Source organism: Neovison vison, chromosome 5, assembly GCF_020171115.1.
Source record: "Neovison vison isolate M4711 chromosome 5, ASM_NN_V1, whole genome shotgun sequence".
NCBI classification, from domain to species: Eukaryota; Metazoa; Chordata; class Mammalia; order Carnivora; family Mustelidae; genus Neogale; species Neogale vison.
The window spans coordinates 18,684,045-18,752,039 of record NC_058095.1 but is presented as its reverse complement, the minus strand read 5'-3'; the positions used below and the strand labels follow the sequence as shown (position 1 = coordinate 18,752,039).

General features: G+C 52.1%; 5 protein-coding genes across 16 annotated transcripts in view; 3 read left to right on the top strand and 2 right to left on the bottom strand.

Annotated features, from left to right (window-relative positions):
• Window positions 1-15,131: 15,131 nt before the first annotated feature.
• On the top strand, window positions 15,132-30,748 carry HROB (homologous recombination factor with OB-fold). The gene is made up of 10 exons (XM_044250390.1): window positions 15,132-15,307; window positions 16,478-16,528; window positions 19,921-21,057; window positions 22,206-22,289; window positions 23,358-23,498; window positions 24,312-24,420; window positions 24,608-24,693; window positions 24,985-25,110; window positions 27,253-27,370; window positions 30,138-30,748. The coding sequence occupies exons 1-10, from the start codon at window positions 15,305-15,307 to the stop codon at window positions 30,227-30,229; spliced, it is 1,947 nt and encodes a 648-aa protein (XP_044106325.1). The 5' UTR covers window positions 15,132-15,304; the 3' UTR covers window positions 30,230-30,748.
• A 3,993-nt stretch (window positions 30,749-34,741) lies between these two features.
• ASB16 (ankyrin repeat and SOCS box containing 16) lies at window positions 34,742-41,396 on the top strand. The gene is made up of 5 exons (XM_044250389.1): window positions 34,742-35,042; window positions 36,191-36,458; window positions 39,755-40,247; window positions 40,629-40,742; window positions 41,211-41,396. Exons 1-5 carry the CDS (start codon window positions 34,742-34,744, stop codon window positions 41,394-41,396), a joined length of 1,362 nt encoding a protein of 453 aa, XP_044106324.1.
• Window positions 41,397-48,875: 7,479 nt separating this feature from the next.
• On the top strand, window positions 48,876-53,038 carry TMUB2 (transmembrane and ubiquitin like domain containing 2). 6 transcript variants are annotated; one of them, XM_044247795.1, is made up of 4 exons: window positions 48,876-48,979; window positions 50,269-50,435; window positions 50,955-51,521; window positions 51,773-53,038. In XM_044247795.1, exons 2-4 carry the CDS (start codon window positions 50,431-50,433, stop codon window positions 52,137-52,139), a joined length of 939 nt encoding a protein of 312 aa, XP_044103730.1. In that variant the 5' UTR covers window positions 48,876-48,979; window positions 50,269-50,430; the 3' UTR covers window positions 52,140-53,038. The 6 variants fall into 6 exon arrangements, with proteins under 6 accessions (XP_044103730.1, XP_044103734.1, XP_044103735.1 ...); XM_044247796.1 differs by having other exon boundaries at window positions 48,902-49,033; XM_044247797.1 differs by lacking the exon at window positions 48,876-48,979 and adding an exon at window positions 49,040-49,652.
• Window positions 53,039-53,120: 82 nt separating this feature from the next.
• Window positions 53,121-60,751, bottom strand: ATXN7L3 (ataxin 7 like 3). 4 transcript variants are annotated; one of them, XM_044247791.1, is made up of 13 exons: window positions 60,584-60,751; window positions 59,114-59,224; window positions 58,684-58,816; window positions 58,297-58,468; window positions 58,030-58,127; window positions 57,810-57,832; window positions 57,436-57,502; window positions 57,199-57,284; window positions 56,797-56,865; window positions 56,479-56,522; window positions 56,133-56,204; window positions 55,882-56,039; window positions 53,121-55,770 (listed from the first exon to the last, which is right to left on the bottom strand). In XM_044247791.1, exons 2-13 carry the CDS (start codon window positions 59,162-59,164, stop codon window positions 55,622-55,624), a joined length of 1,122 nt encoding a protein of 373 aa, XP_044103726.1. In that variant the 5' UTR covers window positions 59,165-59,224; window positions 60,584-60,751; the 3' UTR covers window positions 53,121-55,621. The 4 variants fall into 4 exon arrangements, with proteins under 4 accessions (XP_044103726.1, XP_044103728.1, XP_044103727.1 ...); XM_044247793.1 differs by having other exon boundaries at window positions 57,199-57,227; XM_044247792.1 differs by having other exon boundaries at window positions 57,436-57,481.
• Window positions 60,752-66,401: 5,650 nt separating this feature from the next.
• Window positions 66,402-67,995, bottom strand: part of UBTF (upstream binding transcription factor) — a 15,277-nt gene continuing 13,683 nt past the window's right edge. For all 4 annotated transcript variants that reach the window (XM_044247786.1, XM_044247789.1, XM_044247788.1 and 1 more), the window contains one exon: window positions 66,402-67,995. This exon is cut by the window's right edge and continues 712 nt beyond it. The gene's annotated coding sequence lies outside the window, so the exon portion shown is untranslated.

The window sequence follows — 67,995 nt, the reverse complement described above, 5'->3', positions numbered from 1 at the left end:
GCACTTCCTATTCTATAAAGGAGGGGACTGAGGCTCAGAGAAGCTAAATAACTTGCCCAAAGTCACAGAGTTCATGCAAGCAGGAACTGGGATTCAGACTCAGGTCTTGGGTGCCTGGGTGGCTCAGTCAGTTAGGCCTCTGCCTTCCACTCTGGTCATGATCCCCGGGTCCTAGGAGCCTGCTTCTCCCTCTGCCTGCTGCTCCCCTTGCTTGTGCGCTCGCTCTCTCGCTCTCTCTCTGTCAAATAAATACAGTCCTTTTTTTTTTTTAAAGATTATATTTAGTTATTTGACAGACAGAGATCACAAGTAGGCAGAGAGGCAGGCAGAGACAGAGGGGAGAAGCAGGCTCCCTGCTGAGCAGAGAGCCAGATGTGGGCTGGATCCCAGGACCCTGGGATCATAACTTGAGCCAAAGGCAGAGGCTTAACCCACTAAGCCACCCAGGCACCCCAACAAATAAAGTCTTAAAAAAATAATAATAAAAACGACAACCTTCAGGTATCTCTGTCTCCCAGACACAAAGGATAGGACTTGAAGGAGGTGGCTTCCAGTGCTCTAGCCCTCTCTTCTGGAGGTCCCTGAGATGATCACCTCAGTTCTCCAAGAGCCAAATGCCCCAGAAGTTATAAGAATTCACCATACAGGACCCTGATAAGCCTTCAGATTTTCCCTTCTCAGCTACATGGGGGTTAAATAATCCTGTACTCCCTGTGTTTTTGAGTACCTGTGGTAGGTGTTAGAGATCTAGAAATGAATCTGCCTTTAAGGAACGTAGAGCTCCTCACAGAGAATAAAACTGCCTTTTGCTATGACTTATGAATCTTTGCTGGGACCATTCACCATGAAAACGAGGGTCATGGGGCTGTCTCATTAAACGCTACCTCGGTTTCCCAATGTTGAGTGAGACTGCAGATAGAATCCAGTAGCCAGTTAGGGAACTTCCACCCCAGGGATCCAATAGTGAATTTGGCCTCTCGGTAGAAAGAAAGGAAATCACTTTTGGAGGGAAGCTGAGCCTTTAACCTATAGCCTGACAGGTTGTTAGCACTAACAGACTTTAAGAAGAATGCATCAGGGGAGAAAACTGGGGATGCTGAACAACACTGCTAAGGCCTTTGGGAGTAGCAAGCTCTATCTGAAATCATGAGAAATGTCCCAGTCAGTACCTGGAGCAAGAGAGAGAATGAGCTTCCTCCATGCTCAGCGGATGCTGTTGAACTGATAACACCCATCTCCAGCACACCCACTCTTGCTCACCCAGGCCTGGGCCCTCTAAAGTCAGCCTTGCCTGGGGGAGCCTGGCTGGCTCAGTGGGTAAAGCATGTGACTTGTGATCTTGGGGTTGTGAGTTTAAGCCCCACGTTGGGTGTAGGCATTACTTAAAAATAAAGCCTTTTGGGGTCAGTGGGTAAAGCATGTGACTTGTGATCTTGGGGTTGGGAGTTCAAGCCCCACGTTGGGTACAGGCATTACTTAAAAATAAAGCCTTTTGGGGCACCTGAGTGTCTCAGTGGGTTAAGCATCCATCGGGCTCTCTGCTCAGTGGGGAGCCTGCTTCCCACCCACCTGCTTGCCTCTCTGCCTACTTGTGATCTCTGTCTGTCAAATAAATAAGCCTTTTAAAAAAAAAAGTCTTTTAGGGACGCCTGGGTGGCTCAGTTGGTTGGACGACTGCCTTCGGCTCAGGGCGTGATCCTGGAGTCCCAGGATCGAGTCCCACATCAGGCTCCCAACTCCATGGGGAGTCTGCTTCGCTCTCTGACCTTCTCCTCGCTCATGTTCTCTCTCTCACTGTCTCTCTCTCTCAAATAAATAAATAAAATCTTTAAAAAAAAAAGTCTTTTAAAAAATTAAAAATGAAAAAGATAAAGTTAGCATTGCCTGCGGCTCAAACAGGGCACCCAGTTCAAATGTGCCCCCACTTCCACACTCTGACCTAGAATTTTGTATACAGTGGAGATCCTCAGATCCATGCCCAGGATTGCAAAGGCTCTGGCCAGAGTGGTCTAGCCCACTGTTCCAGCCTTGGGTGGGGCAACACTTAATGTGGTCCTATGGGCCTCCAAAGAGTGCCTTGGGTGGAAATAGTCCACTTGTGCCGAAATATAGCCTTAGGCAGAAAATAATATGGAACAAGGGAAAACTGAGCTAATAAGCCCAAGCAATAGGCATTTATCAAAGGAAATATGCATTCTTTAAATCTATCAGTTACTAAGGCTCAGTTACTATAGGCATCTTGTTTTTAGTTCATCAGCAAGAAATTACTGAGCATGTTGAAAAGTTATGAGACCAGCACAGTGTACGGTACTGTGGGGACTGCAAAAATAAAATAATAATAATAAATAAGAAAACAGGACAGGAAGTGAGACAATCTGGGTCCTCCGATCAGCTCTATCCCGGTGTGTTTTTGGATGAGTCATTTTCCCTCTGGACCTTAGTGTCCTTATCTGGGAAACAGGACTTGGACTTCTGTTCTCTGAGGTCTCTTTCAGTTCTGACATTCTGTGAATTCCAAATTAGATGTGATGGCAGATGTGACCACATCCAGCATAGCTCCGGAGTTCAAAGTTTGGGCTGGACCTTCATTCCTTGCGATGCTTTAAGGTCCTGTCCTGCCCTTGGGCTGTTTACAATATGTTCAAGGAGCCAGAAGAGAATTTATTTCAGGACAGACACTTCATATGTCCCGAGGCACAAAGCAAAGGCAGTCACTGAGGACTGAATCATGCAGAGTATAATGCAATGTCCTCCCCCCTCCAGGATGCCTGAGTTAGGCTCAGGTCTCCCTGTGTGACCTGAACAAAGGCCCTTCTCTCTGGGTCTCTGTTTCTTTATCTGTAGGACGAGAGGGTTGGACTGGATTTCCTCCCTTCCAGCTAGAGACTTTTCTGGATGGCCCAACAAGGTAAAGTTGAGAAGGAAGGATAGAAGAGGAGTTCCTCCTTCCCTCCCTTCCTCCCTCCCCTCCAGGGTCTTCTTCTCTGAACTTAGGGCTGAAAGGAACTGGTTCCAGGCCAGTATTCAACAAGAGACCTCTTGACTGAGATGGTTGGGAGCAAGGGACAGATAGGTACCTGGAAAGCTGCCATTCCTCTGCTGGTTTCCTCATCTGTAAAATTGTATGTTTGGATGGATAACTTCTTCTTTTTTTTTTTAAGCTTTATTATTATCATTTTTAGATTTTTATTTATTTATTATTTTAGAGAGACCACATGAGCCAGAGGAGCAGAGAGAGAGAGAGGGAAAAAGAGAATCCCAAGCAGACTCCTCGCTGAGTGCAGAACCCGACACCAGGCTCAGTCCCACGATCCCCAGATCGTGACCTGAGCTGAAACCAAGAATCAGACACCCAACCGAATGAGCCATCCAGGTGCCCCCGGATGGATAGCTTCTGAGGTTTTTTTCCCTAGCCCTGCGAGCCAACTATTCTAGAGTTACAGCTTGAAAAACCAAAACCAAGAAGGCCTAGCTGGAGGGAAGGGCTTCAGTCATTCACTTGAAAGTGTTACCTGGCCCTCAACACCTCTGTCCCTTCCTAAGCTTCCCAGCTCCTGCCTTCCTGGACTAGAGATCAGAAGTAGGTCCCTGTCTCTACACTCAGCAATAACAAGCTTGGAGAAAGCCAGAATCATGGCTCATAGACTAAGCTATGAATTTGTATAAAAATGGACTGTTTTGGGGCACCTGGGTGTCTCAGGTCATGACCTTCCGGACCTGATCTCCAGGTCCTGGGATCAAGCCCCAGACCCTGCATCTGGCTCCCTGCTCAGCAGGAGCGACTTCTCCCTCTCCCTCTCCCTCTGCCTCTTCCCCTGCCTGTGTTCTCTCTGTCTCAAATGAATAAATAAAATCTTAAAAAATAAAATAAAATAAAAATAGACTGTCCTGGGTGCAGCTACCATCATTTGTCACAGTGCATTAAACACACACACACACACACACACACACACATTTAAAGAGAAAGAGCGGAGAAAAGCTGCCAGTCCTATGGTCTGTAGGTCCCAGGTTCCTCATCCGGCCTCCCATAGCAGCAAGGTACTTGCTAAAGGACAGCAGGTGACCAAAAGGTCTAGGATGGACTTCAATACTTCTTAGCCCAGAACCCCACAGGAGCCTGGAGTGGTTCACATAGGACCTTCAGACCCCTTCAGCAACAAGGAGAGCAGGAGGTCCAGGTGAATGACTGATAAGGAAGCTTATCCGCTCCCCCACATCATGCAAGGATGCTAGGACCTGGAAGTGAGGCCCACAATTTCCAGGATGGCACAGGGTTCCTCCCTGACTGCTTAAGGGTCAAGGCCATGTGGACACAAGAGCACAAGGAACAGCCATGGCCAGTCCCATCCCACGTGTCTGCAGATTCCTCCAGAGTATCTTCTCTGGGCAGAGCAAGCGTGTTGGGGAGGAACAGAAGATGCAAATATGCCTGCCCTCTCAGAACTTATGATCCTTTGGAAACCACAGAACCCCTGAAAGCAAGATGGGACAGTGGGGATGGAGGGAGCCTGGGACACACAGACCTAGAGAAGTTCAGGCAAATCATCTGCCCTCTCTGAGCCTCAGCTTCCCCTCTATGACTGGAGGGTTGGGTACTCGATTTTTGGAAGCCACCTTGGCCCTGAAGTCGTGAAACAACAGAGAACAAGACACAGTGAACCTGCACGCTACATGGAGGGGCATGGACCATGGCCACTGAAAAACCGGCCTAATAGCCCTCCCTCCAGCAAGCAAGCAGTCTGCAGGTGACATATGCTTTGTCCCCTTTCTTGTTTTGTAGTTTTTTTTTGATATTTTATTTACTTATTTGATAGAGAGCGATCACAAGCAGGCAGGCAGAGAGAGAGAGAAGCAGACTCCCTGCCAACCAGAGAGCCCAATGCAGGGCTTGATCCCAGGACCCTGAGATCATGACCCAAGCCGATAGCAGATGCTTAACCCACTGAGCCACCCAGGTGCCCATGTCCCCTTTCTTGTACACATTTATTGAGCAACTTCCTTTCAAAAGGCCTTGTCTCCTATATTATCATTCTCACAACTCTATAAGGTAGATGTGATGCCTTCCCCCTTCTGGATAAGGAGAGTGAGCCCAGGGAAGGTAAGTAAGTGGCTGAGCCAGGCCATGACCCAGGCTCTCTGGGTACAGCACCAGGGGAAGTTTCCCTGGCTTTGAGGGGTTCTTCCCCCAATAGGCAGAAATAGCTATGTCCTCTTTCTCCAGGGAACTCCTTGAGGACCCAGGACCTCCATGGGAAGTCCTTTTTTTTTTTTTTTTAATATTTTATTTATTTATTTGACAGAGAGAGATCACAAGTAGGCCAAGAGGCAGGCAGGGTCGGGGGGGGCGGGGGGAAGCAGGCTCTCTGCTGAGCAGAGAGCCCGATGTGGGGCTTGATCCCTGGACCCTGGGATCATGACCCAAGACGAAGGCAGAGGCTTAACCCACTGAGCCACCCAGGCGCCCCTCCATGGGAAGGCCTTGATTCATGTGTCGGGAAGGCACATTCCATCATCCTTGAGCGGCAGGGTCTTTGGCATATCTGTCCTGCCCAGTAGACAGCTCAGATGACAAACTTGACCTGTACCGTTTCATTTCATCCTCCAGCCCACAAGGTGGGCATTATTATTATCTCACTTTTAAGACGAAGTTCAGGAGACTTAACAAACCTGCCCAAAGCCACAAACCCAGTAAGCGAGGATGTCTTCCTGACCCAGACATCAGGAGCAGGCCCCTGTCTCTATACTCAGCAAGGGCAGGGCCTAGGGGAAGCCGACATCATGGCTCCTACAATAAGCTATGAATTTGTTTAAAAACAAAGACTAGGGGGCTCAGTGGGTTAAGCAGCTGCCTTTGGCTCAGGTCATGATCTCAGAGTCCTGGGATCCAGCCCCATATCCGGCTCTCCGCTTAGCAGGGAGCCTGCTTCCTCCTGTCTCTCTGCCTGCCTCTCTGCCTACTTGTGATCTCTCTCTGTCAAATAAATAAATAAAACCTTTAAAAAAAAGAAAAAGAAAAAACAAAGACTAGGGGCGTGTGGGTGGCTCAAGTTGACAAAGTATCTGACTTTGGCTCAGGTCATGATCCCAGGGTCCTGGGATCGAGCCCCACTTTGGGCTCTTCTCTCAGCAGGAGCTTGCTTCTCCCTTTCTCAGCAGCTCCCCCTGCTTGTACTCCCTCTCTCTCTACGTATCAAATAAATAAAATTTTCTTAAATAAATAAATAATAAATAAAAACAAATATACTTCTGGGTGCGGCTATAGCCCAGGTGAGCAGGGCACAGAGCCTGCTTGGTTTAACCACTGGATTCTGCCCTCCATGAGACGGTAAAAACCCAATCAGGACTGAAGCTCTGCCATTTCCCAGCTGCGAACTTGACATTTTACGTCAGGGGCACTTGGGTGGCTCAGTTGGTCAAGTGACTGCCTTTGGCTCAGGTCATGATCCTGGAATTCCTGGATGGAACCAGCATTGGGCTCCTTGCTCAGCAAGGAGTCTGCTTCTCCCTCTGACCCTCCCAGCTCTCACACGTGCTCTATCTCTCAAATAAGTATATAAAATCTAAAAAAAATCTAAAAAAAAAAAAAAACTTAAAAAAAAAAAGAAGAAATTCTACTTAAACTCTTCAGATCGATTTTCTCACCTTTAAAACATCCTCTTCCGTGGGTAGCTAGCTAGGGCACGACAGGAGCACTTGTGTGAAAGCCCAAGGGGTGGGGGCGGTCAGCCACAGAGTAAACCCCACCCTCTCCCCTCCCCAGACTCTGTGTTACCCCTCCGGGGTTCTGTGGTGGTTGACAGGCTACTTACTGGCCACACCCACTCCTTGTGCAAGGTACTCACCTTCCACACCTGAAATGACTCCTGCCCCCACCTGCTCTCACCTTGCTGTTTCCACCTGAGCTCCCCATCCCACTCTCCCAGGCTTTGTAGAATTGCCCTAGGGATGGGTGGGGATACAAGCTCATACAGCCACCCCCAAGTCTGTTTCCCTGCTCCAGGAATCCTGCAGGAGCAAGGACTCCAGGCTGGGGGCAGTGAGAATTAGCAAATAAAAATACATACAGGAGGGGCACCTGGGTGACTCAGTTGGTTAAGCGACTGCCTTCGGCTCAGGTCATGATCCTGAAGTCCCGGAATCGAGTTCCGCATCGGGCTCCCTGCTCAGCAGGGAGTCTGCTTTTCCCGCTGACCTCTCTCCTCTCATGCTTTCTCTCTCTCTAATAAATAAATAAAATCTTCATTTTATTTTTTTTAAGATTTTATTTTATTTATTTGACAGAGAGAGATCACAAGTAGGCAGAGAGGCAGGCAGAGAGAGAGAGAGAGGAGGAAGCAGGCTCCCTGCTGAGCAGAGAGCCCGATGCGGGACTGGATCCCAGGACCCTGAGATCATGACCCGAGCCGAAGGCAGCGGCTTAACCCACTGAGCCACCCAGGCGCCCCTAAATAAATAAAATCTTTAAAAAAAAAAACGTAAAGGATGCACAGTTAAATCTGAATTTCAGATACACGAGGATTAATTTTGTATACTTATATTAAGAGTTCACGACTTTTTAAAACTTGTTTATTTTTATACTTATATTAAAAGATTATTCCTTATCTGAAACTCAAATTTAAGCGGGTGTCCTGTATTTTATCTGCCATCCATTCCCCGACCCCTTGGAAGACTAACCTTCATGGAAGACAGCCCTGCAAATGATTTTTATTACGAGTTTTTGAACAATTTTAAGTATCTTTTTACATAATATAAAATGTACCCATTTTAAGTATACAAGTCAATTTTTTTTAGATTTACCAAATTGTACAACCATTACAAAATCCAGGGGTTTTTTGTGTGTTTGTTTGTTTGTTTAAGATTTTATTTATTTGACAGACAGAGATCACAAGTAAGGCAGAGAGGCAGGCAGAGAGAGAGGGGCAAGCAGGCTCCCCGCTGAGCAGAGAGCCCGATGCAGGGTTCTATCCCCGGACCCTGGGATCATGACCTGAGCCAAAGGCAGAGGCTTTAGCCCACTGAACCCCCCAGGCGCCCCACAAAAATCCAGTTTTAAAACATTTTCATCACCCCAACAGATATCCACTTACAATTAATTCCCATTACTGCCTCCCACAAATTGTTTTTTTAAACATTTAATAAATTAATTGTTACTTCTGCTATAAAAAGTCACAAACTCTTATGGAAGAAATTCTGGGGAAAATAAATCAGAGAAAGAGAAGAAAGTAAAATTACTTCTAAGTCTCTGGTCTCATGAGGACAATTGTTAATAAATGTTTCTAATCTTTTTTTCCATGTTCCTATTTTCTTTTTTTTAAATATTTTATTTATTTATTTGACAGACAGAGATCACAAGTAGGTGGAGAGGCAGGCAGAGAGATAGAGAGAGAGGAGGAAGCAGGCTCCCCACTGAGCAGAGAGCCCGATGCGGGGCTCCATCCCAGGACCCGGGATCATGACCCAAGCCGAAGGCAGAGGTTTTAGCTCACTGAGCCACCCAGGCGCCCCTCCATGTCCATATTTTCTTAAGAAAAATGGTATCAGGAACACTTGGGTGGCTCAGTTGGTTAATCCACTGCCTTCAGCTCAGGTCATGATCCCAGCGTCCTAGGATAGAGTCCCCCATCAGGTTCCTTGCTCAGCAGGGAGCCTGCTTCTCTCTCTGCCTCTGCCTGTCACTCTGTGTGCTTGTGCTCTCTCTCTACCTCTCTATCTGACAAATAAATAAATAAATAAAATCTTAAAAAAAAAAAAAAGAAAAAAGAAAAATGATATCACACTGTATACAATATCTTACAATCTAATTTTTAAGGTAATACATCATGAAAATACTCCCATGCAATCAAATCTTCTTCCACAATATCATTTTCAGTGGTTACATAGTATTCTGTTGTGATTTTGCCACTTTCTTTATTTGCTCCCCTTTTGGGTTTTTTTGTTTTTGTTTTAAGATTTTATTTATTTATTTGACAGACAGAGATCACAAGTAGGTGGAGAGGCAGGCAGAAAGAGAGAGAGAGAGAGGAGGAAGCCGGCTTCCCACTGAGCAGAGAGCCCGATGCAAGGCTCCATCCCAGGACCCTGAGATCACGACTGGAGCCGAAGGCAGAGGCTTTAGCCCACTGAGCCACCCAGGCGCCCCCAATCCCCTTTTGATGAACATCTAGTTTGTGTCCCATCTTTTCACCATTTTAAATAACGCTGTGGTGCATGTTCTTATAGCTAAATCTTTGTACACATCAATTACTACTTAAGATAAATTCTTAGAAGTGGAGTTGTTTTGTCAAAGTGTCCACACATTTTTAAGGCTTTCGATGATATTTTCTGACTCAGTAAGGGGTACTGCCATGGGACCAGCTGTCTAAGTCAGAAGCCTCAGAAAAGGTTCAGTCCAAGAGAAGAAGGCTGACTGACAGGAAGAGTGGTACTGGGGAGACCACTATGGGGGACTTCTCTGGAAAACAGAGGAATACTCCTATCCCCTCCAGGTCCCCTCTTCTCCAGCAGCCACAGCTGCTCCTGGCAGCACCCTTCAGGAACTCCTTCCCTGCCACCCCCTGTTCTTCTTGGTGTTCCTCCAAGAAGGCTGGATGTCACCTCCCTGAGGTCCCGCCAGCCACAGCCTGCCCTGAGCCCGCCCCACCCCCCACCCTTGAGTGGGTCAGCTTGGCTGCCAAAGGCAGACCCTGGCACTTCACCAAGGGTCCAGCCTCCCTGCCGATCCCCTCCCCCATCACCACCCCAGCTTTGGAGGAAGACCAATTGGGAGAGGTCAGAGCAGGTGGGGGGGTGGATTGGGGGCGTAGATCTTGAGATGACTCAAACGCCAGCCACCCGAGGGGAGAAAGGGGCCGGGGGATGAATGGATTGCAAACCAGAAGGAGGGGCTGAGGAGATGAGCTTTGGTGCCTTGATTCGCCCGCGTCAGTTTCTTCAACATCTGCAGTGCGTGGGGTTGAGCGATCCCACTGGGGGGTTGTAGCGGGTAGGGCTGGGAGGCTGGCTGACGTTTGCTTCCCGCCTGCTGGGTCGGGCCGAGCAGTTCATGAATGACTCACCTCATTGTCAGGCTGATTCACTGCTCTCCTGGGGACTGGGGGGAGGGGGGGTAGGCTGCAGCAGCCCCCTCAGTTCGACTCATACTGTGGCACACACGCGCACACACGCGCGCAACGCGCACACACGCGCGCGGGCGGGGCCCCGGCGGGTCCACTCACCTGCTGGGGTCAGGACCCCATAAAAGGGTTTCCGGGGTGAGAAGGAGGGGGATGCACACCACTTGGTCTGTGGAGAACAAGTTTGAGGTTTCTATCTAGTCTACCCATGGCTATTTACATTTAAATTAATTAAAATTAAATACAATTAAAACTTCAGTTCCTTAGTCTGATTAGCCACATTTCAAGGGCTCAGTAGGCACATGTGGCTAGCGACTACTCTGGGGGGCAGAGTGGGTAGAAAATACTTCTATCCGGTGGGTGGGTGGGTGGCTCAGTCCACTAAGCTTCTGTTTTCTAAGCGTGTTTTTTAGCATCTGTCTTGGGCTCAGGTCATGATCCCAGAGTTCTGGGATGGAGCCCCACTTTGGGCTCCCCTCTCAACTGGGAATCTTCTTCTCCCTCTCCCTCGGCCACTCCGCCTGCTTCTGCTCCATCTCTCTCTCTCTCTCTCTCATATAAATAAATTAAATCTAATTTAAAAAAAAAAAAAGAAAAGAGAAGACGTCCATCAACACAGAATGGTCTATGAGTAGTGCTGGTCTACACAACCTTCGCATACACAAAGCTGAACAAGCGGATCAGCCCTCCCCCAGTCCCAGACACTCAGCACCCCCACCTTCTATGCAGCACACAACAGACATTTAACTGCACTCACTCACCCAACACCCACCCACCAGCACAGCCCGGCAAGATTCTCAATGTGTATACACATCTGCGGTATATGCCAGTGTCCATACCAAGGCAAATGTAAATACAAACACATAAACACACATCATCATCACTGATTCACATACAAGGGCTCATACAATAAAAATACAAATTAGGGCAAAATGCACTTGCAAATAGATACAAACTCAAACCATGTGGCTCTCATAACTTAGCTCGTGTTTGCAAACTCAAGTTGGAGGGGAGGGAACCCACATTGCTGAGCCCCTGCCAACGTGCCAGGCATGGAGTTAGCCATGTCGATGCATTAATTCATTTAATCTCACAGCAGCCTTGCAAAGGGCGATGTATTATTCCATTTTTATAGATGAGACAGCTAAGTTTCAGAGAGGCAACGGAACGTTGTCAAGTGATAGCACTTGGTCTGTGGAGCCTACTCCCCCCTCCCCCCAGTCCCCACAAATATAAACCAAGATTCGTCTGACTTCATAGCCAATGCAGCACGCTATCTCCAAACACATGTGCATAGGTGTGCGTATGCACGCATACACACACACTCAAGGTGTGCCCTCCTTTGTACCTAAGGTGAGTCTTTTTGTCCAGCAACTGCAGGGATTTTGGTAAATAAGCATGGAGTTGCCCAGATTCATTAACATTCCCTCCTGTGAAATAGCATTAAGTCATTCAACAAACCCTTGGCTGAGTGTCTTCCATGTGTCAAGTCCTATGCTAAATACAGGTCACAAAGGAAATGCCACAGCTGTTGCCCTGAAGGAGTTCAAAGTCCAGTGGAAGGTGTGAGGGAAACCTATAGAGGTTTCCTATAGGGCACACAAGAGACCCAAGCTATAGTGAAAGTAGGCCCCAAATGTAGGGAACCAAAGAGAAGGTAAAGCTGGGCCTCCTGGGGTAGTAAGAAAGGCTTCTTTGAAGAGGCATCCTTGGAGGGGAGGGTGAAGAAGGAGTGCGAAGGAGATGGATTGGTATTGATTGAGAGATTGAGAGATTAGTTAGGGCAGGAAGGAAAATGCCAGGGCAATGCAGGCCCTGGGGATTTTATATGTCATCCCCCGGTAACTGGGGGAATTAAAAAATTTTTGCGGTGGGATCCCATTTGCGTGTTAGAAAGATTGGACAGAAGGAAGGACAGCTTGGACTAGGGAGAACATTCAGGAAGCTACCACCATAGCTCAGGCAGGAGTTGGTAAGGCCTGGTGTATAATGGAAGGTCTCTGGACAAGGTGAGGGATAGACAGGGATGGGGAAGTTGGGGTCTATCCTGGTCCTGAGAAAGAGCAAGGCAAGGAAAATGTAACAAAAGCCTGGATTCTCTCTCAGAACAAGGCATTTATGCATAGGCAAACTATCTTTTGCACATAATTATAGGGGACTTACAGTCCCTGAAGCCCCAGATTAAGAACCCAGTTCCCTGGAATTCTAACAGGCCAAACAACATGGTGGTTAAGCCCGTGGAGCCTAGAATCAGACAGCTGGCTTCATCATCTCAGCGCCACCACCTATTACCTATATGAACCGGGAAAGGACCTTGACCCTTTCCTCTTCTGTGAAGCAGAAGTGATCCTAACACCTATACTGAGGCTTGTTACAATGATTAAGTGAGCCAATATGTGGAAAGTTCCAGAACCTTGTCTGGAACAGAAAGTGCTCAGGAAGTACTGGCTGCTATTGTTATGAGTTAAACCAGAGTGCTTTTGAGACACCACCCACCCCCCCACCGCCATGGGCACCTGGGTGGCTGAGTTGCATTAAGCGTCTGACTTTGGCTCAGGTCGTGATCTTGGGGTCCTGGGACTGAGGCCCGTGTTGGGCTCCCTGCTCAGTGGGGAGTCTGCTTCTCCCTCTCCCTCTGCCCCTCCCTCCCACTTGTGCATGCTCTCTCTCTGTCTCAAAAAAATAAAGAAAGTCTTTTTTTAAAAAGGCCCCCTCACTACACTTATTCTCCTTTGTACCCCACTTCATAGCTGGGGATCTAGTATCATCTAGTGTGGCCCTCCAGCCTGAGTCCTGGCACCCATTTTGCCCTTTTCCAGAACCCACCTCTTCCTTTTTGGCTTGAGTCTCCATTATCCTCAAGCCTGGTTCTTAGAGTTTAACATTAACCTCTCTTCTAAGCGGAGGAAGGGGAGCCTGGGTGGTTCAGTTAGTTAAGTGTGGGTTCAGGCCATGATCAGGCTCAGGTCATGTTCTCAGGGTCCTGGGATCAAAACCCTTGGCAGTCTCTCTGCTCATCAGGGAGTCTGCTTCTCCCTCTCCCTCTGCCCCTCCCCTCTGCTTGTGTGTGCTCTCTCTCTCTCTTTCTCTCTCTCTCCCAAATAAATGAATAAAATCTTAAAAAAAAAAAAAAAAGAGGAGAGACAAGAGGACATAGGCACCATCACATGGAAACCCAGTTCTTGCCTTGACCATAAGATGACAGCGCTGGGGAGAAGACGTTTGATTTGGGGGAAAGGAGACCCTTCAGCATGGGGGTCCTTCCCAGCTCTAAAATCACAGACCACCTCCTCACTGTGTCCTGCCAGCTCCTCTCTAAAATGTCTCAAGTCCACATTTTCCATTAGCTCTGACCATCTCCCCCATCCCCCATCCAAGCTCTAACAGGAGGTGGGGGCCATAGATGTCAAATTCATTGAACTTAGAAAAGTGATGGAGGAGAAAACAGGATTTCCCATTAGAAGATCTACCACTGAGGGACTGTGTGGCCCTGATGGGCTCTCTTACCTCCTGGGCCTCAGTTTCCTAATCTGTAAAATAATACCACCACCCCCCATTCTTCATGGGACCTTTGTGAAGACAAAATCAGGTAGTGGTTAAAATTGGAAGCTGCAAACTTCAGGGTAGGTAGGAGTTATTCTTAGCCCTCTTGGTCTTTTGGGCTCTGTGATCTCCCTTCAGCTGGAGCTGGCAGAGCCCAGATGCCCCAGGACCCCAAATGGGTCTCCAGGGCTATCCATAGCTGAGCAGAATGAGCTGCACTTAGGAAGAGGAGGTCTGTAAGTGGGAGACTTGGGATTTTGTACCCAGCTCAGAAGAAGCACAGAGGCTGTGAGGGAATTTCTAACTTGGGTAAGAGTTAGCAGGGGTCCAGATTCCATCTCCCATCACAATTCTGGCTTCCATTCTGACATGGGACAGGTAAACTGGTCCCCAAGAAGCTATGATGCTTGCTCAGAGGAGAGGCCAGGCCAGGCCACCCTGGGGAAGATCCAAGGCTGCCTCAGATCAGATCATTAAGAACTTGAGTCAGCTACCTTCCTCCTGCCTTTTGAGTCCCCAAAACTATGCAGCCCTAAGCTCTCTCCAACTAGCCTTATGGTGACAAGCAAGAAGAAGAACAGAGGAAGGACTGACGGCTGGCTCATGAAGGCTAGCTTTGCCAGCTTACAGCATCCCTGCCCATCTCTCTGCACAACTAGCCTAGACTACCTTTTGACTGTCTCCCTAAGTTGTAAACCTGAGGGCACAAGGAATCTTGAGTTTCTCTATCCTCAGTGTTATGTACTATGCCAGATACATGGCAGTCATTGTAGAATTCCTCCAATAATTCTACTGAGCCTTGTGCTAAGTGCTGGGGACACAAAGTTGAACAAGCCAGACAAAGTCCCTGCCTTCATGAAGCTCATTTTTGTTTGTTTGTTTGCTTTTTGTGCTGAACCCCAGGAGCTCGTATTTTAGGGAGGAGGACACGCAATAAAGATGTAAATCATGACAGTTATAAATTATGAAAAGCGCTGAGAAGGGAACAGTGTTGGATGGGGGAGGGATGTTACTTGAGAGGTGACAGGGAAGATCTGAGATCTAAGTTGAAATATTAAGGGTTAAAAAGAACAAGACCAAGAACATCTTGGCTTAATATACGTGTTGCCAGTATGGATGGATAGATGAACAAACAGCCAGTGGGGCGGATTATAATGTGAATGAGAGTTATGCTCCAGGACCCAGTCCCCAGTGTGCTTAACTCTGTAGAAGAGGATGGGCGGAACTGGGGACCCAACCTGCGGTCCCAGAACTCCTGTTGAACCAACCAACCTGGCCCGAGGGGCCGCTGGGGGGCGACCGAGAGCCCACTCATTTCCCTTTAAGGCCGAGGCGGAAGACAGAGGAAGAAGAGTCTTTGCGTCGGCGGGATAGAAATAGGCCCGCCCCTTTAAGAGGCGGAGACGCCGGAGTGGCGGCCACTTCGAAAGCAGCCACGGGCTTCAGCCCCCGGCTTTCCGGCGACCCCTTCTCGGCCCCCGCCCGAGTCGCACAGGCGTGACTTTCCGACCTCGCACCAGAGACCCCGCAAGTCCGGACTCCGACTGTCCCGCCCCGGACAAGTCCGAGGCCCCGGCGACCCCTCGAGTGGGGGGCCTGCCCGGCTAAACACCATCCCCGCCCGGGGTCAGAGGCCGCCCGCCGTCGCCATGGTAATGCCGCGCCCCAGGCGGTGGAACTGCCGCACCACCGGGTTAGGTTTGGGTCAGAGCTTGGTGGCCTCGGTACGCCTGGGCTCTAGTCAGGGCTTGCCTGGAGACCCTGGGAAGGTTCTCTCCACGCACCTCCCTCTGGGCCTGCTTCCCTCCTGCTGCTCTTACCTCTCTTCTTGGAGAACTGCTCGTGGTTCTTGGTGTGCCCGAACGTCACGCCTCCAGAGCCCAGCCCCTTCCCCCCAACCCCGTACCTCCTGATCCTTGGGCACTGGGTTGCGGGGTGTGTGTGTCACTATAGCTCTTGCTGCTCTGGCAACGGGGGGCGGGGGTAGGCACAGCCCGCCGCGCTGGGCTTGACACGTCTAAGAACTGCCCACAGCAGCCCTGCTGCCTAGAAAGAAGGAACTCTGGGCCGGGGCATCCAACCCTCCTGGGACGCTGGCTTTGGTGCATGGGATTAGATAGAAGGAAACCACTTGCTTCAGGAACGAGGCCACTGTACTGGGCATGCTTGGATTTATGGTAGCCTCTCTGACGTTTCACATAGGTTCCCCAGGCCAACTTTTTGGGATGTTGCAAAATCCTTCAGCCCATGTGCCCAGTGCTGAGGCTAAAGAATGACCCATGCACCCTTTTAAGCCTTCCCCTTGCCTCTTCCTCCCTCTTCCAAGGTGAATACAGATGGACCCGAGTGAATTATTTTGCAAGAAAGGATTCCAAATCCTCTAAATCTTTTTTTTTTTTAAGATTTTATTTATTTGACAGACAGAGATCACGAGTAGGCAGAGAGGCAGGCAGAGAGAAGGGGAAGCAGGCTCCCTGCTGAGCAGAGAGCCCGATGTGGGGCTTGATCCCAGAACCCCAAGATCATGACCTGAGCCCAAAAGCAGAGGCTTAACCCACTGAGCCACCCAGGCGCCCCTGAATCCTCTAAATCTTTGTTTGTTTGTTTGTTTTTGAATCCTCTAAATCTTTAAGTAAATCCCATCTCTTCCCTCCTCATCCCTTATTCCTCCCTCAACACTAGGGGAGAAAAAAAACAAAAACAAAAACAAAAAACAGTACACCTGATGGTCTTGTTAGAATTGGAAAGAAGCGTAGTGAGGACAGAATGTACTTGTAAGCAGTATCTCTCCTCCAACCTCAATTGCTTTGTTTTCCTTTCAGGCATGCAGTTTGCAGAAGCTGTTTACTGTGGAAGAGGAGTTTGAAGATGAGGTAAGGAAGTGTTGGTGATCAGAGATAGCAGAGGACGTCTTGAGTTGTCAACACCCAGACCCAGAACATTTTGAAGCAGCCCCAGCCTCCTTTTACTTGACATGTATAGCTTTTTTGTCTGTGAGAGGCTGAGAGAAGATGAGACATGTAAACAACCTACTTAACTGTTTTAGAGACAGAAAAACAGAGATGTGAGCGGCCTAATTGACATACCTTTAAATTACTAGGGCCCTTGCCTGGAAGCTCTGTCATGTGGATGATTCAGTTCACCTTTATGATGGCATACTTGAGGTGGGAAGAAAGTTTATGGAGAGCCACAGACAACACAGTTAGTGGATAGCAGGAGGCTTGGGGTCACCAAGTCGCTACATGAGCCAGGGCAAATTACTTCATTCTCTGGCCTTCTGTTTTCTCTTCTATAATAGGAGGGATGTTCTTCTGCCTCAAATACTCTTCCCTCTTGCTCAGAAGATGAGGGATTACACTATATCAGAAGCTGGCACGTCAGAATCACCCCTGCTGAGGCCTTTCCACACACCAATTAAATCGGAATTTCTGGGGATAGGCCCAAGCAGGGCTGTTTCTAATCTCGGGGTATAGTCAGAGTTCACTGAACTAGCTAGCACTTCCCGCAGCCCTCTTCCCGCTCAGATCCAAAGGATATAGTTTGGTCTGGGAGGCCCAAAATCGCTACCTGAAACCCTTTTCAGAAAGAGGCAGGATTTAAGCAGGCAAAATGCAAAAGAGGTAAATTAATCTGTTTAAGAACACACCAACAACAACCAGGGTGAGGTCTTGGCCTCCTGATTCCAGGCTAACATACATAGATACTAAACTATATTTATAGAGTAGAATTGCTTTCTTTTATCAATAACCTTTCAAACTTACTTTTTGTCTCCCAGCACTGTGCTTTAAAAGTTGAATTTAGGATTTGTCAAGATGCCCCATTTGTACCTAGTCGGGTGATGAATGCTGCACCGGGGACCCTTCTGGCAGCCCAAGCCCCGCACCCCTCTTCCTTTGAGGCTTTTGGAACCTAAGGTTTGAAAGCGAAAGCAGACCTTCCTCAGACCTCTTAAAAACCGGTCTCTGGCTTGTCTCATTCATTGAGGCCCTAAGACATAGTGACAGGGACACATATGGGTTCTGGTCCTAGTTCTGTGAAGCTATTGAACTTCTGAGTCTCCATTTCTGCATCCATAAAACAGGAATAATAATAACACTTATGAGGACCATCGTGAAAATTCATTGAGAGAATTCCGGTAAAATGTGTATGTGGTCCCCGGCACCCAGTGCCATTTCAAATTGTAAGATGTTTTTTGTCATCACTTGGGGACTTGAATTTTGCTTCTACAAAAAATTCAAAATTGCCAGCTTTGTTGAGGAGATGTGTCCCTGTCTTTGTCTTTCAGCTTTGGAGATGTGTAATTACAGGCTGAAAAAGTGACTAAGTGTCCCTTTCGGGTCTTACCAGGTGATGAGAGGACCGCAGGGCTGGCAGTGGGATTAAGAGTGGCTGGCTCAGTGGAGCATGTTGGCTCTTGATCCCGGGGTCTTGAGTTCGAGCCCCATGTTAGGCATAGAGATTACTTAAAAAAAAAGAGGGCACCTGGGTGGCTCAGTGGGTTAAAGCCTCTGCCTTCAGCTCAGGTCATGATGCCAGGGTCCTGGGATTGAGCCCCACATGGGGCTCTCTGCTCAGCGGGGAGCCTGCTTCCTCCTCTCTCTCTGCCTGTCTCTCTGCCTACTTGTGATCTCTGTCAAATAAATAAATATTAAAAAAAAAAAAAAGAGTGAAGGACTCTGACAGTTCAAGTTTCTGTTCTAAGAACAGCCCCTTTCCTCCTTCCTCAGGCAGATGACATCATGTCTAAGTTCTTTAGGAGAAAAGGATTGTCAGGATTTCATTGCTGCTGTAATTCTAATATTGTTATTGCTAAACCCCATGGCAGTCCCGCTGGGGTATGCCATTCTCTTGACAATACACAAAGCAGGGAAAAACCCTTCTCTGGCCCAGACAATCCAATGCAGCACCAAAGGATGGGGGTGGAGGGGACCTTCCTGTCAGTTAAATCAGCAGTTCTGACTCAAAAACACCCTCAGAACAGGTCTGTTGCTCTCGAAGGTGTCAATCTCACCTTGCTTCCCAACTGGAATCCATACTTAATTTAACCTGCCTGAAAAGCTATATTTAACGTCTGCCTATTTTGCTGGATCCAAGGCCTCTTCGGCTTACTCAAGGTTTTGTGTGTGTGTGTGTGAGTGTGTGTGTGTCTTGGGGCAGGGGGAGAGGAGTGGGCTGAGGACAGGCAGCATGACCAGCAGGAGAGCCCCCTATTGCACAGGCTGGACACCAGAAAACTTATTTCCTTGAGATGGGTGTGTAATCTTGGGTGATTCGATTCCTTGGTGCCCTGGTATGTTTGCTTCTGCCTGCTCCCCTGAATACCACTGCTCCCCCACCCCCCAAGAGAAGCTACCTATAGACTTAGCCTTAGAATTTTTTTTTAAGACTTTTTTCTTCAAAATTTTAATTAATTCATTAGTTTATTTATTTTTAGAGAGGGGAGGGGCAGAGGGAGAGAGAAGGAATCTCAAGCAGACTCCGTGCTGAGCGTGGAGCCCGATGCAGGGCTCAATCTCACAACCCTGAGATCATGACATGAGCCGAAATCAAGAGTCAGACGCTTAACTGACTGAGCCACCCAGGCGCCCCTCTTCATATATTTATTTAAGTTCTAGTTAGTGGGGCACCTGGGTGGCTCACTTGGTTAGGCATCTGCCCTCAGCTCGGGTTGTGATCCTGGAGTCACATTGGTCTCCTGGCTCAGCAGGGAGTCTACATCTCTCTCTACCCACCCTTGCTCCAGCTCATGCTCTCTATCTCTCAAATAAATGAATGGAATCTTTAAAAAATAAATAAAATAAATTCCAGTTAGTTAACATACAGTGCTAAAGATTTTATTTTTAAGTAATCTCTACATGCAATGTGGGACTTGAACTCACGACCCCAAGATCAGGAGTCACATGCTCCATCCACTGAGCCAGCCAGGCGCCCCTGGATGGTTCTGGTAGAAGTGTGGGGGTGGTGGGGCGCCTGGCTGGCTCATTCCATGGAGCATGCGACTCTCGATCTTGGGATCACAAGTTTGAGTCCCATAATGCATGTAGACATTACTTTAAAAAATAATAATAAAATCTTTTTAAAAAGTCTGGAAGTGGGCTCGTGGGCAAGGTCAAAGGTGGTAAAAGACCCCACCATGGCCTTTCGTGCCTTGGTTTCCTGCTTCTGTGTATCTGCTTCCATGTACCTACTTTATACCTGGAACAGTAAAAGCAGAGTGTTTCTTGATGTCCGGATGCCAAGACCCACCATCTTTGCTTCTTTGTAGGACTTCTTGTCTGCCGTGGAGGATGCAGAGAATCGGCTTGCTGGTTCTCGGTCTGTGAAGGCTGGGTGCCTGAGACCCTCCTCTTCCAGCCCACGGGACTCTGGGCAGGCACAGTCTCCCGGGCAGCTGCCATCCGGTCCCACTGCTCCTTCAGAGGCTTTGGGCCCATCAGCCCTGGGACTCCGCCTTTCTACCTCCAGCATGCCCGCGGCCATCAGGGGTCCACCTTCTGTAGGAACAGCCTCCCTAAGGCCTATCCCGACTTCTAGCAGCTGGACTGGCCATCAGAGACGAGTGGCACTGGCAGAAGTGCTCAAAGTGCCACCTAGACACCAGACCTCTGCCTCCCACTCCCTGCTCGGGTTTGAGAGCCAGCAGCCGGTAACTGGGGGCTTCGAGGGTCCTGAACAAGATGAATTTGATAAGGTCCTCGCAAGCATGGACCTGGACCTTGGAGGCAGCAGTGAGGCCCCAGGAATCTTGGCCACCTGGCATCAGGAGGACTCAGCGGTGGCTAAAAAGGCCCGGGTCACTGAGCTGAGTGGGTCTTGCCTGAAGGGGCCTGTGCCTCCTCCCAACATGACTAGTGTCCTGTCAACCCATGGTGAGCCTCCAGAGCCTGTTGTCCACTGCAGGACTCCAGAGCCCCATGCAAGATCGGCTGCCACCAGTGACTTTCCCATTCCTGTTCAGCAGCCCCGCTGGGAAGCCTGTCGGAGGGGCCCCCTTCTTCAGGCACCACAGCCTCTCCAAGCAGCTGGCAGGCCTGTTCAGAGCTGCCCTCAAAACCGTTTTCCTGGTCACTCATTCCAGTGTCCAGATGCCTCCATACCTGGCAAATCTCATTTTCCCGGACCACGGACTCCCAACTCCATGTGCTCTGCTCCCTCAAAGACTAGTTCCGGATCGTTTCCTCAGAGCCCCTTACGACCCAGAGCACCAGTGTCTTCTGTCAGTTGTCCTCTCAGCACCCCAAAGAGCTCCCATTCCTCCCCGGTTCCCCAGGCAGCTCTGCAGACACCCATCGTCACCAACCACCTGGTGCGGCTGGTCACTGCTGCCCACCGGACACCCCAGCAGTCCGCCAGCCCCAAAACACGGCGCTTCCCTGGCCCAGCCGGGGTCCTGCCTCACCAGGTGAGGGACAGTTGTCCCAGACATTGGGGTGGGGGGTGGGGGAGGAGGGAATGAAGTGTGGAGAGAGGGTTTCCAGAGCTTCAGAGGAAGTTAAAAGAAGTGGGAAGGAAGAACTGAATACCGCAGGTGAGAGAGGCGCTCCGGGCTCTAAGAACCTCATGCCTTTCCTTTGTTGAGCACCTACTGTTTGCTAGCACTGGGGCAGTAAGAGCCACTCACTTATATTTGCTAATTTGGAGCTGAGAACACAGAGGTTAAGATGGGCATGGCTCCCATCCCAAGTTGTCCACAGCACAGCAGAAGCAGCAGCAGATACAAACGAGCGGTGATATGTAAAATGCAGAGTGTCCCTGGGTGCTGTGGAGACTCTGGGCTCCTTGGGGTGATTGAGTGGGCTTTGGAGGGTCAGGTAGGAGGTGGATGGACAGGTGCATGTAGGAAAGCTGTGTTCTGGGAGACATCTCAGCAGTGGGAAGACAGGGAAGAGAATGTGCAAAGGCCCAGAGGCAGGAGGGCAGGATGCTGTCAGAGGTACATGGAACGGGCCACTGTGGCGGGCGGGTGGGGTCAGCAGGGGGAAGCTGTGCTATGCCGACCATTTGGAGTCCGTGGTGGTGGAAGGACAGTTTCCGTCAAACCATCTTGGATCAGATCCTAGATAACGGGACCCTGAGCGTCTGGTCTGGTTGTGATTGGTGCACTCTTTCCTCTCATTTTAAGGCTGGTTCAAATCATTTCTGCCTGTTTCTTGACCTTCGCTGGCACTGTAAGGGAAATCCAAGGAGGCCATCAGCATTCCTCCTGGGCTGAATCCCTGCGGGGACGGGTTAGGTCCCTGAGAAGGGACTTGGGGAAAGCTGCCTCTGTGCCTATCCCAGGCCTCCCTATCCGGGTCATTGGCTCCTTCAGGAAGCCCTGGGTTTTGCTCCTGGGCCAGATCCAGCTTCCTCACATTCCCCAAACAATCCCCAAAGCATCTTTTTTGAGCTGCCAGCAAGGCTCCTGAGACTTCGTTAGGAGAGCTGTGATATGTGTTAATTGTCCCCGATAGTTTCCTGAACTCATTATGTAACCCAGACAAGAAGCTGTACTTGTAAGTAACAGCTGCCGCGCGTGCTCTCGCCTTCCCCTTCTCTCTCCCCTTGTAGTTCAGCGGGAAGCATCTGGAGGAGATCATGGTTTCCACACCCCAGACTCCAGCTCATGGTGCTCTGGCTAAATTCCGGACAGAGGTACCTAGTTCCACGCATATGCTGACTTTCTGGGCATTGTTTAAGGGTGAGGGACACCCCTGTGGGTTTCAGGAGTTGAGAAACGGCGTCTGGGGTACTAGGCCTGTTCTGGGGCTCCTGCACCAGAGGCACATGGGGAAGGCCGTTTGGGGATGTGGTGGTTTTACTGGCCGAAGATGAAGCCTGTCCTGATGCCGACCCATGTCACACGTCCAGTCTCCTTTCTCACCTAAGAAAGAAAGGCCCAGCTAACTCCCATCTTCCCTCAGAGGAGGGCAGTGTCACAAGTATTAGGAAATTGTGTCTTGGGAACCCCTCCTCGCAGGTTCTGGGAATTGAGCTGGGAAGGATCTGCCTTCGTCTGGCCTCCAGTGGGTTCCTTTTGGGGGGGGTGAGACCCATCTTCCCTCTTCACCGGGGTTCTGGTTGACCTGCTCTACCCTCAGACCCACTTTTGCTTTTAATTCTCTTTGCTGCCAGATCCATCTGGTTACAAAACATTTTCTTTTTTAAAGATTATTTATTTATTTGGGGGAGGGCAGAGGGAGAGGGACTAGCAGACTCTTCACTGAGTGCAGAGCCCAGCACTGGGCTCAGTCCCACAACCCGAGCAGAAACCGAGTCAGACGCTCAATCGACTGAGCCACCCAGGTGCCCCAAAGCATTTTTTAATGTAAGAAGATTAATAGTTAAGCCAGAGGCAGCCCAAATAAAATGTGACTGGTTTCAAAATGGCTAAGGCACTCTGGAAACCTGTCAATGTGGGGGCGGGGGCTCGCCGGCCCCAATACTTCTCGAGTCTATTACACAAGGGACATAGCCTTTTGCTTCAGTGCAACCAAAGTTAGGACCTGATATAAAATAAAATAAACCTTTGGTATTGCTGCTTAGTGAAAGATATGCTGTGCAGCAAAATCTCTCATACCATTTTGTGACGTGGGAGAGGAAGAGACTGGTTACCATGCTACAGGGAATTCGCCCTTCCCTCCCAGCCCCCCATCCTGTCTCGGTCAAGGTCAGAAGGGAGTGGATCCACTCACATAGGCCCCCTTTGCTCTGTGGTACCAGATTGTTACCAGTTCCCAGGCATCAGCAGAGGAGGACTTTGGGCGAGGGCCGTGGCTGGCCATGAAGTCTTCTCTGGGCCTAGACGAGAGCGACCCCACCTGCTTCCTCTGTGCCTATAGCATTGTCATGGTGCTGCGGAAGGTAAGGGTACTGGGTGCTGAGCTGTGCAAGAAAGACCATTTCTTTTCCTCTCTCTTTTTTTTTTTAAAGATTTTATTTATTTATTTGACAGCGAGAGAGACAGCAAAGAGCAGGGGGAGCAGAGAGGGAAAAAACAGGCTTCCTGCTGATCAGGGAGCCCAGTGCGGGGCCTAATTCCAGGACCCTGGGATCATGACCTGAGCCCAAGGCAGACGATTAACGAATGAGCCACCCAGGCACCCCAAGAAAGACCATTTCTACCCTTTCTACCAACCTGCTGTCCTCCTCCACCTTAGGAAAGGGGGCTGTCCTTTTGCTCCCTCTCACCCCAGGCCTATCTCCAAGCAGCTACATGGAGTCCCTTTGGTTGTATCTTCTTCTCACCCAGCATTTCACTACTACTGGGCACAGGTGGAAGGTGAAAGTGGGGTATAGGTAGGTCTCTGTGTGTCCAGGTCCTGGATGAGATGGGGTGAGCACACTGCTACCCTTCAAGCTCCCAAGAGGTCCCACCTCATGTGAGGACACATGCCCACGGTGACGGAGATGGAGCTCTGTATAAATAGACATATGCTGGAGAAAGGAAGCAGGGAGTAGTGATAAATGAAGGCCCTGCCAGCCTCAGTTCTGCTAGAGAGATAGGATGAGGCCTTCAGACCGCCCTTTTGCCCTCCACAAAAGGAAGATCATCACCATGTCTGTCCTTGGGCCCCCCTCCCCGCTCCCTCCCCGCCTCTCCAGTTGCCTTGGCCCACTTGGGAACGTCACTGGTGGGATGCTGTTTGCTCAGCAAATGCCTCTCCTCATAACCAGGCAGCCCTGAAGCAGCTTCCTAGGAACAAGGTCCCCCACATGGCCGTGATGATCAAGTCCCTGAGGCGGAGCGTGATGGACGCCAGCGTGGTTTTCAAGGACCCCACGGGTGAGCAGTCAGGCCCTGAGCGGGTCTGATGAGTGGCCTTTGCTGAGTTCAGGGGATGAGGAAGAGTCGTCCTCTCTATCCGCAGATGGGAAAATTGAGGCAGTGAGCGGCTCACTTCCCAGCCAGGGCCCAAAGCAGTCCCTGTGCTGCCCTTGACCCAGCCTGATGGGCCACGTGGTATTTGCAGGAGAGATGCGGGGCACGGTGCACAGGCTGCTGCTCGAGACCCGCCAGAGTGAGCTGAAACCGGGCTCGGTGCTGCTGCTAAAGCAGGTGAGGGGCGCCCCAAACGGGGATCTGCTCTCCAACCCTCCCGCCCTGGAGAAGGTCCCTGAGGGGTTGGCCTGGCTCCCATCCTTCAGAGGTGGGTGGGGATGAGGGGTGGTGCTGTGAGGGCCGGAGGGTGCGGTACTCGGTTCTGCTCTGGTCCCAGGGTTGGGGTGAAACCATCTGTGTGACCCCGGTGCCAAGGCCAGCGAGAGAGATGCAGGCGGGGACCGGGTGGCATCTGAGAGTGTCTAGGGCTCCACGAGGACACTGACCTTCCCCCGTTCCCGGCTCAAGGTTGGAGTGTTCTCTCCTTCGCTCCGGAATCACTACCTCAACGTGACGCCCAACAACCTGGTCCGTGTTTACAGCCCAGATTCCGGGGGTGGGAGCTTCCTCAAGCCGCCTCAGCCCTTCCCCAAGGTAAGAGGAGCAGGATGGAATGGGGACTGACAGGGCCTCTCTCTGGCTGGATCTTCTGGTACCTTCCATTCCTTCACCCTGGGGAGCAGAGGCTTGAAGGGGGCAGTTGCCCCGAGGTGAAGAGATGCCTCTGGAGACGGTGCCGCATCCTCCTGTTCCCAGGGCCCCCGCCTGCCAGACGGCACAGTAACAGGACCTAGAGCAGCTGGCTACTTGGTGATCTGATGGCAGGCTTGAGCACCGGGGAGGATGGAGTCACCTGAGAACTAACGAGGCTGTGGGTTTCCTGGGTGAGGGGTGGTGTGGCCCTCAGTAAGATACTCAGGGACAGATCTGCTACAGGCGGCGGGGCAGAGAGCAGGGAGCTGCGTATGGCCTGTCATGTGAGCCAGCCCTTGCTCTGCATCTGCCCTCCTGGCCTCCACCTCCACTGGGTCGGGGGGGGGGGGCACCCCCCTTTGGGAACTAAGGGAGACTAGGGTTCCAGGCAGCTCCACTCCAGGTTAAGAGTGCAGAGCTGGCCCTTGACTGGCGCACGGTGTCCCCTCTGCGGCCACCTCCCTCCTTGTTGGGCCTGGCCTGGGGGTGGGGAGACCTCCTATCTCTGCTCTGCTGGTAATTTGTAACTTGACCTTTGGCAGGTCCCATCCCCACCCCTGCTGTTGCTTCATCTAAAAAGCCAATGCTTTAGACCTGATGACTTCTTCTCAAGTTACACCTTTCACTCGGTGGGGCTACTTCCCATTTCCCTCATCTTTCCCCTTAACCTTCCACATTTTCTCAAAAATCACCCACTCCCAAAACCTCATCCTTCTTTTTCTTTTAAATGTCAAGTTATCCATACACATTGACAAAAATTGAAATGGTACAGAATAAAGCAAAACATAAAACTTACTCTTCTTTCCCATTCCCTACGGCAAATGATGGTCAATGGCTTAATTACTGGGGCGCCTCGGTGGCTCAGTGGGTTAAGCCTCTGCCTTCAGCTCATGTCATGATATTAGGGTCCTGGGATCGAGACCCACATCCCTGCATCAGGCTCTCTGCTCAGCGGGGAGCCTGCTTTCCCCTCTCTCTCTGCCTGCTTCTCTGCCTACTTGTGATCTCTCGCTCTCTCGGTCAAATAAAAATTAATTAATTAATTAAATTAAAAAATAATAAAAAGCTTATATTCTTTTAAACAACAGCTTAATTACTAATTTCCATTACCTGACTGTATATTAGCTAGTGTGCAGATTTTTTTTTTTTAAAGGAAAGTTTTGTTTGTTTGTTTGTTTTTTGTTTTTATTTTTTTTTTAAGATTTTATTTATTTGGCAGAGAAAGATCACAACCAGGCAGAGAGGCAGGCAGAGAGAGAGAAGGGGGAAGCAGGCTCCCCGCTGAGCAGAGAGCCCAATGCAGGGTTATATCCGTGGACCCTGGGATCAGGACCTGAGCCGAAGGCAGAGGCTTTAGCCCACTGAGCCTCCCAGGCGCCCCTAGTGTGCAGATTCTTAAAGGGTTTTTTTGGTGTTTGTTGTTGCTGTTGTTGTTTTAGTGAGGGAAAGAGAGAAAGAGAGAATCTTAAGCAGGTTCCACACCCAGTGCATGAGTGTGACATGGGGCTCAATCTCCGAACCCATAAAAGCTCATCTTTTTTTTTTTTTAATATTTTATTTATTTATTTGACAGAGAGACAGTGAGGGCAGGAACACAAGCTTTGGAGTGGGAAAGGGAAACCAGGCTTCCTGCTGAGCAAGAAGCCCGATGTGGGGTTTGATCCCAGGATCATGACCCATGCTTTAATGACTGAGCCACCCAGGCGCCCCCTAAAAGCTCGTTTTTAACCCCTGGCCAAATCCTCAACATATTTCTGAATGGCCTCTTCACTCTGTTCCCGGTATATACAGATTTCCTAAAACACTAGATACCAACAGATTTAGGAAAGAAAATCGCCCAAAAAAGTTTGTGTTTTTAATTACCTGCTCTTTGGGGTGTTTGGTATTTCAGCTCCCTCCCCTTGGTGACTGGCCCCTTCCACACTCCTCTGTCGTGTCTTTCCTAAGCCCCTACCTATTCTTTTGAGGTTGTCTGGGTGGCATGGGACTGTCCGGAGGGATGTCGGGGGCACGGACATTAGTAACCAGGCCCTCTGTCCCCAGAACCCGGGAAGCTTCCCTGGCAGCCCCCATCATGAGACTGCAAAGTCTGGAAAAGGCGTCAGAACAGCACCGAATGCGGAGGCAGGGGCATCCCCCGAGGAAGAGCTCCCAGAAGCAGGTAAGGCAGTCAGCCTACCCAGGAGCAAAAGCGGTTCTCCTTCTATTTCCTCTGGGATAGCACATCCAGGAGAATCTGGCTGGTGGAAGAAAATCTCTTCCCTCCTTCTGTGAATCTTTGGGTCTTAAAGAATCTTCCAGAAATCAGATGTGGTATCTTTTTCGGCAAGGCTGTAGGCCACAAACTAACTATAGTAGTGTGATTGGGGCTACATAAACAAATACAGTGGGATCCACGGGTCTCCCCTTTCCCAGGCCATGTAGTTACCCACAAGGAGGGGATGGACGGGCACCACCCCTGTGCCACACCTTGAGTCTTCTGGGGGCTTATTTCCCCATTCTGACTAAGCTCAGAGATCCTGCAGGCAGGGCTGAGGAGTCAGACATCCAAGGGGTTAGGGTGGCACCAAGAAACAGACCTGAGAAGCCCAAACACAGACCTGTAAGGGTATGACCAGCTTGCTCCTCGGGAGGGATCATCACCCACGTGGAGCGTACACAGTCCAAGTGTGAGCCTTAGCTTTTGGATTCCATAAATTCAACCCTGTCCAGCCCCAAAATTCATGGGATTGTGGGTAAGTGTCTCACATTAATCAGATTCACATTGGACTAATGGATAAACCACATAAGCCAATTTACTTACAGCCTATGAAAGGGTATCTACCCCTCGTGCTAGAATCTTCCCTGAGATGTTGCACTCGTTCCTTATAAGTAAGCTGGTTGACAAGCCAAACCATCATCAGGAGGTTACTGGAGCTCATGAAATAAGGGAGGAGAGTCATCTGTAGAATATTGTGGCTGGTGTCACATCTCCATTGTAGGGACAGACTTGCCAAGCAGGCAGCTACTAGCTGTGGCTGGACAGAGTTGGGAGACACCAACACTAGTTCTTTTTTTTTTTTATTTATTTTTATTTATTTATTATTTATTTATTTGACAGACAGAGCTCACAAGTAGGCAGAGAGGCAGGAAGAGAGAGAGGGGGAAGCAGGCTCTCCACGGAACAGAGAGCCTGATGTGGGGCTCGATCCCAGGTCTCTGGGATCATAACCCAAGCCAAAGGCAGAGGCTTAACCCACTGAGCCACCCAGGCACCCCACCAACACTAGTTCTTACTCTGATTCCCAGTTTCCTAGGCCCACACAGTCTGCTCATTGCCCTTCATTTAACATCGAGTTTCCCTGAACAGTCATAGTGTAATGAGTGAGGGACACCTTTTTTTTTATTATTTTTTAAGATGTATTTATTCATTTGAGGCGGGGGAGGAGCAAAGGGGATGGAAGAGAGAGACTCGCAAGCAGAGTCCCGGCTGAGCGCAGGGCCAAATGTGTGGCTCAACCCCAGAACCCCAAGATCATGACCGGAGCGACAATCAAGAATCGGACACCCAACCGACCGAGCCCCCCAGGCGCCCCATCACCTTTTGTTGGTACAATCAAATTCCAGTCTCACTTCCCTAAGTACAGTGCCAGGCACCTTAATTAAATTTAGAATGCTAGGGGCGCCTGGGTGGCTCAGTGGGTTAAAGCCTCTGCTCCCCACCCCCCGGCCTGCCTCGCTGCCTGCTTATGATCTCTGTCAAATAAGTAAATAAAATCCTGGGGCGCCTGGGTGGCTCAGTGGGTTAAGCCGCTGCCTTCGGCTCAGGTCATGATCCCAGGGTCCTGGGATTGAGCCCCACATCGGGCTCTCTTCTCAGCGGGGAGCCTGCTTCCCCCTCTCTCTCTGCCTGCCTCTCTGCCTACTTGTGATTTCTCTCTGTCAAATAAATAAATAAAATCTTTTTTAAAAAATAAGTAAATAAAATCTTAAAAAAAAAAAAAAAGCCCTACCAAAAAAAATTTTTTGAATGCCAGCAAGTGGACTTCTTTGAGCAGTATCGTGGTTGTCAGGAGCTCTGTGCCAGCCCAGAAGCTAGCGTCTGCAGGTGTGGTGTCCAATTCTGACCCCATGGGCTGCCTGAGCCCATCCCTTACACCGGAGCTCCCTGGTTGGGAGCCATGTGCTTCTGGCCTCAGATGGAGCTTGAGGACGCTCACCACCAGTTGCCTGACCGCTTTGAACTCCATTCTCTCAAAGCGGGGATGGTAAAGAGGAACCACGCCCTCCAAAGGGCTTTGTGAGTTTGGAAAGGGATGCGTACAGCAGGTATGGCCAGGAGCATTGGGTCAGCGAGCGGTAGCTGCTGTTGTTAACTGGGATAGTCCCAGCAGGGATGACTGAGGTAGGTGGCTTGCAAGTTCTCAGACACAAGCTTGCAGCTGCGAACTGCAGTCAGGGAGGGTTGCTTTCATTCCACATGCCCAGGAAGGTCCACAGGGGAAGGGGCCCGTGTCTCACGCTCTTCAAGTGAGAAAGGGATTCCCGAATGCCGTGATTCTGAATGTGTCTGATGGCTTTTTCTGGCCTTTTGCCTTCCTCCATCCAATGAACAGGTTGCACGGGCGGACCTCTGCAGCCTCTCTGGTCAAGCACTGTGCCTCTGGATGGATAGAGGGCCATGCCCAAGGCCAGGGGGAGCGTCTTTCTTGACAGAAAGGCCCAGGCATTTCGTCCTTGTCTCTTGTGACGTGTGCATGTGTGGGAAGCAGAAGGAAGCCGGAAGTCCAGTCAGCCTTAGGCCCAGTCACCACTGCCCAGGGGAAGGGAACTCCCCAACTGTGCAGCCAGGTCCAGAACCCCCTGAGAGGCAGGAGCTTGGGACCCGAGTCCCGTGGAACCCTAACGTCATCACTAAGTCCATCTACCCTCTCCATGTCCCCCTGCAGATGACCTGGATGGACTCCTCAGTGAGCTCCCTGAGGACTTCTTCTGTGGGACCAGCAGTTGGGACTGCCCCAAGGAAATGCCCCCGCCTTGAGCAGGTGGCCTCTCGGCACCCAAGAGAGCCTCTGCTTGTGTCTGGGTCCCAGAGAGAGAGGAAGCCCAGCATGATGGGACAGCGAACAAAGCCCAGGACTGTGGTTGCCCCCCTGGACGCCTTCCCAGGAACACCCTCGTCCCTCAGATTCTGCACTGCTGTCACTTTGGGTCTTCCTTTGGCATTCTAGAACCCGGCCCCAAGGATGGCCCTTCTGCTCTATTGTCCTCCAAGCCCTTGGATGCCACCATCCCTTTCCTGCCAACAGGGGAGGTGTGTCCCCCTCCTGCTTCACCTTGACTTTCGAGGACCCTGATCCCTTTATTCCCTATTCCCTGGACAGCTGAGGCGTCACACCACAGTCGTGGTGACCCATCCCTCTGGTTAGAGGAGGAACACACTCAGACCTCCCTCTGCTTTGTCTCTCTAGGCCTGCAGCTGCGCGGCTCACCTGTGCTCAGGGTTCCCAGGTGCGGGGGTGGGACAGGGCTGTGACGTCTTGTTCGGAATTAAAGCAGCTGTCTGCTCCACTCGCCTCCCCCTCTCCTTTCCACCCCCACTGCTCCTTGTCCCGCCTGGCCTACGCTACGGCAGTGCCTGGCCAGGACAGAGCCAAGCTCCTCGTTTTTCTTCTCTCTTTCACTCTCTTTTCATAAACTTTCCTTTGAGACAGTTTTAGATTGACAGAATTATTGCAAAGATAATCCAGGAAGTTCCTATATACCCCACACGCAGTGCCCTCTGTCATTAGCCTCTTATACTAGGATGCACACAGCTTACAACTGACCAGCCGCTGTTGGGACACTACTATGAACTGACCTTCATGCCTTTTTCAGATGTGTGCGGCTCCCCTGTCATCCTTTTTCTGCTCCAGGATCCCACCTTCCCTTTAGTCTCCGGGCCTCTTTAGGCTCCTCCTGCTTCTGGCAGCTCCTCAGGCTTCCTGGTTTCTCCTGGCTCTGACAGCTGCGGGATTTTGTGTTTTGCCGAGGAAGGCCACAGAGGAAGGCATAGTCTCATCACACATCAAGGATGGATGTTGACCTTGATGACCTGGCTGAAGTATCGTTTGTCAGGTTTCTCCACTGTAAACTTGCTTCTCCCTCTTCATACTGTCCTCTTTGGAAGGAAGTCACTGGGTGCAGCCCACACTTAAGGAACAAGGAGTCATGTCCCACCCTCTCTAAGGACAGATTATAGGTAGATAGATTCTATTATTAGCTAATAACCTCTATAGATTATTTGGAATTCTCCCGCATTTCTTAGTCCTACATTCCTATCAGTCTGGACCTGTGGGTATTGTTTTATGCGCTGGGTTATAATCCAATGCTGCTTTCCTGTGTGGCCCAGCAACTCCTTGTCACCGTAGCTTTGCTCTGCCACCTTTCAGACCGGAGCTGGACAAGGGGCACCTGTGCAGTGTAAAAGGCCTAATTACACCAAGTCGCCAACCTTGTTTTCCTTTCTGGGATGAAAGGAAGAAAGGACTCATCCCCCAGCCCGTGGTGGAGGGAGTGTGGGTTAAAGACCCTATTCTGACCGCCGGCCTCCCCTGCCTTAGCCCCTGCCTTCCCTAAGGGGCTGTGAGTCTGAGGCTCCCTACTACTTCGTACTGCTCTCCCAAAGAAAGGCTGATCCCCTGGATCCCAGTCTCAAAGCTGAAGTGAGCAAGTGCTGGAAGAATTCCACATTCAGCTGGCTGCTGGTTGCAGTAGGGCCCTGTTCTAGAAGGCTTTTGTGTTCCAAGCCCAGGAGCAAGAAGGGGCTAATTCACCAGCAGCCCTCCTACCTGAACAGATGTGCACTTCTAGCTCTCCTGCCCACTGCTAATCCCCCAGCTCTGCTGATGCCGCTCAGACCTGGGCCAGAGGCTACCTATACTATATGGTCTTCCCGCACCTAAACCACCCCATACCCCTGGCACGCGCAACCATACCCCAGTCCATTCCCTTGAGCCCTGATCTTTAGGGCTCACGGTCCCGACCAGGGTCATGGCTTCTGGGTGCTTCATCACCCTACAGGCTCAGCTCCCGGAAGGCTGGGTGGGGATCCAATCCCCTAGCACTGAACTGGGCTCCCTGTGGGTTCGTGTGTGGGTTGGAGTCAAAACCGCCTTTTTCTGCCCTCAGGAAGCTAAGGACAAGAGACAGAACACAGGACATCCTTGGGGACTGGGCTGCGGTGAGAGTAGCCTTAGGCTTGTATGACACAGACAAGAAGGCTGCGGAGAGGCCGAGGAGGTCAACAGCCTTGCACCCCGCACGTCATGGCTACTGTATGCCTCAGAAGGAAGGGGACGCCTACCCTACCTTGGCCCCTCTTGGCCCCACCCGGCCCTGTCAGCTCCCAGCCCTGGGAACCCAGCTGTGGGTGCTCAGCCAGGCCGTTGGCGGGGCAATTAAAACACCGAATGGGTTCCAACAGGGTTAATCACAGCGGCCTTTATAGAGGCGCCTTTCTCTGAGGATCTCCAAGACCTCAAGGGGCATGATCTCATTCCTCCCTCTGGGATCTGGGAACCCCCCACCCTGGAACACCGCCAAGAAGCTGGGCCCGGAGTGGGTGAAGAGCAGGGTAAGGGCAGTGCCGAAAGCGGCCCGGGCTGCTGCCACCCACTAGGGCAGGGAGATGAGTGTTTGCTCTGGCCGAGAACAAGGGCTCTCAGTCAATTCCCTGCACGTTAGGGACCGGCCTGCAATGAGCCAAGCGCTCCCGAATCCCGCATTGAGACCTACTGTGTGCCAGGCCCGGGTGGGTTGCAGAGACCCTGCTGAATAAATTCGGGTCCTGCTCTGGAGCACCCAACCAGCATGGCAGACTTTTGTCCACAGCAGGTCGGGACAGGGCCTTGACGAAGTCCGTGTGTGGTCCTCCCGGAGCAGGGGTCAGGGAATGGCCAGGAAGGCTGAAGGGCCACCATGAGGCTCTGAGCCCAGACACTGGGCTTGCCTGGAGAGGGCTGAGGTTGCAAGCCCGCAAAAGTTTTCAAACTAGGAAATGAACCATTTTAGACAGATCCTTCCCCTTGGGCGGCAGAGCAGAGAGGCTGGGGCCAAAGAGGAACACCAGGAGGTTGGGCAGGTCCCAGTGAGGGGCACTTAGACGGTGACTGACAGCGTGAGAATGGGAGCTGGAGCTCGTTTGCGTGTGGGACAGGGAGAGGAAGAAGTCCAAGGTCTCTGAGCGGGGTGGCTGCAGAGCCAGGGAGGGGAGGAAGTGCGGTGGGCAGGGGAGCTGGGGCAGTCCACTGCGCTGGGGGAGACAGGCCAGGGCGCCCCAGACCAGGGCAACCCCGCGGGGCTGAGAGGCTCCCCGCCAGCACACTGAGTGAGGTGGGGGTAGGTTAGGAGAGTTCCGAGGGGGAGGCTGGAGCTAGCACCCTTTCCGCCCTCCCCTCTCCTTCCCTTCCCGGGCTCTTGGTAGAGCATCATCTAGCGCTATTTCACGGCCTCATTCCTCCCCCTAGAGGCTTCTAGAAGCAAAGCTGCTTTTTCCTGAGGGTGAATGGACTTGTGGCTTGAAGGTTTCTTTGGTCAGAGTCCCCAGAGTTGCCTGGGTCAACCCCTTGGCCTTCCTCAGGCAGGCAGGTGAGCCGTTTTAGGAGCTGGGGGCTGGAGGGACACAAGATTTGTGGTGGGTGGTTTCTAGAGATCGTGCTGTCGTGCTAGGAGGTTGGGGGAGAGGCTCCCATCACTGTCCATCCTCAGGTGGCCACAGCAGCAGGAGCCGAAGTGCTCCATCTACGCCATCTGGCCAGCTGGGGTCCTAGTCCTAGTCCTCCACCACTCACCAACTGTGACCCTGAGCGAGAAATTTTACCTTGTTAAGCCTTTAGTTCCTCATGGTTTAAATTGACATAAAAGCATTTCAGAGGTGTTCCACTGTGGTCCTTAGTCAGATTGTATAACTCATTGTCAAAACCAAGCTTTTTACCTCCGTGAGCCAGGAAGTATGGCCCCTGGAGTAAAGATGGATGTGAAAGTGATGTCATTATCGTAAACCCTGTGCGTAAGCGCGCAGTTACCGGGACCACTGCAGGCCCTGGAAGGCTCATCTCTACCGGCCCTTACTTCCCAGGCTGGGGTCTGCCCTCCAGCCAACATCTGAGAAGCTAGGGGCTCGGGTTCCCCCTCCCTGTCCTGACCATCTCCCAGATAGACTGTTTCACTCCCCTGGGACCTTGCCAACCCAAGACCTCCTCACTCCAGAGGATTGGGATGATTCCCACCCTAGGGCTCCCGCTGCCCCCTCCAGAGGGTATCAACAGGGGCAGGGTTTGGCCCTGGCCCTGAGCTGGGGGTTGGCCCAGTACCTTCTCTGCACTAGGATCATGACTCTGGGCAAGCAGTGTTTACCAGCCCGGGAAAGGACCTATTTATAGCCTCAGCTGCTCCTTTGGCCGGGTCACGAGTGAGGGGCAGGGCTGCTCCTCCGAACGAGGGTGGTAGTCGGGCTGAGGGGAACCCGGCTGTGCCCAGCTGCCGCCGCCCAGACCCCCAGGGCCCCTCCCCAATGGCCGAGGAGACCTTCCCCTTCACCTCGTCCACTCTGCGGGCTCTCCGCCTGCAGCGGGAGTGGCTAGAGTGGGAGGACCGGCGGCGGGCTGCGGCCCAGCAGTGCCGGAGCCAGAGGTGCCCCCCCAGCGCCCGGGCCCGACTCACCAGGCCGCGCCGCTGCTGCCGAGACCCAGCCGTGCACAACGCTCTGTTCTCCGGTGACCTGCAACAGGTCCAAGCCCTGTTCCAAGAGGAAGATGCTGCCAACATGATTGTGGAGACTGTGAGCAACCAGCTGGCCTGGTCAGCTGAACAGGGTAGGGAGCACCCAGCGGGGCCGAAGAGGACGGAGGGAGAAGAGGGAGGGGACAGGGACCGGGAAGGGCTTGGCCCCATCCTCCTTCCAGAACACAGACTAGAACTTGCTTTTCACTTAGCAGAGATGAGGCATCGTTAGTGGTTTGTATGTCTTTTCAGGATTAAAATTACATTACCATGTGAATTACATAGGAACACAGTTATATTCTAATGCAATCTTTTTTCTGAATATGTGTGTATGTATATATGTATATTGTAATTTGTATATATATAAAACATATATAATTACATATATATATATAATTTTTAAAAAGATTTTATTTATTTATTTGACAGAAATCACAAGTAGATGGAGAGGCAGGCAGAGAGAGAGAGAGAGAGAAGCAGGCTCCCTGCTGAGCAGAGAGCCCAATGCGGGACTCAATCCCAGGATCCCAAGATCATGACCTGAGCCAAAATCCAGAGTAGGATACCTAACCAACCGAGCCACCCAGGCTCCCTGTCCCCACATAATATTTTAAATAGTCGCATAATTCATATTGTATGAGAGTCCCATGATTTATATAACTAGCCCCCAAATAGACTGGCTAGATTTGGGGTCCCAAGATGAGCCTCTCAGCCCACTCTTCTTTCCCCGCCCCCATCTCTTATTCTCCCCCTCTACTCTTCCCCCACTTCCACCCTTTTCTTCCCCATCTGCCCCAGGAATATCCTCGAACTCCAAACTAGGCTCCTTGATCACTCCCAAGCTCAGCTCCAGGCCCTTCTACGTATAGCTCAGACCCACCCCCAACCCCACAGCCGGAACACCCTAGTGAACAACCAGGAACCAAGGAATCCATCAGGAGCTCAAAGATCCAAAGGTTTCCTTAACAGGATTAACTCTCCTTCTGTTGCCCTTGTGATTTTTAAAGAGCAATTGCCTTTTTTTTTTTTTTTCTATGACACACATACTATACAGATTGACAAACGTTCTGAAAGGCAGTTCCAATACACACTCCCAGTTGAGGGCTTGAATGAGCCCCTCTCCATAGCTACAGCCTGGGGCATGATACATGCCGGGCCAAGGGAACAGAGGGACAGCCACGGTCAGGGCCTGCCCTGTGAATCTCATGCACCTCTCCCCAACACTGCCTGCTCTTCCCAGGGTTCTGGGTGCTGACCCCCAAGACAAAGCAGACAGCGCCCCTCACTATCGCTGCCAGCCGAGGCTACACGGACTGTGCCCGCCACCTGATCCGGCAGGGAGCTGAGCTGGATGCCCGGGTTGGGGGGCGGGCAGCCTTGCATGAGGCCTGCGCCCGGGCCCAGTCTGACTGTGTGCAGCTGCTGCTGACCTTCGGTGCCAAGGCCAACGTGTTGTCCGAGGAGGGCACAACCCCCTTGCACCTCTGTACAGCGCCTGAGTCCTTGCTGTAGGTACCTGGGGGAGGGGTGTGTGTGTGTGTGTGTGTGTGTGCGCGTGCGTGCAGCTCACATACCCACATCCTCACAACAGTCTGGGAGACAGATCTCATTCCACTGGTGAGAAAACTGAGGCTCAGAAAGGTTTAGGGACTTGTCCAAGGTCACATATGCTAAGCCCAAGAGGCAGAAGCCTTGTTGCCTTTTTGGAAAACCCTATTCCAACTGTAGTCCTCTATCCCCTTTGAGTCCTCTGTAGCTGAATTCCTACCTGTTTTAAGGTGAGCATCAAGAAAGATGTTTCCCAACCTTAGTGAGAGGTCTCCCCCAAATTCCCTCCTCCCACATTTTTAAGATCAACAGGTTTCTTGGAGAGGAGGCATGGAAGGTTGGGCAGAATGGGTGAAGGGGAGTGGGAGATCAGGTTTCTGATTATGGAATGAGTAAGGCTTGGGAATAAAAGGCTCAGTGTAAGTCAGTGATATTGTGATAGCACTCTTACAGGACAGATGGTAGTTACACTTGCGAACAGAGCATAATGTATAAACTTGTCAAGTCACTAAGTTATACACTTGAAACTAATGTAACGTTGAGTGTCAATTATACTTTAAAAAACAAAAACAAAAACAAAAAAAAAAAACGGGCTTTTTGACCTCCTGCATGATGGTATTTGTACTTTCAAAAATCAGGTCCATAGCCAGGGCTGGACAACCGTGGTGGACAACCCCAGAGCCCACATGCTGGGGACTTCTCCCTAGCCGGATCCAGATCAGTGGTGGACCCAGAAGTGACTTCAATTTTCCAGACCTTTCTTGAAAAACTATTTTTTTTTAAATGAAAATGCCTTTTTTTTAAATTATTATTTATTTGACAGAGAGAGATCACAAGCAGGCAGAGAGGCAGGCAGAGAGAGAGAGGAGGAAGCAGGCTCCCTGCTGAGCAGAGAGCCTGATGCGGGACTCGATCCCAGGACCCTGAGATCATGACCTGAGCTGAAGGCAGCGGCTTAACCCACTGAGCCACCCAGGCGCCCAAAAATATGCCTTTTTTTTTTTTTTTAAGATTTTATTTATTTGACAGAGAAATCACAAGTAGGCAGAGAAGCAGGCAGAGAGAGAGGAGGAAGCAGGCTCCCCGCTGAGAAGAGAGCCCAATGCGGGGCTCGATCCCAGGACCCTGGGATCAAGACCCAAGCTGAAGGCAGAGGCTTTAACCCACTGAGCCACCCAGGTGCCCCTTGAAAAACTTTTTAAAAAGATTTATTTATTTGAAATTTTAAAAATAAATAAATAAATAAATAAATAAATAAATAAATAGATTTATTTATTTGAGAGAGAAAGAGAGCATGAGAGGGGGGAGGGTCAAAGGGGGAAGCAGACTCCCTGCTGAGCAAGGAGCCTGATGCAATGCAAGACTGACCCCCGGACTCCAGGATCATGACCTGAGCCCAAGGCAGTCCCTCAACCAACTGCGCCACCCAGGTGCCCCCTTTCTTAAATTCTTATGAGTGCACAGTGTGCTTTCCAACAGACTTTATCCCTTTAAGTGAAACTTACTGAAACCTTACTGAATGAGCTTTTCAGTGTTATTTGTATTTAGAAACAAAACCTAGCCCATGACTAGAATTGACTGAGGAAATAAGTTCAGCAGTTTCATAGATGTCTGGCGGCTACTGCGTTTTTGCCCCCTGAGCCAAGCACCTACTGGACCTGTGCACTGATGGAAGCAGGAATTCTGGCCATTTGCGGGGGAGGGACCCTGCCTCATCAGGGTTTCTTTGGGGTTGCTGTGTCTGCTCCTGGGTTTCCAGTGGCTGCCATTCTGGCTTTTTGATTATAAATTACTGTTAGTTTAATGGCATCATTTTTTAAAAAGATTTTATTTATTATTTGACAGAGAGAGAGAGACACAGCGAGATAGGGAACATAAGCAGGGGGAGTGGGAGAGGGAGAAGCCGGCTTCCTGAGGAAAAGAGAGCCTGATGTGGGGCTTGACCCTAGGACCCTGGGATCATGACCTGAGCCAAAGGCAGACACTCAACCAACTGAGCCACTCAGGTGCCAAGTTTAATGGCATCATTGAGTTTGTTTCATGTTTGGTTTACCCCCTGGTGATTAATGATGCGTATTTGCCTCAACAGTGTTCTGGCCTTTTCTAGAAACAGCATGCGCTCCCGTGAGATGAAGGAAGGATGGGGTGGGGAAGAAGGTGAGAGGAAGAGAGAGAATCTTAAGCAGTCTCCACACCCAGTGTTGAGCCCAAGTGGCGCTCAAACTCACAACACTGAGACCATGACCTGAGCAGAAATCAAGGGTCAGACACTTAGCCCACTGAGCCACCCAGGTGCCCCATGCTCCGGCCTGTAGTTTTTCCAGGAACTGGGAGACCGTGAAACATGTGCTCCCTAAAATCTGATTGTTGTTGTTTGGTTCTGTTTGTTTTCTCTAAGGGAAAGTGGAGCAGGTCGATCCCCAAATGCCTTCCTTTGCTTGAGCGGGTGTCACTGGTCTGGAAGGGTACTCTTCAAGTTTGGCGGCGGAAGAAAATATTAGGACTTCTATTCCTTTTTCTTTCCGGCCCATACACTTTAACTTAATTTAATTTTTAAAGATTATTTATTTATTTATTTGACAGAGAGAGAGAGAGAGAGAGATCACAAGAAAGCAGAGAGGCAGGCGGTGGGGGCTAGGGGGAAGCAGGCTCCCCGCTGAGCACAGAGCATGATGTGGGGCTCTATCCCAGAACCCCGGGATGAAGACCTGAGCTGAAGGCTCAGGCTTAACCCACTGAGCCACCCAGGCTCCCCATCCCTTTAATTTTCTATGTGTAACATTCATAGTGGACACGGTCATGGGTTTTCAAAACTTTTTGTGCTATCAAAATGTTAGGAGACCACTGGCATGTGATTCAGAACCAGGTCCTGGGGTCCCAATCTGCTCGAGGAGTCAGGTTTTGGAACTAAAGATTAGCCCAGGATTGGAATTTACCGAGGAAATAAACAGATTCTGGAAGGGACTATCTGAGGCAGAGAGTAGCATTCTGGCACAGCCTCTACCCTGCTGTGTGTCCTTGGCTGTACCGCTGCCTTCCTCGGCGGAGTTTTCCATCAGAAGACTGAAGATGCTCCTGGTGACATCGTGGACCTCGCAGGTCTGCTGTCGGTCATGGGGCTTCCGTGAGTCTGATGGTGGACACCAAGGCTCGCCTTGCGGGCATGCAGGGTGGGAAGGAAGGGGAGAAAGGGATGACAGCAGACCAGGTCTTGGTCCCTCAGGATTTGTCTCTGGGTCTTGTGCCTTGTCCCCAGGTGCGCCAAGCTGCTGCTGGAGGCGGGAGCGACTGTGAACATGGCGGCACAGGACAGCGAGGTGACCCCCCTGCACGTGGCAGCGGCTCGCGGCCTGGAGGAGCACGTGGCTCTCTACCTAGAGCACGGAGCCAACGTGCACCTGCGCACCAGCCAGGGCGAGACCGCCCTGAACGCCGCGTGCGCGGGGGCCGAGGGCCCGGGCAGCGGCCGACAGCACCATGCGGCCGCGCGCCGGCTCCTAGCGGCCGGGGCTGATCCCCGCGCTGCCGGCCGCAAGCGCCACACGCCGCTGCACAACGCCTGTGCCAATGGTTGCGGGGCCCTGGCCGAGCTGCTGCTGCGCCACGGCGCCTGCGCTGGAGTGCCCAATGCAGCGGGCCACACGCCCATGGACTGTGCCCTGCAGGCCGTGCAGGACGCCCCCAACTGGGAGCCCGAGGTCCTCTTCGCTGCGCTGTTGGACTACGGGGCCCAGCCTGTGCGCCCGGAGGTGCGCGGGGAGAACCTGTGAAAGGAGGCTCCAGTTGGGCGGGATGCCTGAGACTGGAATTCCCCTACCACCAGGGAAGGGGGTGACAAGAGACTGAGAGCCAGGTCCTGTAGGCAAAGGTCTGTCCTCACCTTGAGAAGGACCACTGAGAACTATAGGGGAGCGTGTGGAAGGAGAACAGCTCCCAAGGAAACTGGTGGGGGCCAAGAGGTTGCAGCCCCCAGAAGGTGGGGTAAACTGGGGCAGAGGAAAGCCTGAGGAGAGACTCAGACCTTAGCCTCCCAAATTTGCACGTGAGTGAGGCTTTGGTTTAGGCTGACCTTGGTTCTGCCCTAGGCTGGGAGAGCCATGGTGATCCTAAGACCCTCTTTTGATTCCTAGATGCTGAAACACTGTGCTAACTTCCCTCGGGCCCTGGAAGTCCTGCTCAATGCCTACCCTTGTGTCCCCTCCTGTGATACCTGGATGGATGCAGTCCTCCCAGAGCTGTGGCAGGTATGTCCACCCCAGGGGCACAGCTCCTTCCTGAGTACTGGGGAGATGGAGAGGAAGGACGAGCCCTAGGCCTCATCCCTCCAGGATGGGCTTCCCAGGGTCTCCTGTGCCACCCCCCGCTCCCCCGCACCAAGCAGCTCAGAACAAGCTCTAATCCCACACATCTCCCCAGCCTCTCTCACTGTACCATCGTGGGCATTAATCAGGTAGCTCTGACTCAGAGGGCACTGTGCCGGCATCTGTGGAGTGGTGAGTGCAGACATGGCCGAGCCCCCACCCTACAGAGTGGTCCCATCTTCCATGACCCCTGCAGGGCTTCTGGGCTCTGAACCCAAGTCTTTCAAGATGCACCAAACCCCAGGGTGGGTGTTGCAAATTCCCCGGGGCCCCCGGTGCTAGGTCATCCCCAGATGGAAGGGCAGGGTCAAGGGTGCTGGGCCATCTGATCTTGTTCCACTCCTGGCTTAGGAGCACGAAGCCTTCTACATCTCAGCCCTGAGCATGGCGAACCAGCCGAGGCGGCTGCAGCACCTGGCCCGGCTGGCTGTGCGTGCTCAGCTGGGCAGCCGCTGCCGACAGGCCGCTGCCCACCTCCCCCTGCCCCCTGTCCTCAGGGACTATCTGCTGCTACGTATTGAGGGGCGTATCCAGTGAGCCCTAGGTGAGGGTGCTCCCGGAGCTCATACTGCCCCCTCCATCCGTCATCTCCCTACCACCCCGGAGGACCAACCCCTGGCTCCCTTGTCTACACGCCCCATGCTCTCCCCGGCCAGCTCCCCCATTCACTGGCTTCTAGAGCTACTTGCTGACCTCCCTCCTGACCTGAGCTTCAGCTTCCAATGGGATGATCTGCATACTCAGCCTTTGTCCGCCTCCATCTCTTGCTTAAGCGGATGGCCCTTCCAGCCCAAGCCAGTTGGGAGTGATCCTTATTGCCCCCTGATCCGTGTACCTGTTTGGCCTCCTAAAGTGTGTGCTACTCTGCTTGTGCCCCCACTGCCTTGGCCCAAACTGTCTTTGTTGCTTGAAGGGAGGCCCTCCCTGCTTGGTCTTGAAACCCACGCCATGCAAGGATGCCGGAGTTTCTTTTGGGAATCACAACTCTGATTCCTGGTGGCTCCTTGCCACGGTCAGGCTAAAATCTAAATTCAGTAAGGGAGACCCATCTTCCTCCCCCGGCTCCACCAAGCTCTCTGGCCTTCTGATCACCCTTCCGCCTCTGAGGTTCCTGTAATCTAGCCTCACCAAACCAGGCAGACTTACGCGTTCCTGGATATGACCTGCTCTGATTGGCCTCTGGGCATTCTGCATGTGCTGTTCCCTCTGCCTGGTACACACCCTTCCTACATTTTTTGACTGGGTCAAAGCTAATTTGACTCAGCCCACTAGCACGGTCTCCTAAGAGCCTTCCTTGGACTGCACTTACTTAATTAAGGGCCTGTACCTGCCTCTGCTTGACTGGGACTGGGACTGTATTCCTTGAAAAGGCATGTCAGCAAATGGTTGTTGAGGAAGGAAGAAATGCATGATCCCTGGGACCCTTTTATGGTCGAGTCTCCCCCCCACCCTGCCCCAACCAGGGATGCGCGATGTCTTAAACAACGATCACGACACATGTGGTCTCGAAGGGCCTGTGACAGACAAGCCACTAGCTGTCCCTTCACTCTCTCATACCCTCCTCTGGTCCCAGAGTCAAAAGTACCATCCTTCATTGTTAAGAGGAATCTTTTAAGCCAAGCCAGTGTTTGTGAATGCAAATAAACAATGTGTGCCCAGAACCCAAGCGTGGATGTGTTAGGTCACATGTGCCTGAGCTGCCCCTCACTCCACGTTTATCGCCTCACCACGGAGCAACTTTGCTCTTGTGATAGGATAAAGGGTATAAGAACAACAGAAGGCCGTTGCCAGACCCCAAGCCTGTAGTACCCACCATAGGAGGGTCCTTTGGCTGAGGGACCTTGGGCTGTCCACTCCATTACCATTTGGAGTCACACAGTAGAGACGGGACAGGAGTCCCAGGGTCAGCCTCCTGCAGCTGTCGCCAGCCTCCTCGCCTCTGTGGAGAGTTGTATCTGTGGAGATTCCTTCCCTTTCTCCAACGTAAAGGCAATTTTGTACCGTCTTATGTAGAGCCACAAACTCTCCTTTCTAGAAGAAATGTTGGCTTTCATTTCGCAGAGCCAAAAGGCCGGACGGAAGAGAAAGAAATGCTTTGTGGTCCTGGGCCAAAGCTGGCAGCCTGGCTCTCAGGTTGTGGGGACGGTGAGGGGAGGAAGATGCTGAGCTGTCTGCCCTCTTCCGGGAGGCAGACCCCAGCGAGCTCAGCCTTTTCTGTTGTATTTACAACTATGACAAAAGACCCGCTTAAAAAAACAACAGAGAGGGGCGCCTGGGTGGCTCAGTGGGTTAAAGCTGCTGCCTTCAGTTCAGCTCAGGTCATGATCTCAGGGTCCTGGGATCAAGCCCTGCATCAAGCTCTCTGCTCAGCAGGGAGCCTGCTTCCTCCTCTCTCTCTCTCTCTCTCTGCCTGCCTCTCTGCCTACTTGTGATCTCTGTCAAGTAAATAAATAAAAATCTTAAAAAAAAAAAAAAACCAACCTGAGAGATACATGAGATTATGAGTATTATTTGGGGTAGGAGATTTGCCTGGGTGAAAGCATAAAAGAAAAGATTAAAGGATCTGGATGCAGAAACAATTTAAATTTGATTATATAAGCACCAAATCGTAAACACAAGTGAAAGACCAAATATTGGGGGAAGAAATCCGCAACTAAAAGATTTCATTTCCTGGGGCACCTGGGTGGCTCAGTTGGTTAAAGCCTCTGCCTTCGGCTCAGGTCGTGCCCTGGGATCAAGCCCCGCATCGGGCTCTCTCCTCAGCAGGGAGTCTGCTTCCCTTCCCCTCTCTCTGCCTGCCTCTCTGCCTACTTGTGATCTCTCTCTCTGTGTCAAATAAATAAGTAAAATCTTAAAAAAAAAAGAAAAGAAAAGAAAAAATATTTCATTTCCTTCACCTGGGAGGATGGGAACGGCATGTTTTATTCACCTCTGGTGACTTGGTGGCTGTGCAGGGCTTTGCAGAGACTGGACACTCCACTCTTTGCCCAGTCAATGAGTCGACCTTACCAGACATGAGGGAAATGCAAATTAAAGCAATCAGAAGGGCGCCTGGGTGGCTCAGTGGGTTAAGCCGCTGCCTTCGGCTCGGGTCATGATCTCAGGGTCCTGGGATCAAGTCCCGCATCGGGCTCTCTGCTCAGCAGGGAGCCTGCTTCCCTCTCTCTCTCTCTCTCTCTCTCTGCCTGCCTCTCATTCTACTTGTGATTTCTCTGTGTCAAATAAATAAATAAAATCATTAAAAAAAAAAAGGCAATCAGAAGATACTGCTACCCCGCTAGATAGAGGGAAATGGTGAAGATCAATAACAGGGAGAGCCCATGAAGATCTAAAGATGTAAATTCTTGCTCATCCTGTTGGTGGGAAAAGGAAATTGCTTTCTTTGGTAGGCAATCTAGCAGCACCCTTACCCTTAAACACCACTTCCCACTACTGAAAAGGCTGGTATGCACGGAACATTCACCGCAGCACTGCCAGCAACAAAGCGACATGTGGGAGGTGGTGCACAAATCCTTCCTCTGGAATACAATGCAGCCCTTACAAAGGGTAGTCCCTGCCACAGGAAGGAACCAGGGAGGGATGCCAAGTGACTGTCATAGGCGTGGCCTTGAAAAGATCGCCTAGACTGCTGTTCAAGAGAAGAAACAAGTCGGAAAACGACATGTACAGCCAACAAGGCCAAACCCCATGATTGTAGATGGAAGAGGAAAAGGTCCAGAAGCAGGTGCCCAAGAATGCTCCTCTGGGGAGGGAAGAAGACTGTGGCAGTGGGGCATTTTACAGTCTGGGCTTGAAATTTTTTAAAAATTTCAATCCCACTATTTTTTAAAAGATTTTTTTTATTTATTTGACAGAGAGAGAGAGAGAGTGTGAGCACACAAGCAAGGGGGGCAGCAGACAGTGGGAAAGAGAGAAGCAGGCTCCCTGGAGCCCGATGTGGGGCTCGATTCCAGCACCCTGAGATCATGAACTGAGCTGCAGGCAGAGGCTTAACCCACTGAGCCACCCAGGCACTGCTTATTTATTTTTTAAAATATTTTATTTATTTATTTGATAGAGAGAGCACAGTGAGAGAGGGAACACAAGCAAGGGGAGTGGGCGAGGGACAAGTGGCTTCCTGCTGAGCAGGGAGCCCAATGCAGGGCTCAATCCCAGGACCCTGGGATCATGACCTGACCCGAAGGCAGGCGCTCAATGACTGAGCCACCCAGGCGACCCCCTGAAGTAAGTTTAATCACCACCCTCGGATAGATACAATAGGAGTCTAAATAGGGTGTTACTCCTGGGAGCAGCCTGGGTAAAATTTTTTTAAAGGAAGAAAACACAAAAGACCCAACAATTAATTTACAAAGTGGCTGATGAAACATGAAAAACTGAAAACCTCACTAGTGACCCAATGAATGAAATCAAAGGAACAGACACGCTTTTGTCTGTGAGATTGGCAAACATAGCATGAATGACAGAGAGTGGCTAGGGAAAGAGCAGTTTTAGTAAAACAGATTTCTTATACACACATTGGCCTAAGGCAGCATTCCAGGACTCACAGATTTATTCACTATTCAATAGCTATCTTAACTGCACACAAAAGTGTAAAAATGCCTAAATTCCATAGTATAAGAAAAGCAAACATCTCAAGAACTCTATCATGAAAAATGTCCAAGGTGCTCAGATCCATTAAAATACACTGTTATGGGGCACCTGGGTGGCTCAGTCAAGGGTCCGGCTGGGTTTCGGCGCAGGTGGTGGTTTCCCATCATAAGATCAAGCCCCATGTTGGATTCTGCACTCAGTAGGGAGTCTGCTTTGGATTCTCTCCCCCTCTGCCCCTCCCCATGCCCCTTTAAATAAATAAATCTTTAAAAACAAAGCAAAACAAACAACACAACGCAGTTTGCTAAGTGTTCTGGCAGAAGTCAGTCCATGCAGCTTGGGAAACAACAGACTATAGGTACCAAACCCCAAACAGATATCTGGTACCTGGAGCCGTGAGAAAGCCAGATGTGCTGGCCCCTGGACAGGGCAGGCCTGGCCATGGGCTCTGCCTTCCTGGGCTTCAGAGGTCACTGGTCAGTCATTTATTCCCTTCTCAGATTTCACTTCCCTTCTTTTCCTCCACTCTTTCCTCCTTATAACGTCTTATAAACATCTTCAGGGTTGTCACGTCTCTCAGAAACTCCACCCATTTATTCCCTGCTCTCTCCCACTTCCATCCCATTTTAGGGGAAGAGAAATAGTAGTAGGCACGACTCACACTGCCGTGGAAATGGAAATAGGTGCACCAGGTGTATCAAAACCTGAACAATGTGAACACCCTTTGATCCAGCGATCCCATCTTCAGAAATTTATCCTAGGGAAAAACATCATGGGTGTGAACAAAAATCTGTCATCAAAGACGCAAAAAGAGGTTTATGAAAACATTGTTTAAAAGCAAAGTACTGAAAACCATCTAAATGTCCATCCAAATAAGATAATGAGTTAAAAAGTTAGGGAGCAGGGTGCCTGGGTGGCTCAGTGGTTAAAGCCTCTGCCTTCGGCTCAGGTCATGATCCCAGGGTCCTGGAATCGAGCCTCACATCGGGCTCTCTGCTCAGCAGGGAGTCTGCCTCCTCCTCCTCTCTCTCTGCCTGCCTCTCTGCCTACTTGTGGTCTGTCTGTCAAATAAATTAAAGTCTTTAAAAAAAAAAAGTTAGGGAGCAATATGGAAAACGGTACTGTTGAGCAGCTACTTAAAGCTATGCTATGATGCTATAAAAATATTCAATGATGGGCACCTGGGTGGCTCAGTGGGTTAAGCTGCTGCCTTCGGCTCAGGTCATGATCTCAGTGTCCTGGGATCGAGTCCCGCATCGGGCTCTCTGCTCAGCAGGGAGCCTGTTTCCCTCTCTCTCTGCCTGCCTCTCTGCCTACTTGTGATCTCTGTCTGTCAAATAAATAAATAAAATCTTTAAAAAAATATTCAATGACACAGGAAAAATTTTATGGTATATAGTTGAGTGAAAAAAGGAGGGGGCCGAATATTGGCAATTAAGATCGTATATATAGAGAGAGGAAATGAAAGAGTGAGCTCGAGCACTAGATGACTTTAGCTATAGCACTAATGGCAAATTTGGATATTATGTGAGTCTCAGTTTCCAAACCTATAAAATGGGTACCGTAAGAGCTACTTGACAGGGCTCCATAAGATAAGGTATATGAAGTACTTAGCACAGTACCTGGCACATAATAAACTCTCAAAAGCATTAATGGTGGTTCAGCTCATTAGTTTATTCATTCCCTCAAGCATTTATTGAGAGCCCTTGAACTTGCTACTCTGTCTGGAAATTTGCTTGGTAACCTTATTCACTCTTCAGAATTCTGTTTAACTGTACTGTGATGCCCTACCCCTCCTGCATTCTTCAAAATAAAAACATGCTTTGGCTCAGGTCATGAGCTGGGGGTCCTGGGATCAAGCCCCGCATCTGGCTCCCTGCTCGGCGGGAAGCCTGCTGTCCCTCTCCCACTCCTCCTGCTTGTGTTCCCTCTCACACTATGTCTCTCTCTGTCAAATAAATAAATAAAATATTATAAAAATAAAAGGGTTTAAATGGTAAATTTATGTGTATTTCACAATAAGGCTTGGAAAAAAGAATAAGAAGCCAGACAGCTTGATTCCATTTATACAAGGTATGAAAACAGAGGAAACTAATCTATGGTAAGGAAAGCCGTAATACTCTTTGTAAGGTAGTGGCTGGAAGACGACATGAAGGGGGACTTTGGGGTCATTTTCTATTTCCTTATCTCAGTGCTGGTTCCACTGAGTTCAGTTCCAATCAATTCAGTTGGTGAAAACTACCGAACTCTTCACTTGTCTGTTTGCCCTCTCTGCCTTTTTTATACCTGAACCAAAAGTTCACCAGAAAACAAAAAAAATCCTGACATGTCTTTGGAAAAAAAGTGTTTTTAGACATTTGTTTACGTATTTTAGTGAGAGGAAGGGAGAGCGTTAAGGGGGTAGAGGCAGAGGGAGAGGGAGAGTACCAAGCAGACTCCTTGCTAAGCATGGAGCCCCTGGGGAGGGGGAACTCAATCTCATGACCCTGAGATCAGGACCTGAGCGGAAATCAAGCGACTGACGCTTGGGGCTCCTGGGTGGCTCAGGTCAATGATCCCAGGGTCCTGGGATGGAGCCCCGCATCAGGGTCTCTGCTTAGCCAGGAGCCTGCTTCCTCTTCTCTCTCTCTGCCTACTTGTGATCCCTGTCTGTCAAATAAATAAATAAAATCTTTAAAAAGAGAGAGAGAGAGAATCTGATGCTTAACAGACTGAGCCACACTGGTTCCCCCAAATTTTTAAGTAATCCCTAGGACAAGCGTGGGGTTCAAACTCACACCCCGTCTGTGCTAGCCAGGGCTCCCGAAAGAATTTTAATTGCAAAAATCTAAGTTCTTGGGAGCTGAATCTTTTTCTCCTGTTTTCTTCTGGGCTCCTTTTCTTGTGCCTTAAGCCTGCGCTGAATCTGTACCTTCTTTGAAAGGCTTTCTGGCCTTTTTTACCAAGGTCCCTCAATACCTGGAGCCAACCGATACGGTAACTCAACTGCCTCTGGCCTTAGAATTGAACTTTTGGAGGTCAGAGAGACCAGTCCCTACTGATCCCGCTAACCAGGAGCTCATTGTGCGTTACAGAGCAGTAATAAATCCAATCAACCCTGGAGGCTGGGAGCAAGCCCAAAAGAACATGCCCGGACTGAGAAAGAGCCGCTCACGATCTGCCCGGCTATGCCAGCACGCCGGTCCCCCAGACACGAAGCCACGCCTTCTCCCAAGCACCACCCCCAACTCTATGTGGTCCTGCCCCTCACCCGTGTGCTCTTTAGGCTCCGCCCAGTAAGCTTGGCCCCGCCCTGGGAGGGCGACGATCCCGCCAACAATAACTCCGCCCCTCCTTCCGCTAAGAAACCAGTCCTTTTTTAAAGAATACGTTTACGTCAGCCCGCCTTACGTGAACTTACGTCATCAGTGCAGAGCGCGGAGGCGGGATTTCCTGTCTCTGATTAAAACAGCTTCCGGGAGAAGCCGGAAGAGACGGGACCCCGGACAGAATCGGGGATAGCCAGCCCCTCCCCCGGCCCCTACGGAAAGGTGAGTCCATGGGCCGTCCTGGCGAAGTCAAAACACTTAGTCTGGCCGTTTCAGGTGAGGACCTCTTTCCCTATCCAGGCACAGTACCGGCTCAATCCCCCTTTAATTTCCCATGACTCCCCGCGTACTCAAGCCCCGCCTCCAGGCCCCCAGCCCCGCCCCAAAGTTTGAGGGGTGTGAATGGTTTGTGACCCCCTCACCGGACTCTACCCCTTATGGGCTGGGATAATTGAGCTTGGCGGCCAGCAACTAGGTAGACTTTCGCCTCGGGTGGGCCCACCGACTCCTCTCCAGCGCCGCGGGAATAGGGCCGCCCCACGCGGAGTCTTCGCCTCAGAAAAGGCAGGGTCGGGACCCCTCCTCACCGCGCGGTCAGGGTCGCCTACAGACTGAGGAGACCCCCCCCCAAAGGCCTCTGAGGCGGGAGACGTGGGGTCCTCCCCAACCCAAGAAAGTGCCCTGTGTCTGTGCCAGTCGTTTTCGCCTCTGTTCGCCGCAGTTTCCTTTTCTGTAAATCAGGACTGGTGACATTAACCATCTTACCGTTAGGGGCTAGTTGTGGGAGCGATAAGTAATTGCTGCCATTTATTTATTGAACCATTGCAATGTGCCAGACTCTGTGCTAAGTATTTTGCTTCGTTGATTTCCCGTCACCGTCAAAACACCTTATGAGGTAGGTACTATTTTTAACCCCATTTTATCGATGAGCAAGCTGAGGCTCTGAGAAAGTTGTCCGAGATTAGAGAGCTAGTAAGAGGCAAGGCCAGGATTATAGTTAGGTTTTTTTGTTTTTTGGTTTTTTTTACTCCAGGGCCCATGTTCTAAATAAGATGTGGAAGCTATTCAGATGTTGCTATGTCCTACAGATATTCTTTGAGCGGCGACTGTGGCATTATGCTGGGCACTAGGGTACATAGAAAAATACATGTGATCCTGTCTTTCAGAAGTCTAGTAGAGAAAGATGGACCGGTAGAGGAGTATAATGAAGTTTTATAGGTATTGTGAGAATACTCTGTTGATGCTAATCATCAGATTGGATTTGCCTGGGGACAGTTGTGAAAGCCACACATTCTGTGAGGGAAAGAGTAGGTACTCTAAAGGAGCAAGCCACCATCCTTCTGCCTTTCTAAGAAATCACCAGGGGAGAAACTACACCATGCACAAAGAGAGATAGGGATATGGATTGTGAGAGCTATTTTGGAACCTTTTCCAAATCCTTTCCAGTTAGTGGTTTTGCAGTTTTGAGCCTCTGTTGGTGTTTCTGGTGTCTGTCCTCCTTCGCTTCCTAGGACTTGTCAGAAGAATTTCAGAGGTGGTAGACACGGTGCCTGCTGCATGATGTCTGCTGATGGCTCCTGCAGATGTGTCCCCTTTGGGGTGGTCTGACCATGCTTCTGATGAAAAATTAATTTTTTGGTTCTTGACATCTGAACCTGAATACGTGACCACGAATGAGGTAGGGTTCAAATGGAAAAATCTGGCAAGAGTGGCTGCACTATGCCTCCAGAAGACCCTAAAATAAAATATTTCAGGCTCTTTGGTCTCTCAGAAGCCACCTTGGAGGCTTCTCAGGGGGGCATAGTTGCTAGACCAAGTAATAGAAATCCTAGAGAAACTCAGGGCATAAGGAAGCAAACGTTTATTCCCCACCTACCAAAAAAGAATTTTTCTAGCCAGTGACAGCAGCAGTCACCACAACAAAGCCATGAAATGTTCCTGATGATCCGTGCTCAAAATGAGCTCGAAATGAGAGAGGAAAGATGTGGAACCTGAAAGCTAGTGTTTAACAATAGAGGCAGAGGGTAAGTCCTTAGCTTTAGGTTGGGGGTCCAAGGGTAGGAAGGTTTGTTCCCCCTTCTGTAGGACACTGAACTCCATTTTCTTTCAGGGCTGAGTCAGTTAGGACCTGAAGAAACTAGGAACCTCATTGCAACCCCACATGCCTTGCTGATGCTGTCCTCCTTTGTTCCTGCAGTGTCGACCCAGTCAGCAGCCAGGCCATGGAGTTCTCTGATGTCACCCTCATTGAGGGTGTGGGTAATGAGGTGACTGTGGTGGCAGGTGTGGTGGTGCTGATTCTAGCCTTGGTCCTAGCTTGGCTCTCTACCTACGTAGCAGACAGCGGTAGCAACCAGCTCCTGGGCACCATTGTGTCAGCTGGAGACACATCCGTCCTCCACCTGGGGCATGTGGACCATCTAGTGGCAGGCCAAGGCACCCCAGAGCCAACCGAACTCCCCCATCCATCAGAGGGTAATGATGAGAAGGCTGAAGAGGCTGGCGAAAGTGGGGGAGACTCCACAGGGGAGCCTGGAGCTGGGGGCGGTGTTGAGCCAAGCCTCGAGCATCTGCTTGACATCCAAGGCCTTCCCAAAAGACACGCAGGCCCGGAAAGCAGCAGTCCAGAGGCCCCTCTGAGATCTGAGGATAGCGGCTGCCTCCCTCCCAGCCCCGGCCTCATCAGTGTGCGGCTCAAATTCCTCAATGACACCGAGGAGCTGGCTGTGGCCAGGCCGGAGGATACTGTGGGTGCCCTGAAGAGGTGAGTGGACCGGAAAGTGGGCAGCTGCTCATACCCCACGCCCACAGCCCTTGATCGCCTGAGAGGAGCCCAGGATCCACCTGGGAGTGGCGGGGAGGTATCGGGTCCGGCCCCCACCAAGGCTGGGTGGGATACCTCTTAGAAACTTACCCTTCACTTCTTCCCTCATTGCCCTATTTCTCTGGCCCAGGCCTGTCAGCCTTCTCATTCCTCGCCTTCTGTCTTGTCTTCTATCTCTTTCATCCTCGCAGTAAATACTTCCCTGGACAGGAGAGCCAGATGAAACTCATCTACCAGGGCCGTCTGCTGCAGGACCCAGCCCGCACACTGCGTTCCCTGAACATTACCGACAACTGTGTGATTCACTGCCACCGCTCACCCCCAGGGTCAGCTGTTCCAGGCCCTTCAGCCTCCCTGGCCCCCTCCTCGGCCACTGAACCCCCCAGCCTCGGCGTCAGTGTGGGCAGCCTCATGGTGCCTGTGTTTGTGGTGCTGTTGGGTGTGGTCTGGTACTTCCGTATCAATTACCGCCAGTTCTTCACAGCACCTGCCACTGTCTCCCTGGTGGGGGTCACTGTCTTCTTCAGCTTCCTAGTATTTGGGATGTATGGACGATAAGGACATAGGGAGAAAATGAAAGGCATGGTCTTCCTTCTTTATGGCCTCCCCCCTTTCCTGGCCAGAGCTGGGCCCAAGGGCTTGGGAGGGAGGGATGGAAAGGATGTGGCAGGTCCTCCTCCATAGGACATAGGAGGCAGGTAAAGGGCCTCCCCTTCACATCCACAAGGGTACAGACAGCCCATCTCTGTGCAAGCACAACTCAGGTAGAAACAAGGATGTCATCTTCCTTCATTTGTAGGGTCCTAAAGTTCAGAGCTGAGCTGATGGCCCAGCTCAGTGGGGAGCCTGGGCTCTGAGGGATTCCCTCCCAGCTGTGGCCCTAGCTCTTCCCATTGTCCTGCATGTCTGCTCCTCAGTACCCAGGGCCGCCTGCCAGGGCAGCTCAGCATGGCCCCAGCATACTTCTGTAGGGAGCCTGGAGTATTTTCCTGTTTCTTAAGGGAGTATCTGTCTTTTGAGACTGAAGTCACACAGCAGGAATGAAGGTCGTGTCCGCTTCCCTTACAGGCACCTAGCCGCCTCTTACCTTCTCCCTCTGCCCCTGTAGCAGGAATAGGGTGTTCTCTGTGTTCTGGATAGTTCCCAGTGTTCTCCCCTTTTTTTCAAAGCACTTTGCTTGTATTTTTTTTTTAAATAGTCCTTTATAGAGCTCAGTCAGAAAGGGGATTGGGGCACAAAGCCAAGCCCCCAGCATTGGGAGAGGCCAAGCCACAGCTGCTGCTACCCTAGGCCTAAGGCTGTAAGCAAGAGACAGCTCTGGCCCTCAGCCAGTGTCCTACCCTGCCCAGCTCCAAGGACGAGCTCTGGGTATGGAGCCCTGGGCCCCAGGCCCTTGCTTCTGGGCTTCTCAGATGGAGGGTCAGTGTCTGTGACTAAATAAAGTTCCGTTTTGTGGCTGTGGAGCCTCCTTCTGTGACATTAAGAGAATGGCTTTGCTCTGCCCCCATTGACATGGTAAGGAGGGTGGATAGGCCGGGCTACCAACGGGAGATGCAGTTTATTTACACCAGCAGCCATGGGGGCAGGGGAAATACACAGCGTTTACAAAGTTAGCTACCTGTACAGGATGGATTACATATGCAAAAATAAAAATCTCAAGACCACAGGACAGCGTGAGCCCCACCCCCCTCCCCCAATGACCCCAGCATGCGGTAATGCCAGGCGGGTGGCCCCTGGGCATGCGGGGGGGAGTGATGCATGGAAGGAAAAGCCACCGGCCATGGAAATTAGTACAGAACCCCCCCACACACACTCAGACACATGATAGGATACAGGTGGACGACACCTAGCCGGGGTGGGAAGGATGGGAATTGAGACCCACACAGCCTGCTGTTAGAGGGAGGGGAGTGGAGAGCTCCTAGCCCCTGTTCAACTACATGGTAGGGGGGCGCACTCTCCCCAGAAGGAAAGGGGTTTGCTCCCTCAGGGTCCCTGCTGGACCAAGCCCATCTCTTACCCAGCTTGGGCAGGGGGCTGTGCCCTGAGGGCGGGCCAAGGAACAATGGGGAAGTGGATGTGGACAAACCAGTTCCCAAACTACTTCCCACTTCTCCCTCCTCCAACCAGAGGGGGGAAAGGGAGAGGCCAGAGGGGAAAGGGTATGGTAGGGCCTGAGCTGCAGCTGCCTCTCAGAAGGGAGAATGGCCTGAGCTGTCCTCCCTTCACCTTCAGCCCACTCCCAAGACTTCCTTTGGAAGCAGGCTGGAGGCTGGCTGAAATCCTCCTTTCCCTCTGGCTTCCCCTTAGAGGGAGAAGACTATGGAGGGTCAAGAACAGAGGAGCCCAGGCCCCAGGATTTATTCTAACTCCTGCCAAAATGTGTTTGGCTTTTTAAAAAATAATCACAATTCTTGGGTTAAAAACCAATTTGTAACCAGGCATCAGCCACAATCAGAACCACCCCAGGGCGGGGCTGGGGTTCCAGACAGGGTACTGCAGCCCTATCTCTTGTTGTTCCCTTAACCCTCTAGGTCCCTAACCCAAAATCAGTCCGACCAGTCCTGGGTACTAGCTACCCAAATGTGGGATGGCTCCTCCTGGGAAGAGGGCAGGGTTCACATCCAGCAAATGCCAGAGAACATGGCTCAGGGTCAACTCCATCCCTGTGTCAGTCAGCTCTGCTCCCAGCCCAGACCGTAGTCCTCCAGCTCTCCTCCTGGGAGCGATGGTGCCCACGTGGAGGTGGGACGGTACATCTTTTCAGGATGTAGACCAGGCAGGTGGGCACACTGGCATGACAGTCCCACAGAGGGGCAATGCCGAGGCACGACACTGACAACCACAATGCCCTCCACTGACAACCCAGAGCATGGAGACTAGCCTCTGCCCACCCCAACTCCTAGCAAAGGGGGAGAGGTAAAAGATCAGGATTTTCCTCAGAGCCCCAAACCACGAGTACAGAATAAATAACTTAAAAGCGGCTAAGGAAGGGGAAACAGGGCAGGCTTCGGAGGCAGGAGCATCGAGAGAGGAAATGAAGCTGGTCAAGGTGAAGGAGGGGGTAGCAAGCAGCAGTTGGGAACTTGGACTGCCCTGCTAGGGCAGTGGGGCAGGGGAGGCGGGAGGAACATGGGGCCACCCCAGGAGGGTGAGGCTGGGCCCCTTCCTGGGGCAGGGAATGAGGTAAGAAAACATTTCAAATAAAGCAGCACCGTTCCCTCTCACCTTGGGGCCCCACTCCTCACCAGCCCTGGGTCAGGGAGGAAAGGTTGGGGGGGGAGTCATTCTGATACACAGCTCCCTCTTCCTACCCTCCCCTTGCCTCTTCCGTGAAGCTGTAGAGGCTGGAGGCCCTTTCCTGGCACCCAACAACAAAAGGACAGCTCCTGCTGCCAAGGAGGCCCATGGGGACTGAGGGGAAAGGGCTGCCCCTGTGAGGGGCAGGGAAGGCGGTGGCAGTTCTGGACGCCCACCTCAGCAGACAGCTTGCTGGGCCTGCCTACCCCTCGGATTGGGGGCATCTGATAGGATTCTGCACACAGACAGGACACACCCAGCCCTGCCCCTCAGCTCCAAGCACCGGACCCATTCACATTGCTGAGGGCAGCTGGGGGAGGCCCCCTCCAGGCTCAGCTTCCAACCCACAGCCTCCCCGGTAGCCACAATGCTTCTCGGCAGGGCTTAGTCCAGTTCCTGGGGTGGGGGGCAGGCAGTGCCCTGGCACAGTGCCCAGGTCAGGCCCCTGGCCTAGCTGGACATCCAGTAACTCACAGAATAAATAGGAAAACCACCTCCCCACCGAACTTATGTCCAAGGCATAATATGTCCAGGTCTGAGTCCTGCATGCCAAGGGGTCGTGCTCCGTCGCAGAGGACCCTGACACCCCCCAGGGGCGCATAACTGGATCCTCTGCCTGCCTGGCCCCACCAAGCTTCCCAAGCCCAAACCCCCAGCAGCCGTCCATTTGCCAGGCTTTGCCACCTGGGTGGGGGTTGGGAGAGAGGGCTCTGCTCAGCCAAAGGCTAACCCTTGCACCCAAGTCAGTTGATGTCATCGTAGATGCTGGGCGTCGGGGGTGCCGGTGGCTTTGGCTTCTTCTTCTTGTTGGAGCCCAGGCTGGAGGCAGTCCCTACCAGGCTCAGATGGGATTTCTTTTTCTTGGTTTTCCGTGACTCAGAGCTGTTGGTACCTGAAGAGAGAGAGGCACCATGGATGCAGGCTGGGCTGTCAGGAGAACACAGGTGTCCCCACAGCCCTGGCTTTGGGCGGAGAGCCCATGGGGCCCAGATGCATCACCTACCTAGACCCCATCCCTGATTCTCACTCGTCTTGGAGGAGCCTGAATCGGAGGGCGAGAGATCAGAGGAGCCGTCCCATTGAAGCCGGCTAATCAGGGCCTGGCTGTCAGTCATGTCAAAGCTGTCATTATCCAGGGAACTCTCGACCTCTGGAAGGACGCTGGAAAGAAGAGGGGTCAAAGAAGGGCTTCAGGGACACCAATCATCATCCTAATCTTCCGCAACCCACCACCCGCCCCGGAGGCTCCCTTACGCTGAGGGTCCGAGGAAATAAATGCGCACGGCTCGCCGCTGCTCATCTGTGTGCTGGGGGCAGCGCACGGACCTGGTGGGGAGAGAACTCGTCAGACCCTGACAAGGCAGGAACAGTCTGAGAACCTCAGGTGGAGCCCCTTTCCCCTAGCAGAGGTGGGAGGAACGGACACAGACAGGGAGGGGATAAACAGAGTGCCCCCAGATTGTGGCCTAAGGCCTGACCATTAGAGGAAGGAGGGAAAGGGTGGGAGCCCCATTGCTCAAGTCCAAGGGTACTCTCGACCCATGCCCAGGATGAGTGTGCGGGAGGGACCCCGGCCCCCTTTTCTAGGTTCTAAGCTCACCTTGTGCACATCTTCTTGGTGTGTTCAGAAATCACCCCACATTGCTGGAAGAGGAATATAAGCTGAAAGGAGGGACGGAGGGGAACCCACTCTAGACACTAGGTATTCTCCTCTGTACAGACACTAGAAATGGGCAGGCAGAAATCGGCCCCAAGGTATCCAGAACAGACAGTCCCAGACTACCACAGGCCGGGAAACCTAATTCCAGAGAGAGTGAGCTAGGTGGCCCTAACTGCTGTCACCAGCCTCTTCCAGGGACTGGACCACTGCCTATGGCTCCAGCCCACTCCCAAGGCCTCCCCCTCGCCGGTCCCTCACCGTGGTGAGCAGGTTACGCAGCTCGTCCGGCCCCAGGGTTTCATAGCTGATCCCAGTTGAGTTGTTATACTAGGGGAGAATCAAAGGTACAGGTCAGAGAAGAGACGGCTCGGGGGGGCCCGGGGGGGAAGGGACAGATGGGGTTGGGGAACCAGTCCCTCTGGTCCTTCTCTATGCGGGGAGTGCCCCTGAGCCCACCCAGCACTTTTCCAGGGATACTCTTCCCATCCCACCTGCGTGGTCGGGAAGGGGATGGAACCCAGCAAGAACAGAGATATGCAAGACCAAAATACCCCATCTAGTGCTTCTGGCCTCAGCATTCTGATCCCCACCCGGCCAAATTCCACCCAACTAACAACTGGGGAAATGAGAGAAAACCTTAGAGGGGTGGCACCCACTCACCTTAAAAGGATCCGAATTGCTAAGTTCCCCTGAAGAAGAAAAAAGAAGGGGAAGGGTGTTTGATGCAGAGGTACAGACAGAGAACCCTGAAAATAACCAGAGAGGAAGTGGGGGTGACAGAAGGATCACAGGCCCTCCCTCGATACCCCAGTTCCCCTAAGACCCCACCTCCACCCTCCAGCAATGAGCCCCAGCAGACGTACCTAGAATCACCCCCATCGTTCAAGCCCCACTTACCATTTTTGTGTTTTAAAGACTTGGATCTTCGAGGGGAATTGGGGTTCTGGAATGGGAGATACCACAGCTTTGGGGAAAGGGTAACGATAAGGGGGAGCCGAGAACCCAGGGAAGGAAAAAAGATTTGACAAAGGAACATCCTCAAATTCCTGCTCTTCCACCCCAGTAAGAGGCCCACCTACCCATATTCCGTCCTCCCCTTCTCCCCCAAGGCCTCCACTGCCCTCCTGCCCACCACAGACACCCTCATCCCAAAACCCAGTGAGGAACCCCATGACCTCACACTTGAGTCAAGACACCCGAGGACTCCCTGCCCAAAGGGGAGGGTATCTGTCCTTCACCCAAATTTCCCTCATGCTTGCCCCGGCTCTCACCTTGTCTGATTTTCTCTTCTTGGCTGTATCAGACAAAAACAAAAGGTCAGGGTCACTCAACCCAAGTTCTCAATCTAGAACCCCTACGGAAACACACCAAGCCACATTCTCCCCTCCTCACTCAACCTAACAACTTGTGACCCTTACCTACCCAACTCCCACTTGCCCACCTCACCCCGATGCCCGCCCCCCACCCCAGTTCCCCAGAGTCCCCAAACACCTTTCTTCTCTGAGCCATAGGACCAGTCGTTGTCATTGATGTCATCATTATCCTCTTGGTCACTCTCCGACTTGTTCATATTGTTGCTATTGGCAATCCTGCCGACGGAACAGAAGAGAAAGGGTCAAGGCGGCCACCTCTCCCTGCCACTGGCCGCCGAGGCCAAGCATGTGCCACGCCTGAGCCCTACCAAGGCCCCAGGGGGAGGGGGACTACGCCTTGGAACATGGCATGAGAGAGAGGAGCCTCGCAGCTTTGGGTCCTCACCGGCGGTTGGCGATGCGGCTGCTGTTCCGGCCCATCCCCAGGCACTTCTCCAGATGGGGAGCGAAGCGGGAGGCAGCGATACTGCGACTGCAGTTGGGGCAGACACACTCCTTGCTCTTCCACTGGTTGAAAACCTGTCCAAAGATGTCCAACCCCGGCTGGTCCACGATCTCTGGGGACAGGAGAGGCGTGGCGATCAGGGCAGGCGGGGGACCTCTTGTTTCCTGCCCATGGCCCCGTGGCCTTTTGAAACCACCCCCACTCCCTCTACCACCGAAGCTTGCAGCAGCTCTAGGGGCTACATCTGGTCCAGCTGCCAAAGAAGGGACTTCCAAGGATCCCCGGGGGGCAGGGGCTGGACAGCTCTCCTTCAACCCTGAAGCTCACCAAAATCCTTCATGCTATCAGGGTCCGTGTCGTCCAGGAAGAAGTAGCCACACTTGACAGCCCGGTGCACCTCGAAGCAGAATCCCAAACAAGAATCCTCAACCAGGTCCGCGTATATCTCCTGAGCGATGGCCTGGGCCCAGGGGAGAACGTCCGCGGTCAGGAAGAGTCACAGTCCCCTGGACTGAGAGCAACTCTCACCAACCACATCTACCCATTCGCCCTGGCCCCAAATCATGCTTTCTTCTGCCATTTTCCCCATCTTGACTTCGCGTCCTTTCTTCTTCCGGATCTTTGGGCCTTCTCGGCTGGCTATTCCCTTTAAGGAACCAGGCTGACTACCCCAATTCCTCTTTGGTGTGAATGCCAGATACAGCGGCGTAGAGACGCCCAGAGAAAGAACTAGAGGCACGCGTGGGGCAGCCCTCACCTCTAGTTTGCTGTTATCCAGGCCAGACAAAGACATTTCCTCCATTTTCATTTGTAAACTCTTGTGGAGACGGCGCTCTGACTGCTCATAGCACAGCGGGCGGCAACACGGCTGCACACACGGGGGTGGGGGGTTCTGGTGTGAGGCCAAGGCACCTCTGAAGACCGCCACCTCCCCTCTGCACCTCGCTGCCCAGAGCCTAATCCTGGCATCAGGATCTACCCCTCCCCAAGGCCCAGGCTCACTGAGTCTGGATGGTCCTTCAGGGCCTGAAACCCCAAGGCGGCCTAGTCCTTCCCAGGGCTGAACTCGGGCCCTGGACTCTGCTACCAGACAAAGTCTGGGTCTATGGGAGGCAGCAGCTCACCCCAGGTCCCCCAAACTCAAACCCCTCTTCCATACCCATGGTGCAATGCAGCAGGGGGAGGAGAAGGAACTCTAAGGCCTCAAAGCAAACCCACAGGGTGTGGCAAAGAACTGCACAGACTCCTAAATGCACCCCCCCCTTCCCTAGGCTCTCCTCAGAGTCACCTCTGCTTTCAGCCAGGATGTCCACTTGGGGGGGTACTGCTACCAGAAGTAGGAATGGCCCTAGAACCCTACAACCTTCACCCCACTCTGTCTTCCCTTGAAATAAGCCTGTGACTACAGCAGGGGAACAGAGCCCACAGAAACCGAGAGCTGAAGGAGCCTTTCCAGCCACCATGATCAAGAAGAGGGGGTAGAGCCCGCCTGGGATGGCATGCCGGGAGTGGGCACTCCCCTTACCTGTTCTTCTTTTAGATAACCACCCTCCCTCCCTCAGGACCAGCCCGGAAGTCTCTCCAAGAGCCCCAAAGTCCAGGAATCCCCACCAAAGGAATCAGAAACAGCGCCCACAGTCCGGGGCCCCTCTGAACGGTGGGTACGAGTTTAAGGAGCTGCCGGCCTAGAGTGGGGTGGGGACTGACAAATGAGCCAGGGGCACTGGGGAGGGTAGGAGGCCGGGCCTCGGCTCTTCCCCCGTCCCTGCGGCACTGCTGCTGCATCATACCGACTGGGGGGAGGAGAGCCGAGCCGCCCGAGGCCGGCGCCGGTCCGGGACAGTCCGACCCCTAGAGAGTGGGCAGAGTGGGACGCGTCCCGGCCCCTCTCCTTCCCCGCCCGCCGACAGCCCCAGCCGGCCAGGGAGAGGAGTCCGGGAGGGTGTCTCTATTGTCCCGGGGGCTGGGGCCTGGCTCCCTAACAAAGGCCCCGCGCCCCCTCCCCGGCCGGCCCTGCCCCGCCCAGGGGGGACCCAGACAGGGGGAGAGCTGGGGGCCCCGGCCGGGCCGGGAAGCCGGGGGAAGCCGGGCGTTTCCGCGTCGGCCCGGGGGGAGGGGAAGGGGCGCTGACCCAGACCTGGGGGGAGGGGGCCCAAGCCCCGCCTCGGGCCCCGCCCCCCGCCCCCCGCAGGCCCCTCCCCCGTCCCCGTCTCCGTCCCGTACTCACCCCGCCCGGGGGGCCGCGCCGGGGCCCGGCGGCCTCTCAGGGCCGCGTCCTCCGGCGGCGGCGGCGGCGGCGGCTGCTCCGGAGCCCCATGTCCGTCGGTCCGTCCTCGCCTCTCCCCGGGGCCCAGGGCCCGGGGCCGGGGGGTCGGGCCGCCCCCCCGCCTCGCCGCCTCACCGGGCGGCCATGGCCCCTTCCCCTCCCTTCTCGTCCCGTCGCCGCCTCCTCCTCCTCACCTCACCCCGCCCGCGCGCAGTCCGCGCGCCGTCCGCGCGCCCCTCCCCCCGCCCCCCACTCCAGCCCGCCTCTCCCGGGCGGGGGGTGCGGCGCGAGCCCGGAGCGCGCGCGCGTGCCGCGACCGGAGGATGGATGGATGGAGCGAGCGAGAACGCGAGCGTGCGCGCGCGCGCCCCTCTCCCCCTCCCTCCGCGCGGGCGCGAGGCCAAGCGCGAGCGCGCTCCAACCTCCTCCTCTTCCTCCTCCCGCCCCTCTTCAACACCCCGCCCCCGCCCTCCCTTCCTCTTCCTTCTTTCGCTTTCGCGCGCCCAGCGACTGCTCGCGCCTGCTAGAAGGGCCCGAGCGCGTGCATCTGCCCCGCGGCCGCAGCTCGGCAGCATTTGCTCCAGGGGGCGGGGACCGGGCGGGGAGGAGGGGCGCCACGCCGCCGTCCAAAGTACCGGCGGACGGGGACGGGGGCGGGGAGATGGGCGGGGCTTTCGGGAGCCACCTCGGCCAATCGCCATCTCGCCTCGGTCCGGCCGGTCCAATAGGATAGCGGTGGGTGGAGCGACGTTCAAGGTGAGGTGCGCGGTGCGCTGGGGGCGGAGACGTTGTGCCGTCCCGGCCGGCTCCGGGGCGGGGGCAGCGGGTGGCGTCGAAAGAGAGCGCCGGCTCCCAGCCGAGCCTGGGACGCCTTCCGGCCCAGGATCCCCCGCCCTTCCCTCGGGGCTCCCGGCTCTTCTCCCCCACCCCCCAACTCCGCCCCCGCCCCCGGCGCCCCCACTCCGGCATTTACCCCGTAGCGTGCAGCCACTTCTCTGAAGAGGCCGGAGTTGAAGTGGGGATCTGTTAGCACCTCAGGGCAGAAAACCTATGGAGCCAAAGGGGCTCGTCCGAGCCTCCGTTCCCCTGTTTCTGGGCGGGTCTCAGCCCACTCCAGGCCTGCGAGCCAACGAACGCCCGAGATGAGGGTCCTCTGCTGAGGGCGGAGGCCGAGCTGTGCCCTTCTGAGCCGAGCGCCCTCCTGGCGCTCAGACTAATTTAGATCCCACACCTGCTTGGCTTTCCTGCTTCCGGAACCCACGCTGGACCCCCCACCTCTCGGACAGTCTGCCTGGCACTGGCCAGACCCTTCCCCCGACCCTGCGCCACCCCCCTGGGTGTGCCCATATCCGCGCGCTCTCACGGTCCCCCTTTACCTTCTGGAGGAAAAGGCCGCAAGCGATGCCCAGACTGGCGCTTCTATTTCGGTTATTCTCTGGGTCTGGTGTGTTGGAACGGGGGTCTGACAGCCCTCTTGCCCTAGTAGAGGGGGTTAAAGGAGGGAAGTCTTAAATATTACACTTGGGGATCATTCTTGGCTTTTGGTCTTAAGCAAACATATATTGTGGCAATGGTCCTAAGTGGTTAAGACCAGGAATCAAATTTGAATTTAAATATGCAGACCTGGCAAATAAACTTGGGCAAGTGAGCTCTCTGTTGCCTCAGTTTACTCTGTTGTCACCGGGTATAATGATAGTACGTATCTCATTAGGTTGTTGTAAGGACTGACAAGTCAGTGCATGTGAAACTCTTAGCTCAGTGTAAGTGGTTTATAAATTTTAGCTGTTATTCGTAAGTGCTCTAAGAATTCTTAACAGTGCCCTGTGCTAGGATGCAAAGATGAAATAAGACAGTTGTGCTTCCTCAAGAAGTTCACAAATTTGTCTGGTAGACAGAACTGTAGGAAAATAATTGCCAAACACTGTGTTAAAAATGAGAGAGAGGGCTCCTGGGTGGCTCAGTCAGTTAAGCGTCTGACTTAGGCTCAGGTCATGATCCTGGGGTCCTGGGATTGAGACCTGTCTACCTCCCTGCTAAGTGGGGAGTCTGCTTCTCCCTCTGCCCTTCCCCCTCTCCTGCTTGCTCGCTCTCAAATAAGCAAAATCTTAAAAAAACAAAAACAAAAAACACAAGAGAGATGCACAGGGGATGGGGTGGCCAGGACAACAGATAAAATGATGTAAGAGAGTTGGTCAGTAACAGCTTCTTGTAGTGGGAGATGAACCAGTTCAAGGCAGACCAGGAAGGTGCTACAATCCCAGACAGTAAGCTTCAGGAGTATGCTTCAGTTTGGGGCCCTGGCTGGAACATAGGAGCGGGTGGGGAAGCAGCAGGTGAGCAGGTCAGACCATGCAGGACTAAAGATGTGCTGAGTAATAAGGGCTTTAGACCTAAAGGCCATGAGGAGTCCTCAAGAGGAACCATTTGATCAGTCTTGAATTTTAAGTAGATCATTCTAGCATGCTGAGTCTGTAGATTTCATTCATTCATTCATTCATTTGAGGTCCGGGGTGGGGGTGGGGAGAGTACAAGCAGGGGGAGTGACAGAAGGAGAGGAAGAAGCAAGTTCCTGCTGAGCAGGGAGTCCGATGTGGGGCTCAATCCCAGGACCCTGGCATCATGACCTGAGCCGAAGGTAGGTGCTTAACCAACTGAGCCACCCAGGCGCCCCGAGTCTGTAGATTTTTGTTACCAATCAAGGCTTGTGAGGTAAAGGACAAAGAAACCCTGAAAATACCTTTAACCAAGATGGGGACCTCAGAGGAGGAGATATGAGGATATAAGAAGAACAAGTTCAGTTTGGTGTATGTTGTAGGTACTGTGGGACCAGCTAGTGGAGACTCTCTGAAGGTCACTGAAGTGAGAGGCCAGGCCTTCAGGAAACTCCAGTATGTGAATCAGGAATTCTCAACTCTGATGATGCTGCTCTGTTTCTCAGTCTTTAAATACACCCAGTATATCTGCCCTGAGGGATTGACACATGTGCAGGAAGCCTTCCTGTCTCCTCTCTGTTTACCTAAATTCTTCCTACCCATGGCCATCCTCACACCAAACTCCTTTACAAGTGGATTGTTCTATTCATCCGGCCTTCGGCCTGGGCTGCTTCTGCGGTGATGGCCTCTTTGGGAACCTGCCCAGTGTCCACAGTTAGCATCAGTCAGTCAATAAACACTAAGGACTGTGCTGGTCTGGGCTCTGGGTGAGGCCCTGGGGTTTCAGCAACGAGCCAGAGAGACACACAGACCTTGTCCTACTGGAGTTTACACCCCAGCAAAGCCTGATGTGGATGAAACAAGACCAACTGTGAAGGCATCCAGACTGCTGAAGAAACAAATAGCATGATCTTTTTGTCAAGAGGTCAGAGAAGACCAGCCCCCAACCCACCCCAGAAGAAGTGATCTTTTCAAGGGAGCCCTGAATTAACTAAGCAATGAGGTGAAAAGGAACATTCAAGGCAGAGGGAATGGTTATGTGTATAGACAGAACGAGGCCCTGGAAGAGACTGCGGTGTGTTTTGAGACATGGAGAGTTAGTAGAGCTGGGTTCGTGCAGAGGCCAGCATGGGCAACGGATGCCCCAGGACCTTGTAAGCCATACTTATTCACTTATTCAACAAACGTTTCTTGAGTGTCAAATGTATACCAGGCAATTTAGGTGCTGGGATTGCTGTAGTAGACAGATAAGGTGTCTTCTACTCAAGGAGGTAGACAGCAAACAAGTAAAAAAATACAGAAACAAAGATGTAGGAGGAGGCCTCATTAGAAAGAGTTGTTAGGGAAGGCCTGTCTGTGAGGTGACATTTGAGCTGAAACCTGAAGGATGAGAAAACCAGCTGTGTGTAGACTTGAAGGATTAGCATTTGGAGCAGGAAGAACAAGTACAAAGGCCCTGTGGTAGGCAGGTTTGAAGACCAAAAGAGATCCCTCGGCTGGATCGCTGTGAGTGATTAGAAAGAGCAAGATGAGAGAAGGTGGGAGATGGAAAGCAGGGGCCAGGCCTCACAGAGTCATGAAAGTTGTTAGTCAGTACAGAAGTAATCAGATTTCTTTTCATTTTGATTATTTTTTTTTAATTTTTAATTCATTTACTAAGCTGTACACTCAATTTGGGGCTCAAACTCATGACCCCGAGATCCAGAGTCACACACTCTTCCAACTGAGCCAGGTGGGTGTCCCCAGATTTCTTTTTAAAAGAGAACTTTGGTTGCTGTGTTGCTGTGTGCAGAATGGACTGTAGGGGGCAAGAGTGCAAGCAGGAAGACCAGTTTTAGGAAGTCTTTGCAAAAGTTGAGCAATGATGGTGGCCTTGAATGGGATGCAGATGCCAGCAACGGGGAAGGGTACACAGATTTGGGGGGAGATACAGGAAGTGGAATGGACACGTCTAGGTGAGCAAATACATGTGGAGGTTTAAGAGGGAGAGAGAAGTCAAGGCCGATACCCTAGTTTCTAGTTTGAATAGCCAGAGGTTTATATTGCTTTGGGCTTTGAGGGATGAGGTACCTGCAACATATCCCAGAGGATACACAGAAATTTACACAGGTTTGCGGTTTAGAAGAGCAGCCTCTGTAGAGAACCCCTTTTGGATTGGTTACCTATGGGTGATAACTGGAGGTTCCTAAGGCAATGAACACCTTGTATAGAATGAGGAGGAGCCAATGCCAGCGGAATAGACCAAAGACGTCAAAAGATGGACAGGTGGGGGCACCTGGGTGGCTCAGTGGGTTAAGCCGCTGCCTTCGGCTCAGGTCGTGATCTCAGAGTCCTGGGATCGAGCCCCGCATCGGGCTCTCTGCTCAGCAGGGAGCCTGCTTCTCTCTCTCTCTCTGCCTGCCTCTCTGCCTACTTGTGATTTCTCTCTGTCAAATAAATAAATAAAATCTTTAAAAAAAAAAAAAAAAAAAAAAAAAAGATGGACAGGTGTCCACTGGATGGAATGATGCATGTGCTGGTGAATTTAGAGTCACCCCAGGAGAGTGGTGAGTAGGAGGTGAGGAAATGGGAGACCTAGAAAGGCAGTGAGCTTTCTAGCAATTTGGCCAAGAACACCAGGGTGTGGGGCCAAGGGAGAGCTCTTGGATAGGGCCTAGGTCTCCGGCCCCTGTAGTTCCAGGAACCAGGCCAAAACTTGTGCAGGGAAGGCTATCTTCCTTCACCTTGGAGGGCGAGTCATCTTGGCCCAGCCCACTTCCCATAAGGGCCCTGGGTGGAGTTGGGAAAGTCACCTCTAACCCGGGGAGAGGCTGAGGGCTCAAGATGGGAGGGCCCAGTGATAAGTCCTTATATGACCAGGGCGAGCCCCTGACCCTCATAGTTCATTGCCCCCAATTTCCCAAAGCAGTGGGAAAATAAGTTATCAGTCCCCAAATTCTGTCTTTGGTGGTCTGACAACTGAAGGTGAACGAACGGAACCGGAACAGCAGCAAGAGCACAGAGCGATGTGCAGGTGGGCTACCTGTGGAATCTTTAGGAAGAGAAGGTTCTAGAGAGAAGGAGCAGACAAGCTGGCATCAAGTCTTTCCCCACAAGTGCCTGGGTGGCTCTGTGGGTTAAGCATCTGCCTTCAGCTCAGGCCGTGACCCCAGGGTTCTGGGATCCAGGAGCCCCACATCCCACATAAGGCTCCCCGCTCAGCGGGAAGCCTGCTTCTCCGTCTCCCACTCCCTCTGCCTGTGTTCCCTCTCTCGCTGTGTCTGTCAAATAAAGTCTTTCCCTGTTGAACCTGGTGCATCCCTCCTGCACCCCGCCCTTCATTGATTCCAGTGACCAGACAGCAGTCAAACCTTTGTTTTTCACTTTATTGTACAAAAAGAGGGGAAACAAAACTTCTACAGTTGGCCTTAAGCTTAGGCAGACACCTCTAAGACACTCCCTCCCACCTCCCATGATACAAATTCAAGTTGTGGTTGTTGTTGAAACCTACAAAAACACTCCTTAAATATTAGAAAAAAAGGGGAGAGAGTGGGGCGGGGTCCTCCCACTCCAACCATCTCATCCCAGTGCCAAAATGCACTCAGAGTGACCTCTTACAGCACCAACATCCCCATCCCCACAGCCCTGTTTGTACTGTAAGAATTTTCAATTTTTAAAACCGGGGGGGGGGGGGAGAAGGGCCCCATTCAAAGTTGTTTTTAAATGAAAACACATTCCACTAAAACACAACAGTGTAGGGGCATTCTAACAGGAAAATGGGATCCTTTGCAGGGGCTCTTGGGAAGAAATAGAACCTAGGAACCCCTGTATGAGGGTCAGGACAAAGGAAGGGGAGTGGGAGTGGGGAGTATTTTCCCCTAATGCCCCCACCCCCAGCACCACGTCCAAGGCAAAGCAGACGGCTTTCCTTTGGGAGTGGGACTCCTCTTTCTCATCCCACCTCCCCGGTGGAATGCCCACTCTTCCCCCACACCTTGGCTTTCATTCAGAGGGGAAGGCGGAAAAGCACAAAGCCCCAACTAAATAGGTCATTGACATGATTGTAAGGAAAAAAAAAAAGCCAAAACTTAATAAAAAATTAAAAATTTCAATCCACAGAGATAAGGTGGCTTGGCTTATTAAGGGTCTAAGGAATCAGGGTACCAGAAATTTTGAGATGGCCAGGAAGGGTTAGAGGGACTACTGCAAAAGCAGCCTTTGCCGACCCCTTCCCCAGCTAGGGGTTTGGAGGGGCGGGGAGGGGAGCAGACCTGAGAAATCAAAGGGAATGGGGGGCGGTGGGGGAGCTGGAGGATATAGGGAAAGGCAGGAGGGGTATATGTTAAGAGCTTTCAATATACTTCTTGAAGCCCAGTTTCTGAGCCTAAGGGGGCCAGGCAACCTCTCAAATGAACTGGGAAGGCCTTTTCCCACTAAATAAAAGGCTCTTAGGATCACCTAGTCTGTCCCCTTCCCAATGTCCCGCCCGAGCCCAGTGGCGGCTCAGTCACGTGGCCCTGGCAGAGGGAAGCAGCTATAGGAAGCAGGAGAGTGGCTTCGATACCCGCCCCATCCCCCAAATCGAATCAGAGATTAGGCAAAGCAGAGAATGTGGAGAGAGGGGCTGCCCTAGCCTGTTCCCACCAGGATCAGTATCTCCCTGGCCCTCACCAACCTACTCACCAGATTCACAGACTGAGGTGACTCCCCCTTCTCTTACACACATGCATACACACGCACACACACGCCTTTGCACACATCCACAGGTGCACCCATGCTATGTACAGGCGACACACACGCACACACGCTTTTCCATTCGTGTCAAGACCGTTTTAAAAAAAGTCCCAAACCTACCCCCTAAGCCCTCCCTCTCCCAGAAATGACAACAGAGACGGCAGCCGAGATCGGTAGGAAACGTCTCGTTGACAGCTCAGAGCTTAAAAAAAAAAATATATACACATA

Excerpts from the sequence above, each read along its gene's own strand:
- HROB (XM_044250390.1), top strand. Across the intron at positions 22,290-23,357 it reads TGGCTAAATTCCGGACAGAG|ATTGTTACCAGTTCCCAGGC; the intron begins GTACCTAGTTCC and ends CTGTGGTACCAG. Across the intron at positions 27,371-30,137 it reads GGAAGAGCTCCCAGAAGCAG|ATGACCTGGATGGACTCCTC; the intron begins GTAAGGCAGTCA and ends GTCCCCCTGCAG.
- TMUB2 (XM_044247795.1), top strand. Across the intron at positions 51,522-51,772 it reads ACTGTGGGTGCCCTGAAGAG|TAAATACTTCCCTGGACAGG; the intron begins GTGAGTGGACCG and ends TCATCCTCGCAG.
- ASB16 (XM_044250389.1), top strand. The coding sequence starts at position 34,742 with ATGGCCGAGGAGACCTTCCCCTTCACCTCGTCCACTCTGCGGGCTCTC. Across the intron at positions 35,043-36,190 it reads GGCCTGGTCAGCTGAACAGG|GGTTCTGGGTGCTGACCCCC; the intron begins GTAGGGAGCACC and ends TGCTCTTCCCAG. Across the intron at positions 40,248-40,628 it reads CCCAGCCTGTGCGCCCGGAG|ATGCTGAAACACTGTGCTAA; the intron begins GTGCGCGGGGAG and ends TTTGATTCCTAG.
- ATXN7L3 (XM_044247791.1), bottom strand. The coding sequence starts at position 59,164 with ATGAAAATGGAGGAAATGTCTTTGTCTGGCCTGGATAACAGCAAACTA. Across the intron at positions 58,128-58,296 it reads AGCCGCATCGCCAACCGCCG|GATTGCCAATAGCAACAATA; the intron begins GTGAGGACCCAA and ends TTCCGTCGGCAG. Across the intron at positions 56,523-56,796 it reads TGCGTAACCTGCTCACCACG|CAATGTGGGGTGATTTCTGA; the intron begins GTGAGGGACCGG and ends TTCCTCTTCCAG.